The sequence below is a fragment of the Coregonus lavaretus genome (assembly GCF_964263955.1).
Source record: "Coregonus lavaretus genome assembly, chromosome: 37".
Lineage (NCBI taxonomy): Eukaryota > Metazoa > Chordata > Actinopteri > Salmoniformes > Salmonidae > Coregonus > Coregonus lavaretus.
Genome location: NC_140024.1, coordinates 14735939 through 14787820, shown reverse-complemented (window position 1 = coordinate 14787820; position 51882 = coordinate 14735939). Strand labels below are relative to the sequence as shown.

At 43.9% G+C, this 51882-nt stretch overlaps 1 protein-coding gene and 1 pseudogene across 2 annotated transcripts in view; both read left to right on the top strand.

Moving 5' to 3' along the window:
- Positions 1 to 9677, top strand: part of LOC311111541 (transcription factor 12-like) — an 84458-nt pseudogene extending 74781 nt beyond the window's left edge. Inside the window, exons 14-20 of the transcript XR_014615919.1 lie at positions 2813 to 2889; positions 4262 to 4447; positions 7737 to 7857; positions 7996 to 8161; positions 8321 to 8556; positions 8718 to 8874; positions 9035 to 9677. The product of XR_014615919.1 is annotated as a transcription factor 12-like (transcript). The remainder of the gene's footprint in view (positions 1 to 2812; positions 2890 to 4261; positions 4448 to 7736; positions 7858 to 7995; positions 8162 to 8320; positions 8557 to 8717; positions 8875 to 9034) is intronic.
- Positions 9678 to 14851: 5174 nt separating this feature from the next.
- LOC311111452 (cingulin-like protein 1) lies at positions 14852 to 49992 on the top strand. Its single transcript, XM_084154185.1, has 19 exons — positions 14852 to 14960; positions 18228 to 19959; positions 20092 to 20186; positions 22370 to 22466; positions 23031 to 23132; positions 23427 to 23575; positions 24567 to 24705; positions 24991 to 25203; positions 36167 to 36373; positions 37590 to 37694; positions 37814 to 37966; positions 38104 to 38274; positions 39762 to 39923; positions 41352 to 41441; positions 45117 to 45200; positions 45458 to 45582; positions 47485 to 47593; positions 47724 to 47887; positions 48274 to 49992. The coding sequence occupies exons 2-19, from the start codon at positions 18277 to 18279 to the stop codon at positions 48413 to 48415; spliced, it is 3990 nt and encodes a 1329-aa protein (XP_084010311.1). The 5' UTR covers positions 14852 to 14960; positions 18228 to 18276; the 3' UTR covers positions 48416 to 49992.
- Positions 49993 to 51882: the final 1890 nt, after the last annotated feature.

Genomic DNA, 51882 nt, shown 5'->3' with positions numbered 1-51882 from the left:
CGACATTGCTGATGCAGTTTACCCCAGACAGCCCCTAGCTACATAGTGATAAGGAGTCAGCTCTCTTCAGTTGCTGAAAGGGGCCAAGAGACTATCTTAGAGTTTGTCATCCTCTCCTCTCAGTCACTGCATTCATTCTACCAGATAACCAACCGGATAATTCAGATAATGAATTTCCCTAAAACTGGGTCCGTATGTAGCAGAGCAATGTGCAGGGGACATTTAATAGTTGAGAGAGAGAGAGAGAGAGACCAGCGTGTTGTTTTAGTGGGCAGTTGTGCCGTGTGTGGTGATGTAGTGGCGACAGCTGTCCCCACGTATGCCCCCCTCGTCCTCAGCTGTTGCCCTGGTCTGTGGGCAGCTGTTCCCCCCATGGACCGACCGGCCTGCAAAAGGCCTCATTTATCTGCCCGAGGAGCGACAGTGACTCAGCTGATGAGGAGGAGTATATCAGCCTCACACAGGGGGATGCCGACCCCTCACCACCCACTTTATACCTCAGCTAGCCAGGCCTCAGGGCAGCATGCCCTACCTGGGAGGACAGAGGAGGTAGAATGTCAACAACCATTTAGATTCTATCAGTTAAGTTTCTGTCACCTGGAGATTGAGAACACCAGTTATTTGGGTGTGGATTGGTTTGTTATACAAATAATGAGACAACATGATACCAAGGGCACCAACTTTTGTTACAATGTGAAACAGAGTTTCTCTTTACAATCATAATCCTCAGTGAATCTACAGTTTCTGTTCAATTTACAAATGCAAAACAAATACTCCACATCCATGACCTTTCCATATGAGAAAACATCTGCCTTTGTCCAAAACCCTTCCCAAAAGTCATAACCTATCCATTTCTAAATCTGTTGCCATTAGTTTAATAGAACGCCTCCATAAAAACTAAAGTTAATGTAGCTTGAAAGGGCAACTGGGATGATTGAAAATGTATTTCTTCATTAGCGTAGTTGTTTCATGTTTTGCGATCTAATATCCATTTATGTGTTTGAAGTTTGTTAATTAGAATAAGGGGCTATACTTAGAGGTCAGTTGGGGCATGATTTGGCATGATGTTCAGATTAACCACAAATTGCTCCATCTGTTCATTAGGATTAGCTAGTTTCATAACCCAACCAGGCAGGAACAGATATACACCCTGTGCTGCTCAACTCAACTCTGGCTGGTGTGTTCAATTAGCCCTCTCCTCCTCCTCCTCTCCTCCACGTGGGGACCAGAGGCCCAGGGAGGCTTAGTTATGAGTACTTCCTGTTTGGTTTGCGCCAGGGAAACGCTGAGGCTGAGCAGAGAGGCTCCCTCATTTCCTGTTCCAAAGTTTCTTTTAATAGCCTCTTAATTAAAGCCTGGCTTTTCCAGGACCTTTGTGTGGAGAGACTTTCTCTCAGAAGAGGACTAATGCTTAGTTTACACTGCTGACGATGAATCAATGGAAAATCCTAAACAGTTCCCCCAGGTCAAGTGGAGTTGTAATCCTAGTGTTTGTCAGAAACAAACTAACGTTAGCTAGCTATCTCTCTTTTACTGAAATACCATTTTAGAGGAGAACAGGAAGAAAATGGGGCCTGCTGTTTGTTTTGACAAACAATGTATCCATCTGTAGAGTATGCTACAGTACGTGGGCTGTGTGTTGGCCTCCTGCCACAGTAATGGAGACCAGACGGTATAGTGAGGGCCCATAGCTGGAGCTGGCTCACTGACACAGCCCAGTATAAATAACCTGGGAGGTTTCCTCATTGTCACAATCGATTAAGGAGACTTGAACTGTTTTCATGTGAACACCACAGGCTTGGTGTAATGCATTACCTCCTGGTGCACTGTTGTTTGTTAGTTGGAATATTTCATACAAAATTGGCTAAGATAAAGAGACAAAGATATAAAAAAAAATTGCATCGGATACCTCAATTTGATTAGCAGATTATTTTAGTTTCACACTAATCAAATTGAGTTTATTTGTTTTATATGTGCCATTGCACATTTCATGTACTGATTATAATCATTCCCACACATTGTGATCCCCTCTGCTTTATGTAAAATTCAAATGTGCTCTAGAGATCACCCAGTCTGGGATAGAATGGAATTCCTTCATTAGATGTTTCCACCATTTGTTTGGTCTCTTGGTTGTCTCTAGAATCTCAGAATGGAAAGTTAATTCAGGTCAATTCTCTGAGTCTCTCTTGGCCTGCGTATTTTGGCAAGCCACGGAGCTGTTGGACTGTTACACTATACCTCAGCTTGGCATGTGATTGGTCAGAGGATATTTGTGTTGTGACCCCTGGAAACTTGTCAGCCAATCACATCAGGCTTAGATCAGCGGATGAGAGGAGCACCCACGAGTGCAGCCTTGCTAGAGCCTTCTGGAACGTTCTGGCTCATTGGAGGGAGTAAGGGACTCCTATTGTCGTGGAAGAATCACTCTGTCAGTGTCAGGGGAAGACAGCCTCTGTCCCAGCCAGGCCTCTTATCACTGTTCACGTTGCTCTCTGGGCTATTAGCTCATTAATGAGCGGATGTAGACCATGTCCCAGTGTGCTGGTGTATGTTGGGGCCGTCCACCCACGGCCCTGGCTCATGTTGCAGGATGCAGCCCAGTCACCAGGAAATGATGCAGCTGAACCCCAATGATGAAAATACCTCTCACAGCATAACAACAAGAGACCAGACAGGATGTGGATGTATTGTGTGTCAATCAGCCCCTGTAGAGTGTAGCAGGATGCAGGTCTCTTATCATCAGCCATGTTGTGATGTCTGAATCAGCCATGTCAGGTGGATAACTGTGGTTCTCCCTCTCTGTCTCTCTCAGGTACCAACCAATGGTCTCGTGGTGCAGCCGGACAGACCCCCTCCTCCCCCAACTATGAGAACTCCCTGCACTCACTGGTAAGTCTCCCTGCCTCCCCTCTCTTCCCTTCCCCCACACCCTGAGCACTTTTTAATGGACACGCACACAGTAGATGTGTTCGCTCGCGGAGGGCAGGGGTAGCATTACATGAAGATTCTTGGCTGACAAATGTCGGAGGGGGAGTGGGGGGGTGGGAGTGCTGAACAATACCCGTCCCTTGGGGCGTGTCTCCTGCCATCTGTCCCCTACTTCGTGGGCCAGGGTGGGGTTGGGGGGAAGGTGGGGTGTGGGGTGTGGGGTGTGGGGGGCTGGAGTTATGGGGGCTGGGGAGCCTGGCAGCTGTTGCGTTGACTGAACCACCACTGCTCCAGGATTCCTGCGCTAGCTGCCTGTCTGCATGCGGACCAGAAATATGGCTTGGGATCACTTTTCACCCCACACACACGCATTCACACCATCGGCTGTGGGGATAAATATTTATATTTGTATGCCACCTACAATGGGATTTTTGTGAAGCGACCAAACCGATGATCAGTGTGAACGGCGAATGTGTGGGAGGGATGGGACCTCACGGTGGGAGGAGAGGGCGAGGGGTCAGGAGTCATTATCTAAACAGGACCACCGTTTTGATGCTGCCTGACACAGTGATTAGTTACCATATATCTGTCTCTGTCTGACTGTTCTTTCTCTGTCCTTCTATCTCAGTCTACACTATCTCTGACGTTTCCACTAATGTGTATTTGTGCTCACATGCTTTCCTGTTCTATCTGATTTTGGCAGAAAACTCGAGTCCATCAGCAGCTTCATGAGCATCTCCAGGATGCCATGTCATTCTTAAAGGATGTATGCGAGGTACTCCTGCCCTTTAGATGGAGACTTTACCCATCATTGTTTGACACCTTTTCACATCCTTAGTTCTTTTTCTTTCTTTCACCAGCTTGGCCTCCGTTCCGTTCCATTTAATTGGAATTTCAAATGTTTTGTTTCTGTGCTTTTTATTGTTGTTTATTATTTATATTTTGACATTTCAGCTTGCTACAGTAATCAGCTTAGGAGCATAAGACGCTTTAATGCCAAATGAATAGTCATGGTACTCCAAATGAGTGGTGTGCCAGCCCGTTTATCAGTTTCTATAGATACAAACGAGGATGCTTGTCTGTTATGAACACAAGCATCCCTTGTGCCCCTCCTCAGGTTGAAATGGCTTATCTTCATCTGTTTTTGATTGTCTTTCTTTTATGCTTTTGGTATCCCTGTGGTGTTTTTTCACCCCAAGATCACGCCATACAATCACAATGTCCTCAATGTTTTGGTCCTAATGTGCTTATATTAAGCTGCTCTGTCCTTCTCTCTCCTCTTCTTCCCACCCCTCTCCCCTCCCTTCTCCCTCTTCTCTCATGGTCCTCCCAGTCTCGGATGGAGGATCGCCTGGACAGACTGGATGATGCCATCCTCGTCCTGCGGAACCATGCCGTGGGCTCCACCACCAGTCTGCCCAGCGACATACACAGCCTGCTGGGACAGAATGGGCCAATAGCAGCCCTCGGAGCAAACTTCCCTGCCGCCGGATTGGTTGCTAGTCGGACAGCAGCAATGGTATGAGTTAACTTTGCAGAAGAAAAATATATTGATTGTTTTAGATGTTAATGAGATTATGTTTCATGTGTTTTGCAACATAAGAATTGAGTTTGAATACTTAAAAGAAAGTCATTTTTTTGAACTGAAGGGAGGCATATGTGCTTTTGCGTTTCTCCAAATAGGCTAATAAACAAGCCTCGGCCACCTGTTCAGAATGAGTCCACAGCCATGTGCAAAAACTCTGCCTTTTTCCACAGAGAGCAGTTTAATTTAAACTCACATACTTTCCATATGTGTAATGGTTGGCCGAAGGCTTACTCTCCTTAAGAAAGACCTCATATACAGGGTTGAATGAGAAAACCAGGCAAAACTGCTTTGGTCTGGAAAGTGTTTGTCTGTTGCACTCCTATGAGGCGGCTCCTGGGGAACGGGAGGATGCAGGTCTCGGTGCAGAGCATTATGTGTTTGCCCATCCTCCATCTGAACTATTTCATATCGGAGAGGAGAGCACATCTGTAGTGGAAGTTTCAACAGAGGGAGACAGTTCTACACTAATCCCTAGGTGATGGGAAATAATTTAGGCCGTATTTTTCCTGAATTTTCTGAATCAGTTCTGGCGTACGTGGGTGGATGGTTGGATTAAGATCCTCTTGGATTAAACTCCCTTTTCAAAGAAAATGGATGGAGGCACTCAGGGGATGTGATGGAGGAGGAGAGGGGAGGATGCCGAGGACTGAAACATGCTTAGCATTTCCTTACCTCATCATTTACTGTCCAGATCTCAGACTCAGTCCCAGCTCCTCACAGGAACCTGTCTCCCTTCCACTCGCTGATTAGTAAACATTCTTGCTGAGGAGTAGCATCTGTGAGACTAGTCATTGCATTACTCACGTGGTAATCGGGCCAACAAACCCACAAGAAAATTGGGAGGCATTTGATCCCTGCCCTATGGTAACAAACATATCCAATTTTCAACACTTTTGATTATTATTGGAAGTGGACAAGGTTTGGATGTGTTCTGTATTTCTGCCGCACTACTTCTCCCCTGACTGTTCATTTATTGGAGTTGGTGCTTTTACAGCCTTTCGCAGCCTACGCAGCATGCAAGCTTGGAGCCTGTGTCCCTTTTGCCCAGAATAATTTAAATACAGGGACTAGTATTTCTGGTTTGTTACTCAGGAAGAAAATGTCCCAGCGCACCATGTGTTTTCAGTCATGGCCATTTTGATATTGGTGTTGTGGTCCTTGGAACTCTCAGAATAGTATTTCCTGCTCTGTGACTGAAAGTGCTTTTTAGTGGTTCTCCCATGGTGCAGTTCAGTTTGGTGTGCTGGTTATAGAGTGTAGAGGGACGATGGTGATGGTGGGCTGTGACACTAGAAGAGAACTGGCTGTGTCTGCATAAACACAGAGCTTCCTCTGTGGTAGAGAAGAGAGATGGTCCCCTCAGACTGCTGCTCAGACAGAGCTCAGCCGCCTCAGCACGGCACAGCCACAGCCTTTTACTCAGGACAGACCTTTTCTCTCTTTCACCGCCTCTCTTTAACCAACTCAACAAATCTGAATGGTTGGAAGCGTGTGTCTGAGACCACAGTCTCCACCCAAATAGAGGTCCTCAGCTGTATGGTAATCAGGCCCAGCCAGGAAAATGGCAGCGTTCTTCCCTCGCCAGAACCCCCGCGCCCCTCCTCCTCCTCCAGACAAAGAGTTGTTTAGACACCTGTTGAGAGCGCTGCAGAGATTAGCGTAGTAAGGAGGAGGGGAGGGTTTGGGGGCAGCGGGGTTAACAGAGGCCAACAGTGACTTGGGATCACATTCCATAAGAAAAGGGGAAGATACCCCCCCCCCCCCCGTACTGGTTTCCTCTCTTCCTCCTCCCCTAGTTCCCAGAAGAGAACCGGATAGCTGAGTGGGGAACATGCGGTAAACCCCAGCGAGCTCAGCGATGGTGGTGCAGCATGGTGGGAGGACCCTGTTTCACAACCAATATGGAGGGAAAAATAGGGAAATGGTCTGTCTTTGGAGTGGGTTTTGCCTTATATTGCTTCCAAATAGATCAGAGGCAGATACATCTAGAAGAAGAAGAAGAAGAACCCTCAGAACATAATGACCGTGGCTAACCCAACAGAGAAAAGCAATAGAAATGTAAACAGAAAGAAACAGGGATAGGTTTACCATCACATACTGCACTGATTCTTATACAAATATTATACAGCCGAAAAAATGTGTGTTTGTGTTTCCCTTATCCTGAATATGAATTATGCATTTTGTTATGGTGAAGTACAGCACCAAAGCACCCCCCGGTGTCAGAACTGAGGGACTTGACAACCATCATTAGTTCTCGGAAACTGACTCCTGTACTGCAGCTCCACCTGTAGATCCTGCTTTTAATATGAGGAAATATGATTGTTTAGCTCACCAAAAAGGTCAGGCATTGTGTTCAATTTGTCATGACAAGTGTTTAGAAAAACCTGTTTTGAAATCCAAGCCAAAAATGCTTTTTTGCAAGCGTTTTCAATAGACAGCTCTGGAAGGTCTTTTTTGAACAGACAGCAACAGCATTCCATTTGTTTGAGTGAAGGTCAGTCTAAAGTGAAGTTGAACAGCAAAGTTCTCGTTCTATCTCTCTCTGCTTTTCAAGTCTGAGATATCTGAGTCATAAAAGCATTCTCTCTGGTTGATTAGAAATTGTTCCTTTCCTGAGTGTACCAGACTCACTCAGACCAGAACCCTTCCCTACAGCTGAACTTGTACTGTTTCCCACTGACTCTCTCTCTCTCTCTCTCTCTCTCTCTCTCTCTCCCCTCTCTCTCTCTCTCTCTCTCTCTCTCTCTCTCTCTCTCTCTCTCTCTCTCTCTCTCTCTCTCTCTCTCTCTCTCTCTCTCTCTCTCTCTCTCTCTCTCTCTCTCCTCTCTCTCTCTCTCTCTCTCTCTCTCTCTCTCTCTCTCTCTCTCTCTCTCTCTCTCTCTCTCTCTCTCTCTCTCTCCCTCTCTCTCTCTCTCTCTCTCTCTCTCTCTCTCTCTCTCTCTCTCTCTCTCTCTCTCTCTCTCTCTCTCTCTCTCTCTCTCTCTCTCTCTCTCTCCCTCTCTCTCTCTCCCTCTCTCTCTCTCTCTCTCTCTCTCTCTCTCTCTCTCTCTCTCTCTCTCTCTCTCTCTCCCTCTCTCTCTCTCTCTCTCTCTCTCTCTCTACCTCTCTCTACCTCTCTCTCTCTCTCTCTCTCTCTCTCTCTCTCTCTCTCTCTCTCTACCTCTCTCTCTCTCTCTCTCTCTCTCTCTCTCTCTCTCTCTCTCTCTCTGTGTTCTCACAGGGTGGTTCTCACCGTGATGAGGCTGGCAGTTTGATCAACAGTCACGGAGGGCCGCCCAGCATGGGCTCCATGTCCAGCATGTCCACCGCTGAACTCAACCACCAAGTGGAAACCTTCAGAGGTATGACATGACACACTCCCAACTTCACCCATGACCATCTCATCTCTGTGCTAAAATAACTACATGTGAAATGTTGGCTATAAATGATAGGAAATTCCATTTGAACTGACTCTCTACCTTTGTGTCTGTGTGTTGCAGGTCTGGCTGCAGGTCTGGCTGGTCAGGTGGCTGCAGCCCTGGAGCTGAAGGTAGAGAACCAGGACAGAGACGACATGCATGATGGCCACTCCTCCGATGACCTCGGCTCCGGAGACGAAAGCGACAAGAGAGACATCAAGACTCCCAGAGGAGGCACTCGGACAAGGTAAATAAACCTGACCACCACAAACATGAATCTTTATGGACTTTCAGTGCCCTTAGAAGGTCCCTAAACCTCCCTGGAGTCCGATCTACACATGTGAATAGCCAAAAACAATCAGCCTCAGTCTTACTGTTGCGCCTCTGGGCCTCTCCCCCTCTGCAGCAGCATCAATGAGGATGATGACAACCTGAACCCGGAGCAGAAGGCTGAGCGGGAGCGCGAGAGGAGGATGGCCAACAACGCCCGCGAACGCCTGAGGGTGCGAGACATCAACGAGGCTTTCAAGGAGCTGGGCCGCATGGTTCAGCTGCACCTGAAGAGCGAGAAGCCCCAGACCAAGCTGCTCATCCTGCACCAGGCCGTGGCAGTCATACTGAGCCTGGAGCAACAAGTCAGAGGTCAGCATTCCTACACTCTCACATATAACACACAAGAGTTATAACACCTCTTATGAAGAGTAATAACACCTCTTATGAAGAGTAATAACACCTCTTATGAAGAGTTATAACACCTCTTGTAAAGAGTAATAACACAAGTGAATCTGTTTCTATACACGCAGAGCGGAATCTGAACCCCAAAGCAGCCTGCCTTAAGAGGAGGGAAGAGGAGAAGGTGTCTGGCCATGGGGTCTCTGGGGACCAGCAGGCCCACCATGGGGTCCACCCCGGCCTCACCGAGACATCCAACCCCATGGGCCGACTCTGAGGAGCACACAGGTACAGTACGGTGGTCCATCTCCATGGAGCACCATCCACACACTCTCACTCTGTCAGTAATAGCTGTGATGAGATACCATATTACTGACTTTGTGAAACATCATATTTTCTTTGCTGTTCGACATCTGTGACTGAGTTATTCCTGTTTTTGCCCCTTCAGATCAAAATGATCCAGATCAATTCTGTAAGATAGAGATGGTGCCCTTGCTTCCCAATGGCAGACAGGACTCACAGTGTGTGACACAAATTGGAGGCGACAGACCACTTGAAGCTAAACCCCAGACTAACACAATCCTAAGATTGAAGAAAAGCCCAGTGTCCAGGTCCCTGTGATGACATCCAACACATTTCTGCCCACGAGGAAACTTCAGCACATATCACTGTCTGCAAGCAGCGTGTCGCATCTGAACAATCAGAGACTGTCGCGATCTCCTCCACCCTCCCATGTGGAAGTTTGCCTTGTGCCTAAACTGAATTGACGAATGCATTGTAACAGCAATTATGTTTTTTTGTATAATTTTTTCTATTTATTATGTTACTGAGCTGTAAAGTCTATGTCTAAAGGGAAAGTTATTCATATGCTTTAAGAAGCCTGTGGCTTTTCAGTTGATCTACAGTTTGCCAGTGTCACTAGTATGGCCCAGCCCTCCTCCCTAGCCAGTCTCGGGTTAGCCTGAGCTAAGATTAACATACTCAGGCTCCTGAGAAAGACACAAATGTATATATTCGGCAATTTAAAGTCTTTAGGGCCCAACTAAAAATATATTGGCGGTATTGAGTGCTAAAAGACTTAAGCATCCCATAAAAAAAAAAAAAAGATATATTATTTATATTTATGTTTTATTCATGCCGCAATGAACAGCATGTTTAAACCAAAACGACCTACTCATGTGTCCGTTTGGTATAGCTCAGTCTTCATGTTACTGACATAATTAGAGGAAGAGGACTAAATGTGAGTGGTGTGTATGAGCCCAGCTAAATAGTGTTCCATACATACACTAGCCTGAACACTATCAACTCTGTGTCACAGGTGACAGAAGAATGGCAAACTCTAGTTTTCCAGAAAGGTCAACTACAGACTTATAAGGTGTTTATTCTCAGTAGTGAGCAGTTCAAATACAGAGAGCAAACCATTTACAAACCTTAGCATTCCCTGCATATTTCTTAGTGTCTTAACTAAAGGAAAAGGGACTTCACTGCCTTTTCATTCCTTTGCCATATAGTGTTAAATGTAAACAATGAGATATTTCTGATATTGCAGTTTGTTTTCTATATTACAGTATGGTCTGTGGTTAGTTGAACAGCCGTGGTCATGCTCTTTGTAATTACCTAGCGCTGTCTTATCAGAGATTGCTTAGTGAAGAAGTAGAATCAAAAACGACGACCACAATATCACCTGGCCTGAATGAACTTTTCACATCATTTTTTTTCTGTTAAAAATAACTAAAGAAAAAAAGTTACAAAAACCATTATTCAAAGTAATCAAAAGTTATATGTTGATTTGTAATTGTATACAAATCATTTCTCTAGGCTTCATAGTAAAGCATATGATGTCAAGCGTGAATTAGCAGAGAGGAGTTCTAAGTTATTTAGAATGGCTTGTCTTGATCCGAGCAGTGAAGCTACTGGTTACAGTAAGCCCTAGGGAAGGGAAGCGGGAGCTTTAAGAGTTCACATGCTGTTAAACATCAGAAACAGTTGGTCCTTCAGACAGGTATAGTACAATGATGAACAAATGCAGTTTTGAGCTGATTTTTTATTTTATTTTTCAGGATGAAGAACAATTGTCACCACTTTTTTTTTTTTTTATCTGTGTGCATGCTTTACTTTCTTTAAAAAAAAGTATTTTGGTCTTAACTCCTGGTTTTTATTCCATTTGTTTCCTTGTATACTGTCTTCCATTATTATCCACCTTTAAAACAAGGCTGCCACATCCAGAGACGAGTAGCCTATTCTGTGAAAATTAAGTAATAGAACGAAGGATGCCATTGAAAACCACCCCAAGGAGTTTATAAAAATATATTTTTGGTTTTACAATCATTTTCTTTTTGTGATAAACTTGGAAACGTATTGTCGTGTTTTCTCTGACTGTATGTGGCCTTGTTCATCATTTCAGTATTCATGAGCTTGTATTCATGTTGCTGGCAGACTCTGATTGAGGTTATAATGTATGTCACTGCCTGCTCTCTCATTTCCCCCGTCATTTTCAAATGTTCTGCTGTCTGTCTCTTTGCTCCTATGTTAGACTTTGCTGTATTCCCAGATGCTTTTCCTCGTATAATATATGAAAAAAGAACAAAAATAAGATAAAAAAACATTTGGCTTATTTTTCACTGTAGTTATTAGTCTTTTATACAATAATATTGTAAGAAAATTTATTGAATTCTAAATATTACTCTTTCTAGATTTTTTAAATCGAAAGTTTTGAGTAAAAAGTTTCTTACTTTATTTTACTATATTAGATAGTAAAATGTACGGTTATTTACCATAACCTGTTCATTATTATCAGAATCGTACAAATAGCATCCCAAAAACATAATAGGATTGTAGCTTGCGGTCTAGTACATTGAGGTATTGTACATGCTCAAATTTCCTGAAGGTGTGCTCTCCACCTTGATCTTCAGTCTCCATTGTTGGTGGATAAAAGATTTGTACTTGTGTCCAAAAATTCAAGGTATTGTTGATGCACATCAAAAACCAGCAGCAAGAAATTTAACTATCTGTCTCTGTAAAAGAAAACACAACATGTATATAACATTTATGTAGCAATAAATGTGCCATCTTTTTTAACACAATTGTATGTGGATTTATTTCCTTCTTTGGATGTCATCTTTTTTTCTGTTTCTCCATCTTTTATTTTACTGTTATTTCCATGCAATTTTGTGATGGTTTTATGAAAGGACGTGCTGGTGGTGCATTTGGTTGAGCTCAATACAAGGACAGTACCGTGATGTGTTCACTCAAGTAAGCTACTGAAGCAACAACCCTTCCCAGGTTTCCCCCCTCAGAAGACTTTTCTACAGTGGATCTAGGCCAAATGAGGAACTCTGTGCAAGAGTGTGTTTTATAGTATGTTACTCATTTTTAAAACAATATCAGTGGACCATTGTAGTCTGTATTGAATATATGTTTCTATTTTTAATAAAGTGTGATAGCAGCATACATTTAGTCTCATTTTTCTAAAGGCTGTTTTCTTTTTGAATTTAATTGTATGCTCACTTACAGAATAACTTTGAGAGGGTATTACTTTTGGATGAAGTATTACGGCATCACAAAAGAATAGACAACACATTTTGTCAAATTCAGCTGCTGTGTGTGTTGTTTACAATTATGAAAGAAAAAAAATGCCACACTTGTCATTCACAAATAAGAACTTAAAAGGTGCCCGTTGCATTCAAACAAAATGTCAACAGGGATGCAGGTCAGGAGTAGACATGCAAACATGAGGATATTTGCATGGACATTTGCAGAAGCATAGCTGTCCATTCCTAACTAGGAAGTTATCTGCACATATTTGTGCTGTGACATCAGTCAGCCCTCCTTGTCCAATTATAAGATAGATTTAAATCCCAGAAGTTGTCTCAGTGACCCACCACAGCTGCAGAGCATTATCCTTTTCTACGTGAGAGTGTGAGACAATTCCTCATGGTATCCTGACAGGTCAGATCCAAGTTCAGAGCACTGACAGAGGTGACAGACAAGAGAAGATGCTGACTGCTGTAAAGTCTGTGGCTAGCTTAAGTTATGCACTGTAAATTATGACTGTCATATTTTAAAACACAGCATTTCATCTGGAATCAAAAGTTACATATTGGGGCTCTATATCCCCACTTCCCCTGTGGTGTGTGTGTGCGCGCGCGTGATTGTGTGTGTCTGCCTGTGTGTGTGTGTGTGTGTGTGTGTGTGTGTATTTATTCCTTCCTGCTTTTATCATGCCCGGGAGTGTTTATTTGCGGTCACCTAGAGTCATGGGCAGGTTTTATATAAGAGTGGGACCACCATGTTTGAAGGCTGACTTCCTGTGGGTCTGGCTGCCTGTGAGTGAGCCATGGTGGGCCTGCTGACAGATGAGTCTTGGCTCATGTCTCTGGAGCCAAACCAAAGGGCCTACTGCCACACAGTGGATCCCAAGCCTATCTCTGTCTGTAGGTCTGTCTTTCTGTCGGTCTGTCTGTTTGTTTATTGTTCCTTCCCACAGAATGATCTGTCTCCACTCCTCTTTTATTATTAAACATCTGTTCCTTGGTACATTTTCTTTTCTAAACCCAGATTGCTTTCGCAATGGACAATTTCCCCTCTTACGGATACATTCCTGTTATCTTTGTGCATGTCCCAAATACGTTTTCTCTATCACTGATAAAACATAACCCATCCACCCAGAACAACAGTGATTAACATTAATCTCAAAATGGGACAAACATGTTACATAAAAACATCAGCCACACCATCACAAGAGTAAAACTTGATTTTGACCTGACTGTATAGCCATTGTGTTCCATTGCCATTCCAGAACGCCTGCAGTTTCTCTCAGCCAGGGTCAGACAGCGCACTCTACTGAGCATGCTTGGAGGTCCCAGCTGCAGCACCTCGGAGGAGAACAGAGCCCTATTGTGCAGCACTGTAACACGACATAGCGCCAGAGAGTTGAGATTAAAGACACATTTACAGTCCACCCACTCTCAGTCCTCTCACAGACACAGAAAGGAAAACATAGTGGGCCACAACAAAGGGAGGGGGCAGCTGAGGCCCCAAATAAAATGTGGCTGATGCCCTGCGCTGTCCTCTAAACTAAGTAACTGTGATTTTAACGTTTATTAAAGTCCTTAGGTGAGCCATTGGAATACCTACTTTGTGCCACAACAAGGACTGAGGTCAATTGTTGGTTTTTCTCTCTCAAGGTTCAGAGCAACTAAAGAATGAAAATGATTTTAAAAAATATATCATCATGCTTGGAAACTAGGTGTAAAAAATGATGGGAAGTATTGTAATAGAAATATTAAAATATCTGTTATTCTGCTGTAATAACTCTGTAATGTGTTATTTTATAGCACTGTAATGTTCACAAAAATCACAAAGTCAACATTGCAAATTTTTTAGCATTTCAATTTCAACACTTTTGGGAGGTTTCTTGTAGGTCGGACTTCATACTGTATGAAAATGCTGTATAATGCTGTAAATGTAAATGTAATAACAGCAGCCTGTACCCAGAGTATTCATTAGGCAAATTGAACAGAGGTAAGTGATTATCCACTAGATGACGCTATTGGTCTTAAAAATAGATTAGCAAATTGGGAGTGGTCCACACATTACAGTGAATCCATATGCTTCAGTATACATAAATTATCTGCGTACAAATTGTAAAAAATAAAAACAGAAAAAAAGTGAACCTACTAATTGCGGACTTTTATGTTGTGTTTTCTTTGGTAGCTTTATTATAATCACAAATCCATAGTAGGGCTAATGGAAAATCCATTAACTGGTCCTAAAGGATTTTGTAAAATAGCTCACCAATGTTTTCTCTTATGATTAATGATGATGATATAGAACGTGATGGACCCTGCCATATGAAGTGTTCCATACAGTATTCATTTTCATTTTGATTCATAAATGGCAATCAACATCAATATGGGCTATTCATATTGATATCAGCACGATTAACTTTAGTAGGGCCTAACTGTTGCAACTGTGGCTCGCAACAGAGTATCTTTGAAACTGATAAAGGGATACTTTGTCAAAGGTTGACCGACAAAAAGTTGGGAGCGTTTGTGCCACCTGTGGTCTGGTCCTGGATCAGCTGGAGATTTCTTTCCAAAAGTAGGGAGTGTTCAGTTTGACATTGTCAATCTGGTCCTAGGTCAGTGTTTTGAGGTTTAGTGATTGGCAGTAGGCCTTGAGATGGGCGGGTTTACGGAGTTTCTTAGGAGGGGGCGGGGGATTGCGGAGCGTCAGGCGTCTCTAAACTGAACTGACTCAGAAAACAAGATCTGCAACAAATAGATTTGGAACAATTCCGTGGAGTATGCCACTTAAACTTTTGCCCATTATTGAACAACTAATACGCGGTTATTGTTTGTAAAGGGCAGCTGGTAAGTGACAAGTTTCTCTTCTTGCATTTTTTGTTACAGTAGTCATGAATGCCAGTGGCCGCTTTAAACACATATGCAGATAAATTGTTTACTTGTTTAAAATAATCATCATAGAGAAAACTCAATTCAAAAATCGTGAATTTCATGTTAATGTAAATAGGAAGTTAAACCACCTGTTGTACCCTAAACTAAAGCATCAGTATAAACTTTTGAAAACTTTGCTAATCTTGCCCTGTTTTGCACCTATTCACTTTTTCCAATGAAATTATCAGTGCAAAACTATTTTTTACACATTACTTCTATTAAGTCAATAGATATTAAAGAGGAATATGTTTGTATACAATTTATACATTGTATAAATTACTTACAGTATGTATTTAGAATTGTTGTATACTAAATGATTCCATTCAGCATAGAATTTTTTTTTTTAGTCATACATGTTACACATTCTTTAACATCATATAACACATTCTGTAATATGAATTAATGAATTAATGTATTCAGTATGCAAAAATTATTAAAGTCATGCATGGCTATCTTTACCCAAGAGCAAATGTCTTGGAGTAAAATGTACACTTCTTTTTCAACTTTTCTCCTAGTTTTCCATTACTTGCTGTTATTTACTTGGTATGAATGCATGGGTTATACAGTGCATTCGGAAAGTATTCAGACCCCTTGACTTTTTCCACACTTTGTTACATTACAACCTTATTCTAAAATGTATTAAATTGTCCCCCCCCCCCCCATCAATTTTAGAATAAGGCTGTAATGTAACAAAATGTGGAAAATTTCAAGGGGTTTGAATACTTTCCGAATTCACTGTACATGTCATAACATGCTATAAGTAACTGATATTCTTCCATAAATAACTGGGGTACTGTACATGCACAATATACAAATCTGTTTTAGGGATTTTGAATTATTAATTGCATAATATTTCTAAGCTCACCCTGGAATATGAATAAACTCAGTACAGTAATAATATCAAACCTGCCCCGTGAATGTAACTCTTTTGTATTCAATTTTTAATCTGGAATCAAGGCAGTGTCCTAATAACAACACACCACCATGATGTAGAGAACCAGTCACTGCACTGGAAAGATCAAAGGCAGGGCCTTGACATGCTAACCCCCTCTCAGCACTGACCTTTGGTCTGAGGTGCATGGGGACCGTGGCGAGGGTAGTGCTCTAGTTATGGAGCGCAGGGGAGCAGGGGGGAGAAATTGGCTCAGCAAGTGTTTCCTCCCTTGCAGAGAATAACACAATGAGAGGAAAGGGCTGCACTCACACCTCACAGCATTTGTGTTGTTGGATACATGTGATACTTGGAGTGAAAGAGGCTATTGTGTCGTCTTCTGATTTTTTCTGTCCTCCACAGTGCCTTTCCTTTTGGATAAGGGGCTTTAACTTGGCCTCATTGTTTTCCCTTCCCTTCAATGGCTGTAAAGTATGAGGTTCTGTCCTTTGAGTATTAATAGAATCAGGAAGAGCCTGCTGCATCACTCCTATTCTCCCTGTCACACCTGATATTAACATGCTGGTTCAATTCTGTAGAACCGTAAACAACACTCGTTTTCAGTTTGGAAGAGTGATTTATTGAGATTTCCTCAAAGGTCTTGCTGGCCTGTCTGTGCATGATCTGCTGTTACCTTTGTTTCAAGTCATTATCATAGCTCTTCCATCCCTATCACGATTTGTCCTGCTATTGTAACACCAGGCCATTCATGACATTCATCTATGTATTTGTTTGATTGGGGGTGAAATAGGACATTATCAGCTGAGCCTACAGGACTCTGATAAGAGCCCATTGTCTATAGAAACACATGGTGCCCACTGATGTCTGTGATGCTGTGCGTCTCTGCTGGCCTTCCTGTGAGCTGATACAAACCTGTTTCTCAGGGTCAAATGGCCCTATGCTCTGGCCTCAGCTTCAGATGACACACCACTTGTAATCTGGCAGATCATTCACACGTATTATATTTCTTTACTCAGAAGACACTCAGATACTTGAGTCAAATAACTTGATCTCTACTTTATCTGCGTGTTATAATGTGAATACACAATAGTGTCAAGGTGGTCTAAATATTCAGTCGCTTGTGTATATTGTTGGCAGGTATAGTAGCAAACAGTTGAACCTATCAACATAGGTTCCTGTCATCAGTGGTGTAGTGTCTCTCTTCATGCTGTGGCTTTAAGTGAGGTTGATGATAATGGCCCTGCTGAAGGTGTATTACCTCTTACCCCAAGCTGCTCTTCCCATGGTATACTGTTACACCAACCAGGGCCCTCTACAGGGACTGCAAATCACAGTATATTTTACAAAGACTGGCAGAGGTTGGTTCAAAAGATTCACAGATAGACAGAGAGACATGCATACATGCACACACACACACGCACACACGCACACACACATTCACTAACAAAGACATTCAAGAAGGTTACTGTATAGGCTACGGCTATGCATAGTCATGGGATTTCAAGGTGTTGTGTGACATATCGTTGGAGTCTGTCACTATGCTGTCATACCACTTTTTTATTGTTAGCCCATTAGACCTTCTTACACCTTTATGTGCAATAAATATTCATTTACATATGTATATAATTATTCACTTATACCTGTTAGTAACAGCCTATTACAGCGCATTAAGGTACCAATTAGTAACCTGCTTGTTATGGTTTCATATACAGTACTTGGTCATGTTTGCCCTTCAAAAGAGTGTAGGAAATGTTGACTCACTGTTTTGCAAGTTCAGTGTTTTGATAAAGACTGGCCTCTCATGTTATTTTAGGGCAGTGCAGTGTCTCACTCCTTCATTTGGCAGGATAAGGGAAAGGGATAGCTTGTCAGTTGCACAACCGCACCTCTGAATCAGAGAGGTGCAGGGGGCTGCCTTAATCGACATCATCGGTGCCCGGGAAGCAGTTGTTGTTGGGGGTTAACTGCCTTGCTCAAGGGCAGAACGGCAGATTTTGCCACCTTGCCGGCTCGATCAAACCATAAACCTTTCGGTTACTGGCCCAACGCTCTTAACTGCTAGGCTAACTGTGGTGGAGCTGAACAGTTAGGGGGCTCTCTGTGGAACCACTCTCTAGACACAGAGACCATTAAGTACAGAAAAAATGAAAATTAGACCAGATGACATAATCAAATGTTGTGAGGCTTTAAACTCTGATTAGCAGGCCATGGAGCGGTGAAACATTTGCTGACATTATTAAATCTGATGGCATCTCATTTCTGACTAAACCAGATGATGTCCTTTTTTGCAGAGGTGGGCCTGATCCAGGGAGAGGGATTTATTATCTTGCTGCATTCCTGATGGAGTCGTACAGAGTCAGCCAGCCCGCCCGCTCTTCCAGGCCTCACAATGGAGGTGGCTCCTATGGCCTCAGCATTAGGGTCCAGGGGATTGACGGACACCCGTACGTGGTGCTGAATAACCAGGACCGTGGGTCCCACTCCTCCTATACAGATCCTAATAGTAACGGCTACAATGACACACAGGGCTCCTTCATTGACAACTACCATGAGTATGACTTCAAAGGAAGCAGGGAGGCTGTCTCTGACAGCCCCTTTGTTGAGTACAGGTCCCAGAAACAGATGCAGTTTGGGGGCTCTCACAATGGAGTCACAGAGCAGGGGAAGAAGCCAGCATCCACCCTGCTGAACTTCCAGAGGCACCCAGAGATCCTCAAGCCTTATGATCCGGAGAACAACACCTTGAACCTGGACGGCTACCACAGCCTTCCTCCCCGGCCGATGTCCCTGGCAGAGACTGGGAGCACCTACCAGGGCTCTTCTCCCAGATCCACCTCCCCAGTAGTCGCCCATGCAAGGTCATCCAGCTTGGATCATAGGAGGAGTCCTGCCCTGCAGGAGAGAACACAGCCTCAGCCTCAGCCTCAGCCCCAGCCCCAGCCAGCCCCCTCTAAGCCTCAAACCAAACTAGTCCAGCCTCAATCCAAGCCTCAAGCCCAGCCGGCTCAGCCACAGTCTAAGCCTCAGACCCAGGTGGCCCAGCCCCAGTCCAAACCCCAGTCTCAGCACCAGTCCAAACCCCAACCCCAGTCTGTGCCACAATCCAAACCCCAGTCTCCACCCCAGTCTCAGTCTTCACCCCAGCCCCAGCTGCCCCAGCTGCCCCAACGCGTCCCCATACCCCAGCCCTCTGCTGTGTCCAGCCCACCCAGTGAGCAGACCAAGGCTTCCTGCCGGTCCGCCAGCTCCATTAGCAGTGCCAACTCTAGCCTGGAGCACAGCCGCCATGAGCCAGACGTCCTCCCCCTGCGCAGGGTTGATTCCAGCGGCCCCGTGCTGCAGTCCTCGTCCCGCTCCCGCCACTCCTCTACCTCCTCTACCGACCAGCTGGAGGCGCTGTACGCAGATACCATCAACCGCCACCAGAACCGACGCTACATCCCCTTCCAACCCGGCACGGGCCGAGACATCGACACAGGCTCCATCCCCGGCGTGGACGAGCTCATCGACAAGTTTGACGGTAAGGATGGTGGTCACCAGCGACGGGGCAGGGCGGGCCGCAGGAACAGGATCAACCCAGAGGACAGGAAGCGCTCAAGGAGTGTGGACAGCGCCCTTCCCTTTAGCCTCCGGGGAGAGTCGGAATACATGGATGAGTTTAGCAAGAACCAGGGGAGGTCTACGGAGCACGTCCTCCGCCCCTCACAGCTGTATCTGCAGAAGGTGACTGGGAGTAAAGACACCTGGGTGACAGCGGTGGAGGGTAAGCCAAGTGCCAAAGCTACGGCCTGTGGTAGCAGTGCTCCAGGCTCCCCTCAGAGCATGACCTCTAAAGCAGCAGGCTCCATCCAGGGGTATAAGGCAGTGCTAAATCGCTCCTCTACGCTACCCCTGGACAGTACAGATGCTGAGGATGGGCAATCTTCACCAAGCACAAAGATTTTAATAAGTGTGGCTACAACCTCTCTATCCAAGCCTTCCTCTAACTCGGGCAAGAAGCCTGGTGCAGAGATGGATGTGCAGGTAAACAACACATTATTTGTGATTACAGTTAGGTTAGTTGTTTAACAAATCAGTCTCTATTACTACGTAGCTACATGTGAAAGTATATGTCAGAACTCTGATGGCTCTCTGCTTATTACCTCTTGCATCCAGGTGACACCTGATCTTTTGAAAGGTCAGCAGGAGCTTTCACAACAAACACATGAAGAGACGGCAAAACAGATTTTGTTCAATTACCTCAAGGATGGGTGAGTTTTTACCTCACTGATGTAATGTTCCTGGTTCACTTTTTATTGCAGAACATTTTCCAGTTTTACAGCAATGTCCATTCAATCTAAATGGTATCGTATGTATAGATTAATAGTAAATGTTTTGTACGAATTGCTAATATATTAATACACTAGTAGGCAACATGATGACACCATGAGTATCACTTTCACTATGCAGCGGGCAGTAAACTGCACAGTCTAAACATAACATGTGCCAAGTTACACTCTTAAAACTGCAATATGTAACTTTTTGGGCTACCCCACCAAATTCACATAGAAATTCACATAGCAATATGTGTTATAGCGCTGTCATTCTAATTGAAAGCAAGTCTAAGAAGCGGTATATCTGTTCTATGTGTTCTATTTCTATGCTTCCTGTTCTTAAGTTTTGTTTTTGCCTTTTTAACTTTCGGTTTTGTACACCAGCTTCAAACAGCTGAAAATCCTATATATTTGGTTATGAAAAAAATATTTCACCGCTGTTTAGATGGGACAATGATTCTATACACTATACTTGCTTGTTTTGCCACATAAACTGAAATTAAGCAAACTATTAAAATTTTTGCAAACAGGAAATGGAGGAAAGATTTCTGCACAGTGCATCTTTAAGTAATGCATCATTTGAAAAAGAAAATGCCCCATGGGAGCACTTGAACGTTTTTTATTTATCTGAGTCTGACTGTTTGTGATAAAAGTGAAGGAATGTATACTCCCATTCAGTCTCCACCTCCATATCTAAGCTGTGGTCGATGCAGCTGCTTAGTGGTGTTCGAACCTCTTCCCATTTCTCTTCCTCTCTCTCTACTGAGGAATGTAGGGTATCAACCTTGCTCTGCTTATCACCTGATTCTTGATGTTCACCTTTCACCCCACGCTGTAAATCCCATCACTTACAGTTGGGGGAAATGGAGGAGTTATCGGTGGGAAGCATCTCACATAGATACTCTGTCAGATTAGTATCTCTATGGTGTACTTCACATGGTTTAAGATAGATGAACTGGTGAGGGTGATACATTTCCATTTTAGTAATTTAGCAGATGCTCTTGAATGCATACGTGTTGAAAAAAATAAAAATAATACTGGCCCCCCGTGGGAATCGAACCCACAACCCTGACATTGCAAGCGTCATGCTCCACCAACTGAGCTACTCGGGGCTACATGATGGTTTATATTATTAAATAGTAAGATGAGGTGCTAGACAGTCTTTTTGTTGTTGTTCAATACCAAGCTACACCAGCTTGCTAGTTTCACTCTCTGACAGTTTTATAGCTAGACTAGGTTAAAAGGCTTTGGGGGGGGGGGGGGGGTTGTTGGGGGTTTACAAAGCTTAAACCATGTATGTTCGTCATGAAGCCAAGTCTTACAGTCCAGTGCATATATCCAATAAGATAACATGTCAATCACAGCACCAGTAAAGCTGGATCTTGGAGTTCCTATCCAATCCCAGGTCAAGTTCTGTGTCTCTCACAGAGCATTGTTTCATGGTATGACTGTACATTTTGTCCATGGTTTTAGAAGTTTTGCATTTTAAATCCTAAACTTCTGAAGTGCCTCAGTTCCTCAGTCTCTACATTCCATGTGTGCTCCAGGTTTGGTCGATGTCCAGCGAGTGCAGGAAACTGCTTTGGTTGTGTCAGGTCACAGGTCAGGGGTCAGAAGTCAATGGAAAGGAACACAGATGGAAGTGGTGTGCTGACACTGAGTCATCAAAGAAAGGAAAAACATTCACCAACTGAAGTTATAAAACTTTAATGAAGGAGGGGGGCTAGAAATCCCCTGTCAGGTAGTGGAATGGAATGGAACCTTAGAACCTTTCCCCGGGTTGTGGCAACCCAATGCTCTGTTCATTCTCTGTCCGATATAGGAAGAGAGAGGGTGCACCCTGCATACAGCCCGGTTCTATAGCAGGGCCAGGGAGTGAGGGAGACACATTCCCCAGCATGTGCCTCCTAATGGATGGGCATAATGAGGTTGAGCGGGTCGCGAGGTGACACATCAAAGCAGTGGGCCCCCGGCAGAGCAGGAACCAGAACAGTCTGGGATTAGACCCTGATCTGATCCACCTACCACACACAGAGACCCGTCTTTAGCCTCAGATCAGCCAAGTGTGGGAGTGCACCTGTGTTCTGACTGTGTGTGTGTGTGTGTGTGTATGTCCGCAGGAGCACTGATAATGAGGACACCACCAAGAGGAAGGTCAACCTGGTGTTTGAGAAGATCCAGACATTAAAGTCGCGGGCAGCGGGGAGCGACAACAAAGTGAGGCATTGTGGAGTTGTTGTAATTCAACTCAACAAACAGCTAAATCTGTGAGCCTCTTATCTTAGCCTTAGGCCCCGAAGCTTTCGCTTGGTGAGCAGCATACAAGCCACCAGGCTGTGTTTACCTAGCATTGACAACAGCCACTGTGGTTACCACCTCCATCAGTGGAGTCTGGTGGGAGGAGCTATAGGAGGACGGGCTAATTGTAATGGCTGGAATGGAATAAATGGAAAGGTATCAAACACATCACACATATGGAAACCACATGTTTGACTCCGTTCCATATATTCCATTCCAGCCATTACAATGAGCCAGTCCTCCTATAGCTCCTCCCACCAGACTCCACTGACCTCCATGTGTAAACCAGTGCATTATGGGGAGAAACTAGTCACCACCCTTCCTTTTGTTCACTGAGAGCTGCCATGAACCAAAGCAACCGACATGTTTTTGTATTTTACGAAAATAAGACATCAGAGTAATGCTATCATGCATTATATTGTGAGTGATTTTGAAAAGGGAAATGGAGTCAAATATAACTCCTGTCTCTGTTCCCCCTCCCAGTCTCCTGACATAGCTACCCAAGCCAAAGCCCTACAGGAACAGAGGGTGGCGCTGGAGAAGGAAGTTGTTGAACTGAAAAAGCAGCTGGAGGAGCAAGCAAAGGTAATACTATGATGCCATGTCAGACATGTTGAACCTAGCTGCTATCTTGGATGCCTGTGCAGGACATGAGAATCCCTGGCTCCCGCCTCTTAAAACACAATAATCCTATTGGTGTTAATAGCTAATTTAAGCAGACCAGTAGACATCACAGCCACTGAGTTTGTTGGTTAGATACTGTCAAAACTGTTATTTAGATACTATACAATGAACGTCATGCATTTCATATTTATTTGGTGTGGTGAGGGGAATGGTGTTTTATTAAAGTGTGTGTGTGTGTGTCCTTGCGTGTTAAAGAAACAGATGGGTCTGACTGAGGCCAATGAGAAGGCCGGAGCTGGCGTGAAGGACCTGCAGACAGAGCTGGAGAGGAGCCAGGAGGAATGCTCCCGACTGAGGGACAAACTGGCCAAAACAGAGGCTGAGCTCCGCACCACACTGGAGGAGTAAGTGACCGACCACCAGTGAATACACACTGTGAGGCATGGAGTGACAGATCGACAAAGCCCGGTTTAAGAAACCAGCACAATGTGGATAATCCTCAGATTTACGACTTATCAGGAGAAAGTTGTTAATCTATATCTATTTTATTTTTTTTTTCTACGTGGAGGATAAAGTTGTAGGTTGTTTTCTGTGGTCACAGGAGGATTATATGTTCTAATGTGTTCCTTGTGCTTGCAATCTCTTTTCGGCCATTAGAGTTTCTGTCTTTGTCTGAACATAATGGCCTCCTATAGTTCTCCTTCCCCTCTGATATTTCGTGTTAATGTACACTGCAGAGTCCCACCAAAGCCCCACAAAGTGATGAGTGTATATCATAATGGCTTAAATGTCTGTTGTTGTTGGACTAATCTGTTAAACCTGGGGATGGCTCTGTTGATCCTGATCATGGACAATCACAATAGAGACTGGCCATCCTAGCGGATGGCAGCTGACAGTGGAGGCCCTGTTTAGCCAGACTCCCCAGTAATCTAATGACATAGAGACATCCATATCATGGACTCCATAGAAATCAGAGAGAGAGACAGAGAGGGGCCTGCCTTATAAAGAAAGAATCACTCAACTACTCTCAGTCATTGTATAATTGATTTCATTTTCAAGAATGGATTCTCTCTTTCGAAAAAGGTTAATGTCATTATGTGGGAATAACTACACTGAGCTGGGGAATAAGTAGTGTTCAGTCTACTTACTCTACATCTGCATGCAGGACCCCCTGTCACTAAACAGACCCTCTCTGTGTTGGAGTGGGCAGGTGGTGTGACTGTGATGTGATTGGTAGATCAGTGCCCAGGTGCTCATCATAGCCCCTGTTAGCCTGAAGAACAGGCATTTCTGACAGAGTGCATGTTGAATCATTCCAATGTGTGAAGCAGGGTGCAGGTGTTCAGGTGATGGTGTGTGTGTTGTGACTGTGTGCTGCTCTGTGTGGTCTGGCAGGCTGTTCCAGGTGAAGATGGAGAGGGAGCAGTACCAAACAGAGATCAGGGACCTGCAGGACCAGCTGTCAGAGATGCACGACGAGCTGGATGGCGCCAAGACGGCGGTGGCCGACGGAGAGAAGGATGCCATGATGGAGGTAAAACACAGGCCAGGTCCCACAGCTCTCAGAGGACAGAGCGTTGCCATAGAGGAGCTTAGCGGCCTGCATGGAAAGGGCTGTGCAGTCCCATAATAACCACCATATCAATACTATTGTAGTGCCAGTGTTGGTCATATGTAAACATGTTATTCTTACTGGCACATTTGCTGATGCAGAATTGCAGTAATGGCAGTGCTGGAGATTTCTGTGCACGTCACCTGTTGACGTAGCAGTTCATTTTAGTGAGACACTGTCACTACTTCCTCCTCTCCTCCTGTGTAGGACCTGATGCAAATGAAGCTGGACTTACAGGAGGTGCTGCTGGCCAAGGAGGAGCAGGAGGAGGTGCTGAGGAGGAGGGAGAGGGAGCTGACTGCCTTGAAGGGAGCACTGAAGGAGGAGGTGGCCACACACGACCAGGAGGTGGATAAACTGAGGGAGCAGTATGAGAAGGAGATCCGCAAGCTGCAGACGTCTGTGGAGAAAGCCAAACAGGTAACTGATGTTCTTGGGACGTTGTGTCATGGTCCCATGGAGATTTTGTCTAGTTTCCGGTTTGTCCCGGGGATGTCTCCGAGGACGTTTTTAGGACTTTCTTGGGACATTGTGTCATGGTCCCATGGAGGTTTTGTCTAGTTCCTGGTTTGTCCCGGGGATGTCCCCGAGGACGTTTTTAGGACTTTTTTGGGATGTTGTGTCATTGTCCCCTGGAGGTTTTTGTCTGGTTCACAGTTTGTCCCGGGACGTCACCTGATGGTCGCAAAGAAACGATCTCCCCCACCAAGAAAAAATATGTTTTACCCAGGGCACGTGCACCCTACTTTCATTACACATCACCTCTTGTTACTGTTGCCAAGCCCATCAAGGCCCTGATTGATGGACCACTGATCATTTTAGTCTTTGTCTTTTGGCAATGCTAGGGACACCCACACCACAAACAGAGCTTTTAACATACAGTGTTACATATTTGACATACATGATTACACTGTGTATGTTTATTCATAACGTAATTATTGCTTAACATGTCCTCACCTGGGATTTGAACTCACAACATGGTTCACAGAATTCCGATCTTCCTGCTATGCCACCATGTCTGTATCAATAACTGATTTCACCTGTAGCAGGCCCATTCCTACACTTTGCAATTCAAAGTCAATCTCAGCTCTGTTAAAAATACACAGAAAAAAACCTATTATATTTATCATTAAAACAGAATAATATGCCCCACCAACATTAGACAACTATACTGCAAACCCAAACTCAAATTGCTGAAATAAGTAAATGAAATCAATGAGAGAATAGTCAGATTAACCGCTAACTACAATAGCAGTGCAGATGGCACTCTTTTGCTAAGTGCAGAGATGTATTAAAGGTAATGAATGTGTAGGGGACTTTCAAATTCTACAGACTTTGTGGCGCAGCAGAAAGATCAGCATACCCAAATTCAGAGGTTGTGAGTTCAAATCCCAGGTGAAGTCATATTGAAAAGTGATCATGTCAAATGAGATCGTATTGTCATTCATTAAATAATTTAACAGTATTTTAGCTGAACAGCGTACCACTTACCTTAAAACACCCATACCATTTAATTACTTTACTTATAATGGTGTGGGACACGTGGGACCATCACATGACAAAAACCTCCAGGGGACCATGACACAATGTCCCAAGAACCTTCAGGGGAACATGAGACAACATCGCAAGAATGCCATAAAAACGTCCTCGGGGACGTCCCCGTTACAAACCGGGAACTAGACAAAACCTCCAGTGGACCATGACACAACGTCCCAAGAATGTTCAGAGGACCTTCAGTGGACCATGACACAACGTCCCAAGAACATCCTAAGAATGTCCCCGGGACAAACCGGGAACTATAAAAAGGTCCTCCAGAGAACGTTCCCTTGGGTACATCACGCAATGTCCTAAGGACTAGTAAAATGAAAGTCCTGAGAACGTCCTTAAAAGGTCCCGACATGGTCCTCAGTGATGTCCTGGGAACTTACAGGGAACTTCACAAAGGTCCCCCAGAGAACGTTCCCTTGGGACCATCATGTAACGTTTTTAGAACGTTCTTAGAACGTCAGTGGGATAACGTTGTGCTAAAACCCTTAAGGGACCTAATGGGGATGTCGCCAAATGTCCTCAGGACGTCACCTGTTTGCTGGGTGTATTGATGTTAATGGGAGATTTGGGCAACCCTTGAGTATGGCATCACCTTTACTTTGGGTAGTAAAGTGTTTGTTTAGAATGTTTGTTTGGAATTGTATGTGTTGCCATATGTTCGGCATCAGTAGATATTCAATAGCTTTGAAGTGAAATTACCCTGAACTTTCCACCAGCTTCAAAGTTGTGCCTCAAAATGAAGCTTCATTTTAGTAACTAACACAATAGGACCGTCTTACCTCGAACAAAAAACCCTTTAAGTTGTTTTTGTTATGACTTTTGTGTATTGGAATTGGAAAAAGGTGAATTCATAACGTGAATGCACCAATTTGTAAGTCGCTCTGAATAAGAGCGTCTGCTAAATGACGAAAATGAAAATGAAATGAAAAATAAGATTACTCCCCCATCATTGTCTACAAGCTGTTAAGATATTTCATTTGTTTGGAACAAGTGAATAATGAATGCTATCCAAAGGCCATTGAATTTGTATAACTTTAGTGTTCCATTGTGTATTTACTGAGGAAATGAAACCCTCATTATGTGTTATTATAAGGAAATCAGGCCTTTGTGTATATTGAGATTTAAATGTTACAAACAGTATGCGTACTTGAATGAGTGTCTGGAAAGTCCTCTAGGAGTTAGTGAATCATTGACTGCATGGTGCCAGTGTTAGAGAATGTCATAGTTCTATACATTAACTGCTCTACTCCTCTCTCTTCTTGCACTTGCCTCACTGCATTTCACTGCACACACTGTAATAACAACCTCAGCTGAAGGCTGAAAAACAAGTCTGAAAACAGTTCAACTGTGCTTGGCAAAAACACTCCCTCTTCTGTAGTTCAGCTGAACCAACCAAGATAAAAAAGAATCAGCTATCTGACAGTTAAACCAACTTGTCATCACTTTTCATGGGAACTTTTTGGACTCTGTTTACCCTAGATGACATATAGTGTCATTAAGAAGCTTTAGGAAGTATTTCATGATGTTGAGGTGTTGTTTCGCTGTAAACATATTTTACTGGGTGGCTCAACAGGAAGAAAAATAGGACAAAACAAAGCATTTTAAAGACTTGGGAGAGGGGATGGGGAGAGGGAAATGGACTAGTAAAGAGAAGACAGGGTAGGGAACTGGTGGAGAGGGCAGTTAGGTGAGAGCAGAAATAGGGCTAATGGAGGAGAGAGGCATAAGAGAATCACACTGACAAGGCTAGAGGAGCATTGTGTTGACTAGGTGTTGCCTGGCTCACATGCTTCCTGTTTCTGTCAGGGCATGGAAGTCCTCTCCTTGTTCCCAGCTTCCTCCTGCTGTGGTGGGGGTCTACACAGCAGCCAGCCCCTTCTGAGATCATTTCCCTGTTTGAATAGAGTTAATTCAATTTCTGGGGAAGATTTTGTCATCAAGAATTCACCGCCAGTGCTTTGTAAACAAGTGAAAAGATGGCTGACCTTATTGTTACTCAGTATTCAGACAGTTTGGCTGCTATCAGTTTGAGTTTATCTTCAGTAATTTGGGCCTTTCCCTTAAAATACCAATCCATTGTTAGGTTGTCACACACAAAAACTATTTATGGCGGTTACAGTCTACTGTACTTTTATCCACCAGGCATTGGCAGGATTGAAAGTAATAATAATTTCTGCATGTGTGAGTGAGCGACCACACAGCCTGCTGAATTGCTTAGTATAAAGTGTGCACGGTCTGGCATTCATCTGTCCTCTGTCCCATCGAAACGCTGCTCCTCTCTCCTTCGGCCATGAAATTTGCATTGATAGGGCTGCCCCATGCAGAGAATAATGCTGGAAACTGGAGCACTAAATCGTTCCCGTTGCCCGTTAATTGCAGTGGCAAGCCGTCACTAATCTAATGAGCTGTAGTTCATGAGTTGTGCAGTGTTCCTCCTCTCTCTGTCTCTGTTCATCCATTGAAAGGGCAGGGGTAATTGTGGACCTCAGTAGATGAATGATGAGTTTGTTTCACACAATAATAGCAGCAGGGGTTATGCTGAATAAAGTGGGTCAGGGGAGTAATGGAGTGGACGTCTCCCTGGAAATATGTATATGTTTGTTTTGTGTCATTACATTTTAGGTTCAATTGTATTTTTATTGAGTTGTAGCATGGGCCATTCTTTAGAGGTTAATCTGTAGAAATAGAAACTATAGAGGTCAAACAACAGTGTTCATAGAGAATCTATAATCAGACTGTAGCCTACTTACTGTAAGTTACTTATTGTAGATCAGTTCTGTGGAAGTCAGGTTTTTCACAACAGTGAGACTTGAGGGAATGTGAAAAATGTGAACAGATAAGGTGCAGTGAGCAGAGAGAAGGGTGTGTCAGAGAATGTTCCTGGCTGGACCCCCTCCCTCCTGCAGATTCTGTTACAGTGCTCCAGCTCTGACCAGTGGGTGGGGTCGGGAGGGGTGGGACGTGACCATGGCTCTTCAGGGGGCTGCTGTTATACCCCCTCTCAGGGACATTCCTGATTCTCAACGGTCTCTCAGAGGGCCCAGACCCAACCCCAGACAGCCCCAACCTCTAGACCCAACCCCAGACAGCCCCAACCTCTAGACCCAACCCCAGACAGCCCCAACCTCTAGACCCAACCCCAGCCTCTAGTACCAGCCCTAGCCCCTAGTCCCATTTCCAGGCTCAACCCCATTCCCAGCTCCAGCCCACTCTCACCTCTCAGCCTTGATCCCCTCCCTCCCTCCACCCTACCCATACAGTCCCTGTTGCATTTTCATTCCAAAATGAATTAGCCCCAGTCCCAAGCCTCAGCCCTTATAGCCCTATCCCAAACATCCCCTGCCACACTGGCAGCCCCATCCCCCAGCTTCTAGCCCTCCACTTGAGTGATCCCTGCCTGTCTTTATTTTCTCTGTGAGCTGGAGTGTTTGTGTGTAATCATTGAAGCCATGTGGCCTGGTGAGCACCTCCTCAGGGCTGTTTGAAAGTAAAGTCCCACAGGAGGCAGTGTGTTTCCTCAGTTGATGATAGCGCTCTGCTGTGTTCCCTTCCCAGCACTGCTGGAAGGTGATGATTTACTGGGAGGGAGGGAGGGAGGGAGGGAGGGAGGGATTGATAGAGGGAAGTGATTTCTCTGGAAATCTACCAGCGAAAGAGAGGAATGAGTGTCACAGCCAAAGTTCAGCGTTTTTCGTGTCCATCTGGTTGTTATCGTGTTCTTCCCTGTTTGAAGAATTTGCCTTCAAAAAGGCTTAGGAGTTAGGATGGCTTCTCAGAATTGTTTAGATGTACTATGATATGCTGCTGCCTGTAATGTTCTGCCCAGAAATAGTTTTTCACTGGCTCATTGGATGCACACACATTTTGGTTGCATCTCCTTGCACAGAGCTGGTTGTTTATGTGTGTAGTGAGAGAAGTTGTTCCCCTGCCATGTGAGGGTCGTGCCTGTGTGAAAGGAGGCTGTGGCCTGAATTCATGGGCCTATTGTTCCTCTGATGCGTCACTGCCTGGCAGAGCTGGTGGGGACAAATACCCCCAGGAGTGTGGAGTAGAGGGTCAGCGTGCTCAGGAACGTGATGTACCGCAGCTTTAAGACCAGATGTAGAAAGCTAAGGATTTAACTCACTCACACCGAGACTGAGGAAAAGTGTGGTTTCTCTACTCAATAGGCCGTTTTGTGTAGGTACATTGCTTTTAAACATCCAACAGAGTAGGGAGTACTGGCAAGTACAGGCAAAGTATTTAGCCTGCACTTACTGTCCAGTGGCATAGTCTGCTCAGGTTGCAAGTGGCACTGGTCACTCTCCCTCCAGCAGGATCTGACCTCAGCTCTGACATTCAAAGCCCAGTCATTTGACTGTGATTTCCCCCCAGCCTGACCAGGCAGCATGATTCCCCAAGGTCTGGCTTTTGTCCAAGAGTGAAAATAAGTTCTATGCTCAATTTCAGTTATTTCTTTCTACCATAATGACTTTCTGAAGGGTCTTTTGATATTCTAATCACCCTGGGTTGGCCTCATATCAACCATTTAAGATCATAATAGAGTACTATGTGTGTGTGCAGTTTGACATTGTGTCATCCCACTCCCTTCCTTTGAAGCCACTGGCCTTCTGGCGAAGTGCTACACAATAATAATGCCACGTTCTGGGAGGCTTGGAGTTTTGTGACAGTAAATGTTAATTCTCTGGTTCCATTTTTTAGACACAAAGGGCCAGTGTCCCTCAAAGCTCTACTGTGACTGCCTTCTCACTGCACTGGCCTATTTCATTCTCTATTAAACCCAAACACCCCTGCAATCCTATCATTTGGCCTGGCAATAGAGCCTCCATTTAAAAAGGTTTCTGTTTCCATGTCCCGAAGGACAAGACAAGATTTGATTGCTGGCATCTTATGGTGACTGGAGAGATGCCAGTGCTCCTCAAGTAGCAAGTTTTAATTTCCACTGCAAGCCTTTCTCCCAAGCCATCACAAGCCTGTCTTTACTAGGCAGACCCTAGTCTATGTGCCTTTTGTTGCAGAGCAACGCTATTGTAATGCATACCTCCTTGCTGGTGAAACAAACCAAGGCTTATTCTTTGCCAGAGAAGAGCTTGAGTGACCTGTGGTACTATTTATTTTCCTTGAAGACAGAATACTTGGTGTTGAATATGTAGTGTTTAAACACTTTATGACTTTGCTAATGGTTTCAAGTGGTTTTAGAGGATGTTGACTAAGCTTAAGGGAGCATCTGGAGAGTAGTTCTATAGGGGCACCCTAATGCCGAGGGAGTCTGTTAGGTGCAGTCCTGGGATTGGTTTATGGGAAAACACCCATATTATGTTACATAGGGCATAGGATATAAATACCACAGTTAAGACAAAGGAGGTCAGAACAACTTATTATTTTGGGTCGTTGGTCTCCAGATGCCTGCAGACGTCTGTAAACTTATGCTGAAATCTTGTGATATAAATAAACCTTTATAATCAAAGTACAGTGTAAGCGGACTCCTTGGTCTCACAGCAAAGATTAGCATCATTTTTAGATACAACAAATACCGTTAACTTGATATCACGCAGGATATGACCCGTAGCTGGAAGGACCTTGGTCATCTTTGTGCTTGTATTTAGTCACGATTGCCTATCTCGACTTCCCCTCTTATCCCATGTTTACTTTTCCCTCGGGGAGAGCACATGAGTGGAAGTCATTTGAAAACAGGACCATAAAACATTGAGGCCGCATCAACCTTGGCTCACAGTACCCTCTAACTAAGGTAGACTGAAGTAAAAAATAATACATGATGTGGTGTTGAGCATTGATTTTATTCACTTGTGATTGTGGCCAGTATGTGTCTGTTTGAACGATGTCACCACCAGTGTGTTGTTGCTGCTGGGGTAAAGGGATATCCTGTGTTTCTCTGCATCCTGGCCTAGGCCCTGGGTTAGGTAGGGGGAACACTCTGCCCCTCAGCTCCTCACTAAAGCCTTTCTGTCAGGGATGCTGCTGGGACATTATAGCAACTTGACAATGTGTCAGCTCAATCAAAGAAGTGTTGCTTTGCGCCTTTCCCAAGGCCATGGTAGAACAGAGGGAGCAGAACACTATGCTCCCCTATAGTTACTTATTTTTTATATACTGCAATCTTACACTGTGAGTGTTACAGTCTGAAATAGGTATTATTTCTAAAACCTAATGAATGCTGTATGCCCACAACAGTATACTCATATAAAAGGTTGTGTTCACTATTATGAATGCATGTGATAGTAAACACATAAAATGTGTTTAGGGGTGTGGAAGGACTTTTACGTTAATCTCTGTAGTATAGATGACACCAGTCTGTGACAACCAATCAGAGGGTATGTTACTCACGGACAAGGGCATGAGTACACCACAATCTTTATTTCAGGATTTGTTTAAAGATAAACATTTTGATTCAGTTAAAAGTCAGATTATACTTTTTTGATGCGTGGTGGATTTAGAGTGGATTAACTGTCTTGTCATCTTAAAAAGGGATATTGATGTGCCTAAAAAAATGTGAATAGAGTGGTGCTCTGCTTGGTGTGGGATTACCCTGGCAGGTTTCTTGTGGACCGTAATTGGTGCAGGAATATCAGCAATCTCCATTGTTTGTTCCCTGGGCTCCAAAGTGGATTCTGTAGGGGTTTGTGTGTGTTCCCAGTGACCTGAGAGCACCCAGAGAAAGCTGATTGATTTGACCCGAGCTCACACACTTGGCCATGCATACTTCACTGCATTGTTAGTGCCACTGTTTTTACTGGCCGCACAATGGTAGTCAATGCCTGATTATAGACAAACAGTTTAAGAGTACACGAGAGCCCTTGAAATCAAACTTCCCAATTGTTAATATTGAGGCTTTGTAACAGTCTGAGCCAGTAAAAAATGGCAAACATAAGGAACAATGATCACCAGGGCACCCTGTGAATTTCCACCACCCATGGCTCTCTCTCCCCCTCGCCCTCTGGGTGGTAGTGCCCAGACTGGGCCCTCAAAGAACCCAGGGTGGGAAATGGGACAGTGAAAGAGGGGGTGAGGGGATGTTTGTATGAGAAAAAAATTAGAACTGCATTTTATGTATGTTCCCCTCTCCCTCAACCTGATCTCTACCCACAGCCCCAGTTGATTACAGTTTGAATACAGAGATTATACTACAATCTTCACATATTCTAGCTAAGGAGGCTAAGTGACCTGTAAAATAGTGATGTTTTTCGCAAGCTTCTATCCCCTGCTGTCCTTGGATTCTGTACAGTCCTAGACAGGTGAAAGATGTTATGATATACCCAATGTTTTGAAAGAGATAACACTGCCTTCGTTTACACATTCTAAGGATGTTTTTTGTGTGAGAATATCCTGGTCTGGGTTATAGGTAATTCCAGTGACACATGCATATCAGTCAGTTAGTCAGTCAGTCTGTGTACTTGCAGGCTCCTCCTGTGCCCCAGCTGACCCAGGCAGGGATGAGGGTGTCGGGGAGGGGAACAGGCCCAACAGGCCTCAGTGGGTCATGGAGGTGGCATGGTTAATGATCTGTCTTCTCTGCTCTCCCCTCCACTGGGTGACTTTAAAGCCTCGCCTCCCACCCTCCACTCAAACACTGGAACACCAAGCCTCAGTGACCAATGAGGGTCCTCCACCTCACCCAGTAGTGAGGGGATGTGTGAGGGGGCGAGGTGGTCGGACTTTGGACTCTTTCAGCAGTGTGGACAGATAATGAGTCACTACAGGGACCATAGTACAATGGTTTTAATGACAGATGAGGGGAACACATTCCCACACACTAAGTCAGATAGCCTCCTTTTCAGACACCCACTTAGTAAGACATCTGTATCTAACTAAACCTATGACTGCTAATCACAGGTCTTGTAGTTGAAGTAGTTTCATGTCATTAGCTGTCTGCTATATATCACGCTGTTTCATTAGTGACTGGTTTTTCACTCTCCATTGAGTGAGTCAGCATTGGTGCTCACCTGGAGCACAGTGTTTTTGTGTCTTTGTGTGTGTGTGTGTGTGTGTGTGTGTGTGTGTGTGTGTGAAACAGATGCGTCTGTGTGCGTGCATCAGGTGTGAGCGTAATATGTGACAGGTACGTGCGTCAGGTGTGTGCAGAGTGTGTGTGTGTATGCTCAGGCTTTTCTTGGACCTGTCCAGTGAGAGGTGCCTGTCTGCCTGCCTGTCCAGGCGAGGCTAAGGGGAGTTGAACTCCAGTGTGTTAATCTGCACGGTCAGCCTCTAATCCCCCTGGGAGCAGGCATTCCTCCTCATAATGAACCTGCTATGTCCCTCCCTGCCTGCATACTGTATAACATGAATGGGGGAGAAAACTGATAGCCTACATTATAAACTGGGTGGTTCGAGCCCTGAATGCTGATTGGCTGAAAGCCGTGGTATATCAGACCGTATTCCACGGGTATGACAAGACATGTATTTTTACAGTTCTAATTACGTTGGTAACCAGTTTATAATAGCAATAAGGCACCTCAGGGGTTTGTGGTATATGGCCAATATACCACAGCTAAGGGCTGTATCCAGGCACTCTGCATTGCGTCCTGCATAAGAACAGCCCTTAGCCGTGGTATATTGGCCATATACCACACTCCCTCGTGCCTTATTGCTTAAATATCCCCTGTGTTTACATAATCATATTTAAATAAATATAGGCCTAGTATTGTAATGAGAAGGGCCAGGAGCCACGTGATCTGACCAGGAAAAACTCTGGGCCTTGGGTATAACATTTATCTAGGGCTTCCAGTTTTTCCTGGTTAGGAAAAACTCCTGGCCCTTTGTATCAGTAACGAACCCCATATGAAAGTCAGTTCCTGGTTGTTTCTGTGGAGGCGTACAGTGCGGGCATTCCTCACTGTAGTAAACAGAACATGAAACTGTCAAACCTGTCGTCTGGCATTCTGTCAAGCATTGCCTCATTTCCAGATATTCTCGTTTATTAACAAATATGCGGGAGCCTGGTTGCTACAATATTTTCTTAGACTGTCACTTTCAGGAAATAAAGTAAATCCCTCTCTGACAGCATCATTACAGAGAAACCTTCTATCTGTTTTTCTATGCAAAACTTCATGCGGGCCTAGATAGAGTGCTGTGTGTTGTTGTCAGCTGAGAGGTTACATTAAGTCAGAATTCAGGTTTCCCTGAGTGCATTGACTGCTCTCCCTTAGGACAGTAGCATTCCAGACAGGCAAGTCAGGGCAGACTGTCCATTGATAAAACTGGACAGAGGAAAAGCACACAGGGTCCTCCTTTCACACTGTCCTGCCACAGCAGCCAAGTTCATACAAAGACAGACTGCCACCAACAGTGGGTCATCTAATTAGAGAATTTGATCATGTTTAGTGATAGGCGGTAAACAAGCCAGAACCATAAGACTTAAGCAGCAGCCCCACAACTGTACAACTCTGGCAGGTGAAGCCATTGAGACATTGGTGTTGGTCATGCTCAGGGGAGATTTACTGGACTGGACCATTCACCTCAATCTCCCCAGCCTGTTGCAGGTGACACACTGTCTTTGTGTGGGCCAAGCTACATCAGTAGAAGCAGTTCAATGGGAGGTGAATAGAGGCTTAGATGTATTGTCATGCATCCACCTCTTAAATCCCCTTGAGCTTGTTATGATGGAGTTGTTTTGGGAGTCTCTTTGCAGAGGATGACGGAGTTGTTTTGGGAGTATCTTTGCAGAGGAGTTGTGAAGGAATTTGAGTTGCCTCGTAAATAAGACCATAGACTTTTGTCTTTAACCCGTTGTCAATCCAGTATTGTGTCCTTTTCTGTACAACGTTACATCTTTATATCCTGTATTTACTTTGTACTGACCCTTCTGTCTGTTCTCCAGAGCAGTGCTGCAGTGAGCAAGGAGAAGGCTGAGGTGGAGGCAGCCAAGGGGGCAGTGGAGGGCCAGGCGGGACGTCTTAGCCAGGAGGCCGAGAAGCTGAGAAAGCGGGCACAGGAGCTGGAGAACGAAGTGGCCAAACTCAACCGTATCATCGATGATGCCAAGCTACAGGAGAGCAAGCTGGGGGACAGAGTGGGCCGGCTTGAGGTGAGTTCTAGAGAAACCTAATGGACTGGAACTGCAGTAGCAACGGTCATAGAAATTGTTAAAAAGTTGTAAAAACAATTTTAATAAATGCAACTGTTGGACAATGGATCAAGATACTGCAAACCTTTAGAATGTTTATAATCCATCAGATATTGATTGAATTATAGCACATAAAACATTTACTGGCATGGACAAATAATGAATGGAATTCAGCGATTTTGGTGGGAATTCAGGTATTCCATTTATTGTCAAATAAATAAAGAAAATCGTAGAATCCACTCATACATACATTTTCTTATTGTATCAGTTTTTTTAGAAATATATTTTGTGTTCAAATAAATCAAATTATATGCGCCTCATTTGCATAAATATGCAGGGTGTATTTGCAAATATGGATACATTAACATAACAGGGCTGCAACCACCAAACACTTGCTCTGTCTACCCTAACCGCACTCACCTACAATGTCTAGACTGCCTCATTAATTACTGTTGTTGTCAAGTTCTCTTACATAAAACAACAATTGTGTCAATAGCAGGATATCCTTGGATTAAAAATCAACACCCTTGGCTCTAGATTACACCTATCTAAACGTACTTTACATTGTTTGCCAGATCAGACATAATATCACTATAATCCGAGTGTTCATTTTCGGAAGTTACTTTCATTTCAGCGCATGTAATTTGTAAACATTTCAACTGTATTAAATTATTACTTTTTTCAATTCCACCAAAAATGAACACCCATCAAAATCAAATGTTCTTTCTTCTCTTTCTTGTGATGTAAGTGTCGAGACGGTGCATTAAATCCCTGACGAAGCTTTAGCGTTCTTATACATTCAACTGAAAGACAATGTATTCCATTCACCCCATTTCAGTCATTACTGTGGTGTGTTTGACAGGTCATTACAAACATTTCCACAGTCGTAACGTTAACGAATAAAAAAGACAGGCACAAGCAAAAGTATGAAAGAGTCGCAGGAGTAAAATGAAAGCAATCAATCCAGCAAGATTTAAGTTACAAGTGGATTTTGTGTCCCTCAAACACAGGAAATAGATGGCTGAAAAAGACAGATCCTCAGGTGTAGGAGAGCCACTGTAAACTGCACAGGAGTGTCAGTCAGATTGACAGAAATAAAACTTTTCACATTGAAGATCATATCTGTTGCCTATTGTCTTATGCTGGTGTATGTATATGTGTATGTGTGAACTCACAGAGAGAGAAGAGGCAGCTGGAAGAGTCTTTGGCAGAAATCAAGGAGCAGGAGGAGGAGATGTCACGTGCCAACCGTGCTCTGACCACACGGTTAGAGGATGTACAGGTAAGATTGACCAGGCTTTGACCACAAGGTTGGGAGAATTTACTGGTGAGAATAATAAAGCATAAGTGCTGGTCCTCCTTACCATTGTGACCCATCTCTCTAAACTATTTCTGTTACAGAGGAATCTGACCAAGCTGAACCATGACCACAGAGAGCTGGAGGAGAGGCTGAAGGAGGAGAGGAGTCAAAAAGAACAGTTCAAGAACACTAAGAATGAGATAGAGGACGAGAGGAGTCTCCTGGACCGCACAGTGGAGAAACTACAGAGGGAGGTGAGTGGACCAACTAAAGGCCTTCGGACATCCTTGCTTTAGTCAATCAAATATCACACCGCAGGCATGTGTATGTTTGTGCATGCATGTCTGTTTGTTAGCAGGTCTAACTCTACCTTCTCCCTCTCTCCCTGTAGATGAGTGAGATCGTGGAGGCCTCTCAGTCGTCCACCCAGGAGCTGCAGGAGCAGATAGATGTGTACAAGGAGAAGAACCGTCGGGAGCTGGCTGAGCTTCAGAGGCAGCTGAGGGAACGGGGTGTGGAACTGGACAAGTCCCGTCTGGCTGCTAAGTCCCTGCAGGAGGAGGTGGGTTGGCACAGTGCTCCCCATGACAATGGAGGATGAGCCATTGTCCTGACTCAGTGTGTTGTAAACCCCCACTCAGGGTTTGGACAGTGAGGTCATGGCTTTGGAATGTGTGTCCTCTCCCCTCTTATACTTCCCCTTTGCCCTGAACTGGACCAGAAGGTCACAGCTGTAGAGAGGCCTGGTGGCCTGGTGGTATTACAGGGTTAAAGAGGTTAGATAATGTATATTTGCATAGATATCTGTGGTTTAGCATGAAGAGTTGGCGCTGTGGAGGGTGGAAAGAGAAATCGGAATCATTGTTATTCTATTGGTGAAGCATCAGAATGTTTCAGCAATCTAGAACTTCAGACACTGACGCACTAGGACGAATTTATGAACCTCTTTTAATTGAACAATATATTGCAGTATTAGCTGTGACTTTATCTTACGTTACATCCATTGTTCTCATACATTAGGGGAGCTGTAGCTAGGTAGGCTTATGGAATTTGGAGTGAGCCTCTGGAATGTTCTTCATGGCATTTTGCCTCAATTTAGGAATTCTCCAGCTAATGTTTTTCCAATTACTATGGTTAATTATCACAATATAGCTATAACCCCTTAGTAGCTGTGGTCTGCCCCACATAATGTGGTTATAACCCCGGGCCACTGCTCATTGGGTATGGTTTGACCTACTAAACACTTTGGATTGTTTGGAATGTTTTTGTTGAATATCTGTTAAGCGTTGCTTATTTGATCTAATAATGTCCTCCCTCCTTGTGTGTCTGAGTTACTAACCCCTGCAGAATGTCATTAAGGAAAACCACTTTCCTACAGTAGGTTAAAGACAGGTGGCCAGACTCAGTACAACACAGTCCAAACTCCATGGGAATTGTGAGCCGTAACATGCTCACTTTTTCCATGGAAATGTGTCTGTTTTACAGAAGAGAGAGGCCTTGCTGCTAGTGGTTAATCTTTCTGTTGTAGTCTACCCAGTGTAATGTATATGCGCAGATGGGATATGCTGATGTATCTTTGTCCAGCTGGTCTACAGGAAGAGGGGGATGTAGTGTCATTGTTGTGAGAGCTGGAATGACTGACTCCACATCCTCCTCTCCTCCCCTCTGATCCATACACTCCTCTAAGGCCTGGTGATGAGGTCACTGTTCCATCTGCTTCTGTCCCCACCCCCACATCTCACGCTCACCCTCTTATAAGCAGGCACATTAAGACCTGCTGAAGACAAATGTATTTTCTCCTTTTATCTTCTTCACTCACCAGGCCAGTGTTTGTGAAAGTTTCTCTTAAGTCATTATTGTTAAAGGAACAGATGGCATCTTGTGGCCACTGCTGAAATTGCATAGCTAAAGCATGCATGCCACGTATGGATGTTACTGCAACACTATGACACATAGTGTGGTGTAATGGTAAATGAGTAGGAGGTTTTCACAAAACCTGTTGGCCATTTTCATTCTGTTTTAAAAGTATATGTGGTGTGTGTCCTGCAGCTGAGCCATGTGGAGGAGGACCTGAGGCAGTGTAAGAGGGAGAGGGATGATGCTGTGCTCAAGGAGAAGGCCATGGAGCAGAAAGTCTACGACCTGGAGGTGGAGGCAGAGACCAAAGCCCACTCCAAGGATGACAAAATCCGACAGGTCAAACTCATGGAGGTATGGAGGGATATCTTAAGTATTCATTTCACATTGTCTCTCAATTATATACTTTATACACGTGTTCATGAGACTTTCTCCTGCCATTTAAAGTGTCAGACTTTTTGTGCTGTATTATTTGGTTGTCTTTGAGTCTTCAGTCAGTGTATGCTAGTCCTTCCAGTCCTGAGGAAGGAACAGTTCCCAGCTAGCACATAACGTTCTGAGAACCATATGTTTCTTAGAGCTTGGTGAGAGCAGGGTTGTCCTATGGTTATTTTGCATACAACCTTCCCACAACTTTCTGGGAATAGTGCAGGATAGTTGCTTGGTTTTGGAACATTCCCAGCACATTTAAGGAACCTGACAAAAAAACATTATTTTCTTGGTATTTCATTACTTTAACAGAATGTTTCCAAAAGTTCAAACATGGTTACATTTAATAAAAATGTTGGTAATGTTCTAGGAACGTTTTCCAACTGGTTTGACATTGGGAATCTCAAATAGTTAAGAGAACGAAACAATAAATAAACGGGGTGTGGAGCTGGACAAGTCCCGTCTGGCTGCTAAGTCCCTGCAGGAGGAGGTGGGTTGGCCAGTGCTCGCCATGACAATGGAGGATGAGCCATTGTCCTGACTCAGTGTGTTGTAAACCCCCACGAATAAAAATAATAATAATAAGAAGAAGAAGAAGAAGAAGAAGAAGAAAATAAACAAATTTAAAAAAAATAAAGAAACAACTTTCTTTTGTGGGAATTTCAGTACTTCAGCTGAGTGGACTAATTCCATGGATAGATAACATAATATTATAGGTTTGAATCGCAATGATGCCATGTCACAATAAAAAATAAATGTGTTTGCATGATTAATGCCTAAGGAAATTAATTTCCATGTGGAGATAGAAAGTTAACCCAACATAAGATAGCAGTGTTATTAAAAGTCTTATTGAATGATTCAGTGAAAGTTTTAATGAAATTATTCAAAAACCTCCAAATAACCTATAATTTCCGTTCTCAGACCGTTATTAAAACCTCCCAGGAAAACATTCAAGGAATCAGAGTCAAACGTTCTCAGAACCTTCCTACAACCTAAAAATAAACATTCCCGAACAGGCAACATTTTCTGTTCTGTGCTCAGAACGTTTAAAAAACGTTCACTTTTGCCGGTCAGGAAACGTATGGCTTCGTTCCCATAACCAATGTGAAATCAAAAATATACAATCCCACAACTTCCAAGGAACCAAATGTGCTAGCTGGGTTCTTTCCTGAGTTTCTTATAGACACAAGTCATGTGTACTGCAGGCCTCTGCTGTTGACAGTGGTGTGATGGCAAAACACAGCAGAAGGAAATCTAAAGCTGTCATTCAGAGAAGCAACCCCATGTTTAGAGCAAGGTCAAATAATAATGTCAATGTTATTACCATGTCAATGTTGATGCTGTGTTCTGCAGGACCGGATCAATCAGCTGGAGCTGGATCTGGATGAGGAAAAGCAAAGTGGAGACCTGCTGATTGTCAGGATAGACCGAGGCAGAGAACAGGTGAGTGAGTACCTTACCACTACCACTGACTGACCACTCTCACTGACCTCCAGTCAGTGGGGCATTCTAACATTCAGTAACCATGGTTCACCAAGCTTATTCACCAATTTGTCTCTGACTCTGCTTCCTGTGACCGGGAGTCACACTCCTAAACTCCATTAACTTCATTATCATCTGCAAAAGACACAAACTGTTCCTGTTCTTGAACCACAGTTTTCTTGGACTATGTTGAAGAAAGCATTTCAAGTACAGTCATGCCAGAGCAGCTTGGCATAATGTGACATCTAAGCTTACACTCTGTATCAGTTATTTGTGCTTGTCTGCCATCCCCTCGTGCCATTGACAGCTCATATACCCTCAGGGCGCACACACAGACCTAAACACCGAGCCGTTCTTCATTGCGTGTGTGTGTGTGTGGGCCCCCCTGTATGGAACAGCGGCCCAGAATCCCACTATCCCAGTTAATTTGTGTTCTGGAGAGAGCAGAGGGGTTATTGCATTGTAAGAGGATCTTGCATAATCGTTCAGTTTGGCAGGCTTCCTGCTCGGTGTAAAAGTGCCAATCCAATTTTCATGCATCAGTCACAAAAGACCCCTTTTAATGCACCGCCTCAGGCAAAATATGCACACTGCCAACTTATCAAGTTTACGGCTATGGAGTTCACTTAGCTGTGACTGCTTCTCAGGGACAAATCCATTTATTGTGGCTGATCGTAGTTCTCACATCCTGAGGGAGTCAGACCTAAACACTGCAGCTTTCCTTCCCCTCTGATAAACCTGCTGATGGAGCCATTATAAACTCAAATTGAAATAAGAGTACATGCTTCCTGGAGAAAGGGTTGTTGTCAAAAAGCGTTGCTAACTCAGATCAGGAGACTGTTGGTCCGATGCTTTTTCATGAGGAAGTGACATTATTCCAGATACAATGAATGTACAGGACAAGCTTTTTCCTCTAGGATGTGTTTTGTATTATTCAACACGTGCTAAGTGTATTTACCTCTAAGGATCTGCCCTGTTGCAATACCTCTGCAGCTCACTGGGCTCTCATTGATGTACATACTGCCAATGCAATCATGATTAATTCTTCATGTCTAACAAAGATAGGACTAGTTGTTTAAAGGGCTAAGTCTGCACAATCCTCCAACCTTGAAATGGATGAAAATGTAAAGACGTGAACAAAAGTATGAGAGGCCTAAAAGGAGTGAACAAGTAGTTACATTTCCTTAAAGGCAAAAAACTCCTGGCACAGAGAAAAGAGTGGCACTAGACAAAGTGGCATTACTGCAAAACAGGGCCAAGGTGAGTTGCCATGGCAACAGTGGAGGGGTGTGCAGTAATAGTGAAGTGAATGGGGTTAGGATGGGAGGATGTGGTGGTGGTGGTCGGTGGGAGAGGGGGACCGAGAGAGGGGGGTCTGCATGGCCATGATGGCTGGGAGTGAGGGGGGGGGGGGGGGGGGGCGGGGGCAGCAGGAAGAACACCTGCGTCTCTACTGGCACCAGGTGCTCTTCTCCTGTCTAAATGAGAGTAATCTCTCCTCTCTCCACCCGCCGTCTCTCACAAAGCAGATTAGTTTCTGCTGTATGTTCCAATCTGCTGAATCAGCTCCCTCAAGCACTGCACCGGGCACACCAGTTATGTGGCCCATCGTTCATCAGAGCAGCCCACTGTCACACACTAATTGGCATTTAATATCACACATACTAAGCTCCCCTCACAAAAACATTAGTCGATTAGTTGTCTTTTTTTCATTCTCATCTGTATTCCCTTCTCTTGAACTAGTCTGTCTCTACCGCGCGCTCTCTCTCTCTCTCTCTCTCTCTCTCTCTCTCTCTCTCTCTCTCTCTCTCTCTCTCTCTCTCTCTCTCTCTCTCTCTCTCTCTCTCTCTCTCTCTCTCTCTCTCTCTCTCTCTCTCTCTCTCTCTCTCTCTCTCTCTCTCTCTCTCTCTCGGAGACAATGAAGTAGTTTGACAGATTTATTTCAGCTTTTATTTCTTTCATCACATTCCCAGTGGGTCAGAAGTTTACATACACTGAATTAATATTTGGTAACATTGCCTTTAAATTGTTTAACTTGGGTCAAATGTTTCGGGTAGCCTTCCACAAGCTTCCCACAATAAGTTGGGTAAATCTTGGCCCATTCCTCCTGACAAAGCTGGTGTAACTGAGTCAGGTTTGTAGGCCTCCTTGTTTGCACACGCTTTTTCAGTTCTGCCCACAGATTTTCTATAGGATTGAGGTCAGGGCTTTGTGATGGCCACTCCAATACCTTGACTTTGTTGTCCTTAAGCCATTTTACCACAACTTTGGAAGTATGCTTGGGGTCATTGTCCATCTGGAAGACCCATTTGCAACCAAGCTTTAACTTCCTGACTGATGTCTTGAGATGTTGCTTCAATATATCCACATAATTTTCCTTCCTCATGATGCCATCAATTTTGTGAAGTGCACCATTGCCTCCTGCAGCAAAGCACCCCCACAGCATGATGCTGCCACCCCGTGCTTCACGGTTGGGATGGTGTTCTTCGGCTTGCAAGCATCCCCCTTTTCCTCCAAACGTAACGATGGTCATTATGGCCAAACAGTTCTATTTTTGTTTCATCAGACCAGAGGACATTTCTCCAATCTTTGTCCCCCATGTACAGTTGCAAACCGTAATCTGTCTTTTTATGGCGGTTTTGGAGCAGTGGCTTCTTCCTTGCTTAGCTGCCTTTCAGGTTATGTCGATATAGGACTCATTTTACTGTGGATATAGATACTTTTGTACCTGTTTCCTCCAGCACCTTCACAAGGTCCTTTGCTGTTGTTCTGGGATTGATTTGCACTTTTCTTACCAAATTACGTTAATCTCTAGGAGACAGAACGCATCTCCTTCCTGAGCGGTATGACGGCTGCGTGGTCCCATGGTGTTTATACTTGCGTACTATTGTTTGTACAGATGAACGTGGTACCTTCAGGCGTTTGGAAATTGCTCCCAAGGATGAACCAGACTTGTGGAGGTCTACCATTTTTTTCTGAGGTCTTGGCTGATTTCTTTTGATTGTCCCATGATGTCAAGCAAAGAGGCACTGAGTTTGAAGGTAGGCCTTGAAATACATCCACAGGTACACCTCCAATTGACTCAAATGATGTCAATTAGCCTATCAGAAGCTTCTAAAGCCATAACATCATTTTCTGGAATTTTCCAAGCTGTTTAAAGGCACAGTCAACTTAGTGTATGTAAACTTCTGACCCACTGGAATTGTGATACAGTGAATTATAAGTGAAATAATCTGTCTGTAAACAATTGTTGGAAAATTTACTTGTGTCATGCACAAAGTAGATGTCCTAATCGACTTGCCAAAACTATAGTTTGTTAACAAGAAATTTGTGGAGTGGTTGAAAAATGAGTTTTAATGACTCCAACCTAAGTGTATGTAAACTTCCGACTTCAACTGTACATTACTGAGAGCTGACATGAGATCAATTCAGGGGAATGCAACCAAATAAGAATATCCAAACCACCAATTAGCTACAGGAAGGATCCTTCCACCTTGAGTGAGACAGTACAACAACTGCACACCTACACATACAGGAAGGGTTCTTCCTACCGACACACGAGCAGCCTCTCATAATAATTGTGTTCTCAGAGTGTGTAACCATTGCGATGACAGTCCTCTCTGCTCTGGTTGACAGGTGGAGCAGATGAGAAATGAACTCCTGCAGGAGAGGGCTGGCAGACAGGACCTGGAATGTGACAAGATGACTCTGGAGAGACAGGTACACACTGCCCTGTTCTTCCCACTCCTTCCTGTCTTCCTGTCTGGGGGGAAACAACAGCAGTCTATCTGTGAAAAGTCCATTAGGCTCATACCATAACATGCACTCAAGTAATCCATCTCTGTCTCCTATCTGTCCTTCTCTGTCTCCATCTCTATACTCCTGCTCTGACAATGGTCTTGTTGACCAAAACATTAGCTAAATAAAGTAGAACTAAGACTGTGTATCAATGTTGTTTCTCACACTGTTTCTCACAGAACAAGGACCTGAAGAGCAGAATAGCCCATCTGGAGGGCTCCCAGAAGTCTAACAAGGAGGGCCTGGTGAGCCAGCTGGAGAGCCGGATCCAGGAGCTGGAGGAGAGGCTGGAGGGAGAGGAGAGGTACGGTTAGGATTGGGGTTGGGGTGGGTTCCTAGGGAGAGGTGGGGTTGGGGTTGGAGGGAGGTAGAGAGGTCCTGCTTTAGGGACCAGTGCTGCATACAGACTCATTTACATAAAGCTGTCTGACTCTCAGAGTAATTAGGTCACATTGCACTTAACCTTGGTTCATTGGGTTGGTTAGTTTCGTTTTACATTCTTTAGGTCATTATGAGCATGTACACTACCGTTCAAACGTTTGGGGTCACTTAGAAATGTCCTTGTTTTTGAAAGAAAAGCATTTTTTTGTCCATTAAAATAACATCAGATTGATCAGAAATACAGTGTAGACATTGTTAATGTTGTATATGGCTATTGTAGCTGGAAATGGCTGATTTTTAATGGAATATCTACACAGGCGTACAGAGGCCCATTATCAGCAACCATCAGTCCTGTGTTCCAATGGCACGTTGTGTTTGCTAATCCAAGTTTATAATTTTAAAAGGCTAATTGACATTAGAAAACCCTTTTGCAATTATGTTAGCACAGCTGAAAACTGTTGTGCTGATTAAAGAAGCAATAAAACTGGCCTTCTTGAGACTAGTTGAGTATCTGGAGCATCAGCAATTGTGGGTTCGATTACAGGCTAAAAATGGCCAGAAATAAATAACTTTCTTCTGAAACTCGTCAGTCTATTCTTGTTCTGAGAAATGAAGGCTATTCCATGCGAGAAATTGCCAAGAAACTGAAGATCTCGTACAACGCTGTGTTCTACTCCCTTCACAGAACAGCGCAAACTGGCTCTAACCAGAATAGAAAGAGGAGTGGGAGGCCCCGGTGCACAACTGAGCAAGAGGACAAATACATTAGAGTGTCTAGTTTGAGAAACAGACGCCTCACAGGTCCTCAACTGGCAGCTTCATTAAATAGTACCCGCAAAACACCAGTCTCAACGTCAATAGTGAAGAGGCGACTCCGGGATGCTGACCTTCTAGGCAGAGTTGCAAAGAAAAAGCCATATCTCAGACTGGCCAATAAAAATAAAAGATTAAGATTGGCAAAAGAACACAGACACTGGACAGAGGAAGATTGGAAAAAAGTGTTATGGACAGACTAATCGAAGTTTGAGGTGTTCGGATCACAAAGAAGAACATTTGTGAGACACAGACCAAATGAAAATATGCTGGAGGAGTGCTTGATGCCATCTGTCAAGCATGGTGGAGGCAATGTGATGGTCTGGGGGTGCTTTGGTGGTGGTAAAGTGGGAGATTTGTACAGGGTAAAAGGGATCTTGAAGAAGGAAGGCTATCACTCCATTTTGCAACGCCATGCCATATCCTGTGGACGGCGCTTGATTGGAGCCAATTTCCTCCTACAACAGGACAATGATCCAAAGCACAGCTCCAAACTATGCAAGAACTATTTAGGGAAGAAGCAGTCAGCTGGTATTCTGTCTATAATGGAGTGGCCAGCACAGTCACCGGATCTCAACCCTATTGAGCTGTTGTGGGAGCAGCTTGACCGTATGGTACGTAAGAAGTGCCCATCAAGCCAATCCAACTTGTGGGAGGTGCTTCAGGAAGCATGGGGTGAAATCTCTTCAGATTACCTCAACAAATTGACAACTAGAATGCCAAAGGTCTGCAAGGCTGTAATTGCTGCAAATGGAGGATTCTTTGACGAAAGATCAATGACTACATTTCCTATGCATTTTGCTATATTTCCTATTCAAACTCATTTCATGTATGTTTTCATGGAAAACAAGGACATTTCTAAGTGACCCCAAACTTTTGAACGGTAGTGTAAATGCCTACAGTATGTGGCATATGGCCAATTACCTTGTGGTTTCCAGAGTATTATATGTACTGCTACAGTATGTGACATGTGGCAGATCGGTAGTCTTACCCATGATGCTGTGTTTTCTAGGGACCGTGCCAACCTGCAGCTGGTGAACCGGAGGCTGGAGAGGAAGGTGAAGGAGATGATGATGCAAGTTGATGAAGAGCACCACTCACTACAGGATCAGAAGGACCAGGTCAGGATGCAACATGCACACACACACATACACACACACACACGCACACACAGTCGTGTTTAACTAACACACACACACACGCACACACACACACACACAGCTGTTTTAACCCTCAGTGTTCCTCTTGCAGCTGAACCTGCGTCTGAAGGCCCTGAAGAGGCAGATGGACGAGGCGGAGGAGGAGATTGACCGGCTGGAACACGGCAAGAAGAAGCTGCAGAGAGACCTGGACGAACAGCAGGAGGCCAACGAGCAGCTCCAGAGCCAGCTCAAATCCCTGCGCAGCGAGATGAGGTAAGCATGCTAAATATACACGGCTAACAGAAGACGCTAAGAACATGCTCATTCTGCTTTGGTATTTGTTTACCTTGTTAATTGTAATGCAGCTCTAGCCAGCTGAATCTAACAGCATGCACCAAGAGATTCCACAGTGTAAAGCACATGCTTATGAAGTTTCACAGGTGCACACACATTATGTGAACGCACTGTAATTCATCTGAACATATTCCCTACAACTGCTCAAGAGTATTACTCACACCTTCCTGAACAATGTAGTCTAACACAAACATTAAATGCAATATGTGTAGCCCACTTTCTCTCCAACTGTAACACTTTCATACTGTGTAAACCACCTCACCCAGCCCTCCACCCAGAATAACACTAATTTCCCCTCCCTGAAGGCGTAAGACCAACTCTGCTCCTCTGGACGACGATGATGATGAGGACGACATCAGCACAGATGGAGAGACCTATTTCCGCTCTTCATCTGGCTATAAACGCTCCTGTAGCCAAGACAACATCATATCAACATTCTCTTTGTGAACCAACACAATGAAGATAACGTTAGTAAAACTACAGAAGGACCAACTGGACAGACTCCTATTCAGAGAGACCACTTTCAGGTCAATATGTGCTTTTGGGAAACTGGCCAAATAGCATAGTGATGTGTGTTTGCTCTTCCTTTCCCAGTACATAGATTGACAGGGAATGATTAGATAATAGTTATTGATTAATTACATTGTCTTGTAAATTATTGATTATAATTGAGCAATAGTTGAATTATCAGAACAATTTCTAAGTTCTTAGTTAATCATTGCACGTGTCTTCTTACATCTTGTGAATGATCCAGCAATGAGATGTAAAATTAATCAAATTATTCACCTTGTAATGCACTGTAAAGGACAGCATTCTGTAACCTCTTATGCCTTATTGAAATGTATCAATTTATTAATCCCTCACTAGATTTTATATCCTTAATCAAATATGTTAAGCCGCTTATCATGTCTGATAGCAACAAATGTAATTTGAAACATTCATTTTTGTATTGTGCATTAGAATATCAATTCAATTTTGTATTGATGTTATGCAGTGTGTAAGGCCTTAAATTGATTTGAGTGAAATATTTGCTATTTATTTACTGTTGAATATATGAAGAAATGGCTGAATGAAGGGCGATATGTTTTTAGGGAAATTTGTATGAGGGATTCTTCTTCATACAGATGCTTTTTTGTATCTCTCTTTTTTTAAACCTGAATAAGGAGGAATAATAATCTATCCATAATGATAGGCTGGTCTACAGAAAACATCTCTGTTTTATCACTTCTGTTTTCAGGCTTATGACAGTATTCAACCCTGCTTTTATTAAAATAAGATACAGCAGAGCTTTTATAAATACTGGTTCTCAAATCAAGGTTCTACTGTGTATTTTAGTTGGACTTTTCTACTAACTACCGAGACTGCTCTGTTACTCCTGAGATTATTGTTTAAATCGTCAATAGTCCATTTTTAGCATTATAGTAACAAACACATTCCTTACTTTTTCTTAAAAGTGATTCATCTCTGTATTTCATAGAAATAGGACTTTTACCAGAAATATGTTACAATGTGAGAAGAAGCTATTTATGTTTATGGTATATCCTCCAAGAACAAAACAGTGTTAATATTGGACATATGAGTCAATCTACTGTAAAATGAACAATCCTTTTTTTGTTGAATACCTGTGTTTGTATTTGCTATGTGCATCTGTGGGAGCATATTATTATGCTATATGACCATGCAGTCAGTACCTGTTATAAGCATCTGTTGTGCCTATCTATTATCTGTTGGAGGGGACTGTCCTCTGTAATGCAAGTTTATATGATGAGTTTCTACAGATGAGCTGTATTGACAATCGATCTGTTTTGCTACACTGTGATGATTTGCACTGTCTGTTGGATTATTTCTGAAGGTGTCCAAGGCTGTTGTTGCCGTATGGAATGAAGAAGAGGCCTTTTGGAGGGGGGGGGGGGGGGGGGGTTGAGAAGAAATACTGCCGCTACCTCTCTGTATGTACACATCTGTCCTTTGCTGAGACTAAAAACCCTGCTAAAATGAAATAAAGTTACCCTTAGTTAATCTCACATGCTTATTGTCACTGTAAATTATACTCCTGATCACATCGGCCTCTTCTAATCTATTTAGGTTCACAATATACGCTACTTTGGAGAGTGTTTAGTTGTATGAGGAAGATGAAAGGATTGACCTCAGTAGTGTGTGAATGCTTTATGTGACCTCATTCATCCTACTTATTATTTTATCGTCTGGCCAAAGCAGCTGTGTCAATATCAGCCCCTCCATCTTTAATATGGAGCTCAGTAGGCCAGTATTTTCATGCTGAAGCCTATGGATCCTGTGTCCAGCCCCAGCACCTGACACCAAAGCACCGCAGGGCAGGTCCTCCGAGGTCTCAGGGGGAAAGGACATGATTGATCCCTTGTGTTAAAGAGATGACACAATATGTGGGAGGGTGCAAACCAGGCTGCATTAGGAGATATGACTACATTCTTTTTAAGGGTGTTTTACAGTTGACTACAGCAGAAGAAAGGGAGTAGAGACAAGGCTTTCTTATCCTCTCAGCAAGGCTGGCAGGTCATTGTACCCAGGCCGTGACCTGCATTTGTCACCATTCTGTGGAGAACAAACAAATCAACCTTTTAAATGCGCAAGGATCATCTCTGGCCCCTCACTGTCAGCCTAAGCAGCATACACACACTGGGGATGCACTGCTCGGGGTGGGGCTTTTGTGAGGGCTATAAAGAATGACCATTCTTGGAATTCCTGTCCCGTGCTTGGGTGAACTCATGCAGTAATTGGTGAAAGAGGGGAATCGGGAGCGGGAAACTGTCATGAGGTAGTTACTTTACAATTGCAAAATATTAAGCTGCCATGGTTGGTGGCTGTAGTGGTTTTCTGTTAAGTAAAAGTAGTGGACCATGGCCTCAGACACTATTTTTTTTAACCTCAGGTCTCATTTGTATAACTTTCAGAATGTTTTAGTTGAGACTGAAGAATATCTTGTCCTTTCAGATAATATTGAACAATGAAAATAAGTAGTCCGGACAACTATTTTGAACTTTCTCAAAACTGTCCATGGTACTCTGCTGCCCACTAGCTGTAGAAATGCTGAAGGCACAGGTTAGAAGGTATGAGAAGGAATTTCTAAGACATCTTGAATGTTGGCTTTGTTTTGTCTGCTGTAAATTGTGTTCTCAAGTCCTCTTGATATTCTTCTCTAAGCTGGTAAAATGCATGCTTGTCTGTTGGTGAGATGGGAAGGAAGCATGACATGGTGATGATGAACAGGGGCGTCATCCAGCCATTATTTTAGAGGGCCAAGAAGTACATGAGGATGGAGGGAGGGTGGTCCAGATTTCAGAGAATGTTGCATTTTTCAAACACCTGAAACAGATTTTTCCTGCAATCTTGTCATTTTACCTAATAATGCACATTGATTCTTTAATAACGTTTATGCCTTAGGAGTTTAGTATAACTGCCACTGGGATGTAGTATCATAACCCAATAATTAAAGCAAGTTTAGTCTCTTCTGAAGTCTAGCAACCTTGCCAGCAGGCATGCCAGCTAAGATAGTTAGACAAGCTACTCTAACTTGACTGATAGCCTGAAATGGCTTCTTGGTAGCTAGTTATAAGGTTGGGAGATTGGGAATGTATCTAGCTGGCTAGCTAAAGCCAACTTCATAAAATTGCTAGGTGGCTAGTATTACAGAGAAACAACAAAACGTTTTTGTTTTATTTATTCATCAATAAATAATCAATAGGCTGCATAGCTTGATCAAACTCATTTACAGACATACCTCCTGCGAGTCCTGCCCATCACCGGCAGCTAAAAGCAGGACCGAGTTTGGGAAACCCTGGTAGAGTATCTAGCATCCTGTCTTGCATATCTTTGCTCCGTAGTGCACGGGGGGGGGGACTCCTTGCCTGGTCCAGTCCTATGGGCATGACACCTCT

Coding starts and splice junctions, on each gene's coding strand:
- LOC311111452 (XM_084154185.1), top strand. CDS start 18,277: ATGGAGTCGTACAGAGTCAGCCAGCCCGCCCGCTCTTCCAGGCCTCAC. Junction 47,594..47,723: donor TACAGGATCAGAAGGACCAG/GTCAGGATGCAA, acceptor TTCCTCTTGCAG/CTGAACCTGCGTCTGAAGGC. Junction 47,888..48,273: donor TCCCTGCGCAGCGAGATGAG/GTAAGCATGCTA, acceptor CCCTCCCTGAAG/GCGTAAGACCAACTCTGCTC.